Source organism: Epargyreus clarus, unplaced genomic scaffold (assembly GCF_041222505.1).
Source record: "Epargyreus clarus isolate Ecla_fem2 unplaced genomic scaffold, WU_Ecla_fem_2.2 ptg000021l, whole genome shotgun sequence".
NCBI classification, from domain to species: Eukaryota; Metazoa; Arthropoda; class Insecta; order Lepidoptera; family Hesperiidae; genus Epargyreus; species Epargyreus clarus.
The window spans coordinates 9,770,089-9,842,177 of record NW_027332228.1 but is presented as its reverse complement, the minus strand read 5'-3'; the positions used below and the strand labels follow the sequence as shown (position 1 = coordinate 9,842,177).

The window sequence follows — 72,089 nt, the reverse complement described above, 5'->3', positions numbered from 1 at the left end:
ACTTTTATGTAAATATTTATACACATTAAAAGGATATAAATCATATTTAAACGTTACCTTTTGAAACAAAACTCCCGTGAAATTCACGCTTTGAATAGAACGTGCCAATACTTTACTAGTTGACCGCATTCACTTTGAACGCCAAATCCTTCTATTGCCCGTAAAGTTTTGCGGTGTGGATTTGTGGATTGATTTTCTACGCATTTAAAACTAAACTATTTGCAAAGTACCTGTAATTCAACCTTAGTTGACAGTGATAAAATGAGTTGTTTAGGTAAATACATCTAGGTGTATTTTTTTGTGTTTTACCTCAATGTGATCTGCAGTAATAGAGTAATAACTATTTTTGTCAGATAATAAAATCTCATACCTAAAAATTAATAATAGATTTTGTACACTAAAAACTCGTAATTATAGTAAAAAGAATACATCATACACATGAAAAATACATCACTAATAATTTGGGTTTAAAGATTAATTTTACCCAATGGATTTTGATTATAGTTATAGTTTTCAGAGAACGAAAATATTGATCTTCGAAACCAAAACAAAACTTAATACGTACAAATATTTCACCGTTACTTAATAAAAAAAAACCCTTTTAATTAATACATTTTCACTGAAATTCCCATTTGGCCACTTGGCATTTCAGGCCAACTTGGCAACATCAATACTGTCATCATCTCCAATAGTGAGCGATTGAGATCACATGATCTTCGATTTTCTTGAAAGATATCTTCCATGAAATTTCGGGTAACACTAGCCCGTGCCAATATTTGACTAGCGATCCACATCTACTTTGAAAGCTAAAACCTTCTATTGGCAGCGAGCTTAATCCTACGATTTGCGGTGTGAATTTGCGAATGATTTTCTGGCATTCCGACAGTAAACCTACCTACGCCTAGAAACAGATACATCTAAGTGTCTTTCTGAGAATTTTATATTAAATACCTACCTATAGGTATTTACTATTATAAAGGATATCTACAAAGTATAAAGCGTATTAAGTAGTGTTGCAAACAGCTGTATCGTTTTGATGGAAAATTCACACAAAAGTAAGAACTAAGTACTAAATACTAAACAAACCATGACAAAAATCATAATCCATAGTATAATCGTCTTAACTAGGCATTAAAGAAAAACGCTTTGTGACACACACTTTGACTTTGACGTAGTATTACAAAAACTCTCAGATCTAGAATAAAAATCCAACTTCGTCAGTTTAAGTAACAGATATCTATCTGACCAAGAATTATTCATTAGTTTAGATATTTTTTGAGATTTACGACACGTAGATCGCCGTGTTATACGTGTTACGTATTTGATAAAACCTACACCTTTTCATAAATGAACACTGGCGTCGGAATATTCAAACGAATCTTATTCAACGCACATAATAACTTAGTAGCTTAAAGGTATTTATGAACAAGAAGCACAATAGCTTACAATACATTTGCCTACTAACTTACTGAAATAACGTTAGCGGGTCGGAAACAAATCCCCGTTTCGAGTACACCCAATGCTTTATTGTGCCTATCGATGGCTTTGAGGCCCCTTTTATAGCCTGTAAAGCCTTGGACTCGACTAATTTCACGGCTTGATTTTGTACCAATTGAATAGTTTTAGAAGCGCTGGGACGCTATATAAATTGGTGTATTTTTTATTTATTTCTTACTAAATCGTTTTGTGTTTAAAATAATATCGATTGATAAAAGTAAAATAACAGTTAATTCAATAAGAAAATAGTGTACGTATGTCATGAACATGTAAAAAAAATCATAACAATATTTTATATTGATAGTAGCTTAATAGCTAAGTTACACTTTTTATTGAGCAAGCTAAGACTCCTTCAAAGAAATTGGCGAAACTTTTGGTGGTTGGTATCCTCACGAATATAGGCGATGGTAAAACTTCGTTGAATTACGAGATCCAACCTCTTCCAGTAAATGATAAAGACACTTAGGAATTGAAGCCAAGAGTGGGCAATAGCGTTCCTTCGAAGTTTATTATCTAAGTGCATAATTTATACAAGCTCGGTGACTACGGCAATACTCTCCTTTCTGGCAGACAAATGGGCTGTTTGATACAAAGCTTTATCACCACCAAGGGACTACTTTATGCCTCTTTGCCAGATTTAAGACAATAAAAAGTACATTTCAGCTGTTGTAGGGGGTCCAGACTACTGACACCGACCTCCTTTAATCATCAACAAAATTCAGACTATTTTATCCAGACAAAAGAAGGCGCGAGAGAAAAAAATCTTAAAGACTTTTTTACACCAACCTGTTTTTGGGTAGGTACTTAATAACATTTTCACTACATTCACAGAACTCCATTTTTCATAAAATCTTACCACTAAAAACGCGGACGGAAAATATATTCCAAAGGATAATTATTATGCACAGTGGAAAAACGTGATAATTACTAAAACAATTTGCACAGACCCAGTAGGTAGGTGCTCGTCGGAAAATAAAATGTTGCAAGTTTCACAGGCGCCACATGAACGGCTTTGTGAAAAACCGTAAACAAATTTCCAGCTTTTTATAAAAGAACGGAAATAAAAAGTAAATGAAGCCCAAATTTTCGACTCAGTATAGATTGGTAGGTTAACCCAGATCCGATATTTTCGATTTCCTACAAAACTTTCAATATGTTCTTATTTGTTCCAAATATTCACTGTTGCAATAATTCTACTGTAATTTCAGATTTTAAAAATACCTCTAGTAATTATGTAGTAGGTACCTGTAGTGTACTTGCGTCGAGTCAAATTTTATTTACAACATCTTTCTTGGGAACCTTGTCCAAAGACAGTGATGGTGACAATTTTTTATTGTAGTTTTTTTGTTTTTATATCTTTGTTTTTCATTTTTGTATATATGTAAATTTTGTAAATAAGTTATAATTTATGTATAGTTTAATTTATTTCTTTTAATTTTCTGTAAGTTTAAATATAATTGTAAATATTTTTCAGTTAATAAATACCTTATTATCACATCTTTCACAGACGCATCCACATAAATTAAATACAAGTACTCGTTAGCAATATCTATTCATTAACATTATAACACTGCATTGCAGATACCATTTGGCTTAAGCAAAATCCAATAGTTCAGTTTAATCTCTTCTGCTACGGAATAAAAACTTATTTCAATATAATTCCATGCGATTTTACCGCGACTCCGGTAATCTACATTTGACTCAGATGCGAGATAAACTAGTATTGCTTTATAATATATATTATATATATAATTCTCGTGTCACAATGTTAATTACAGTACTCCTCCGAAACGGCTTTACCGATTTTCACCAAGTTTTATATGCATATTCAGTAGGTCTGAGAATCGGCTACTATCTATTTTTCATACCCCTAAGTGATAAGGGTTGTTCACCCTTAACATTTTTTATTTATATGGCAACACAACGTTTGCCGGGTCAGTTAGTGGTTACATACAATATATACGAAGTTGAAAAAGCAGATAATCATGTAGTTATGATAGCCACCACATGATAAGCCGCCATCTCTGAATATTACAGTCCTACTTGAGATCAACCTCAGATGCTGACCCTGAAGTTTGAGAGCCTCGTGTATCTTTCGTATAGTCTGTGGAAATACTTATCCGAATATGACTTCAAAATTATATTACGTTGTTAGTTCAAGGAGCGACTATTAAATGACACTGTTCTGGTAAAAATGTTGTATTGTACGCATACCTACCTAAAATAGTCACTAGAGAATTACACGAGATGCATTCTCGTGAGTATGTGTTATACCTACCTTTTTTTCTTTTTTTTTGTATACGAGGGGGAACGTTCAAAAGGTACCCAGAGTCGTGGGAGCGACACGGGGTTATGTGGGATTCTTACCGCACTAAAACCCCCTCGGTGGCCGTCCTCAGCGTTGCCAAGAGGACTCCGGGATCTCCTACGGAACGCAATCGGGGTCCTCTGAACGCGTCGCCCCTTCGGGCTCCTCCTAGGTGTACTTTAGGACTAACCACACCGTCTGGTGTTTACGACGGTATGCGACCACACATACCGCCGTCCTTCCCGGAGTTGCTTGCTGGACGGCTCGACCTCCCAATCTTGCCGCCCGCAACCCCGGAAGCCCCCTTTTAGTCGCCTCTTACGACAGGCAGGGGATACCGCAGCCCTATTCTAGCCCCGGGACTACAGGGATATACCTACCTATATAGGGTTAATACGGAACTGATAGCCACATGCTGTGCCAGATGTATCAGTTTCATAACAGAAGTCAGTTTCCGCACAGGATCGGGAGAAATGGCGACTTCTCCTATCGGAGGACTTCGGGTCGACGAGCCACCGGAGTAAGTAAGTAAGTATGCCAGATGTAATCATTTTGTATTTCGCGTATTAGATTTTACCGCGACTCGGGTATTTTCACATTTACGCGGGAGAAACTAGCGTTGCTTTATAACATAAACGGTGTCATGTTATACATATTTCCGGACTCGTGAATGACGAAATAACACCGAGCAGATTATTCCAGCGATGTAACATCTGACCCACGGGATGATACGATTCACACGAGAGGCTTTGCGAGTTTAAATTAGTAGGAAGCGGAATTTAACACGTTTAAAAATAAAGTGCCACGCATTTGGAAAATTTAGTCCACGAGTGTGAAACAAATTAGAGTTCCGTGATGTAAATATAAAGTTATTTACTAACTATTCTAAAGTTATTTACTACCTAAAGTTATTTTAAACTTTAGATTTGCATCAATAGTTATTTACTAACTTCTCGCCGTTTATTGTTTACTATTCGCATATTATCAAATGTTAGTGACTTTATGTATTTTAAATAATTCGAAAGCAGATATTTTCGCTGAGAATTTATAATTTATTGCTGGTTCAAATTAAATGAAGATAATTTTCAGATCATTAAAATCGAATGTCAAGTTGCTTTGCACGGAGTTTCGTGACTGATGCAAAATTGACAATCTACTTCAATTATTTTTTGGATTTTGGATGGATTTTTTGGATATTAATAGGTATTGAAAATAATGATAAACGATGGAAGTTATAAACTACAAGTAAAAATACATTTATAGATAATCAGTTAGTTTATAGCAACCTTGATAATAAGGGGGATTTAGCTGGCAACCAATTAAAATAAACCGCAGATCAACATTATTTCTGTAGTAGGAAATGAAAGGGTATCCACTGAATTACACGTTCAACTAAGCGGAAAGCTCGGCTTATCTACACATATAATAAGAGCGTAAGTTTCGTATCTGTACGTCGAATAAATTTGCAACAAAAGTAGTAAGAATAATTTTTAATAGCAATTTCTATCATTTTTAGATTTTTTGTCTGTGTGCTTAAAAGAGCATGCAACCAAAACTACTGAGTTTAATAGACTAACAATATATTTCTTGTCCATATCTTAACTTTACAACTTGGTTTTTATTTTATTCAAATCGATCAACTCTATCAAATCTTCTCTATCAAATTCAAATTCTCTATCAAAAGTTATTACAATTTAACCCATTAATTCCCAAGGGTTGAAATAAAAGGATTTTTTTTAATTTTATTATTTATATTAGTTACGTATACATTCAAAAGAAGAAAATCATAGTCAGAAAAAATATTGATACCTCCGTTTAAATTCCACAAAATGTTGCGTTTATGCAACGTTGGGATTAGTGAACTTTAAAACTTACTCTCAACTCGCAACTTACTTATACGGATGGACACTCAATTGCTAACGGGAGTGGAACATTTTAAAACAATCAGCATGGAGATGCACCTGACATTTTTTACACATGTAAATTGTTGTACTTTTACATTGTCGGCATCTTCTTCGACGCTTATTTTCATGTTCTTCTATGACATGACCAACATTATCATAGCGAATATTAGTAGGCAATGCGTTCTTGGATGGTCTTCCCATATTTGTATTTGATACATTCAAAGAATTAGAATGTGTGGCTAACTGTGCTTCTTCACTTTTCATCAAAGTTACAGCAACGTAAGATTTGAAATCTAATTGACTCAAGGTCTGTTCATTTACCATATTGTAAATTTTCCACGAATTCACCAAAACGCTGTCAATCAAATTGATGAAAAGTGGCCACCACCACTTCTTCCCTCTTACTCGAATTCTGTAGTTGGCTATTCCATTATCATGAAGATCAACTCCTCCCATATTTTTATTATAATCTGCTATTACTTGAGGCTGTTGCACATTCATCATCTTTTTATTTTTTCTGTCGTAACGTCTTGCAGTAACCAATGGTTCTACTTTGCCATTATTAGTAGCTACAGTTACCACAGAATTGTCATTCCATCGAACCAACAGCACTTCATTTTGTTTGTCAAAACAATAATCGAATGACCCTCTCTCTTTTTTACTGAGAATTTTCGTAGCTTTCAAAGTTTTGTTCATTGTACGATTTTCTTTGATAGTACCGGTAGCAAAGTAACCTTTCTCTTTTAGGATGCAAAATAGTTTATATGAAGAAAAAAAATTATCAAAAAATACGCGATGTTTACAAGGATCTTCAATTAGGGACAACAGATCTAAAACAGTATTTTCTCCCAAACCCAAGTCACTTCTAGTGACATTACTACTTTTGCCACCATATGGAATAAACTGATACAAGTAGCCACTTGCACTGCATAAACACCAAAGCTTGAATCCAAATCTAACAGGCTTTCCTTTGATGAACATTTTGCAACCATGACGTCCAAAATACGGCACCATTTCTTCGTCAATTGACAAGTTATGTGAAAATATCCCAAACTGCATGTTCTTTTTGTTGATGACATTGAAAATAGGACGCAATTTGGCAAATTTATCATTTTTGTCCAAGTCAGCGTTGTCACATAAGTGAATATTTTCCTTTATACAGTCGAATTTGTTTCGACTCATACACTTTCTTACAATCGGTACATTTTTGTCTTCATCTTTAGACCAGTACAGTTTTGTTGAAGGCAGAGAATGATAACCGGTCAGGAATAATATACCAAAAAATCTTTTGAGTTCTGGTACCGTAAGTGTGAATAAATGTCGATTATGGTCACAAGCATATTTTTTTGAGAAGTTTACAATCTGTTCCCAAACTTCATCACTGAAAAATAAGGAAAATACTTCAAAAGGTGTTTTTCCGCCTACACGTTGTTCAATATTTTGTTTTATAACGGTTTCATCACTTATAGGAAAGTTTATATATGTCGGATGACCCATTTTCCAGTCTGGAATACATTTCGGTGACTTCTTTGGCCTTTTCGATTTTCTTGAAGTTGAAGGACTGGTCTGGTCTAGCATATTTTCAGACTCAGTGGGTATGTCAGTATGGATTTCGTACGTTCCAGCGATGTCGGTGGGCAGAGTGCTGTCGAAACCACCCAACATATCATCATCTAGGTCTTCTTCGTCTGTAAGATTGTCAACCGGTGGAGGGATGTATACAGCATCAATTTGGTTAGCATTTTGTAAATCTTCCTCTTCTTCCAACACGGCCATAATTTCTTCTGATGACAATGCTTTTTTATAAGCCATATTGTACAAATTCACTTCTGTGTGGGTTACTACGTAAACCAGAGAGCTTGAAGTTCAACAAGTAACTAACTGTTGAAACAAAAGCGTTTGTGTCACATGAGCTCCAAGAAATCATTGTTTACTATAAATCTCTAGCATCAATGGGTCGCGGCATTACAATAACAAACATTCAATAAATCTCCCAACGTTACATACACGCAACATTTTGTGGAAGTCTAAGTTACACTATATATATAGGTCTTCTTGTTCAACAGAATTATTAAACTCATAAATAAAGGATTGTTAAATATTTGTTTAGTGTAAAAAGTTCGAATTTATTTTAATTAATATTTTTTATGATTTAATGAAATTGTCTGTCTGGAGAAGACTCAATTCGCTGTTTTTCAAAATAAAAAATAAAATATAATTTTTATTAAATTAAGTGTCCAAATAATAATAACCTGTATTTCAGGTTTTCTTTTACAGACTGGATAAGATCTCAGAGATTTACTGCCCTATTTTTAATACCGAAAAAAATCAAACATAAAATGTTGCGTTTACGCAACGATGGGTAAAGATGGGTTAAAGTCAGAAGTAAATTTTCTAATGCCATACCCATAGCGGTGAGACTTTCGGTTTAATGATGCCCGTGCTACATAGATGGCGTTATATTATTTTACGTTATATTTGAAATCCACGCATAAAAACGCTTAAAAGCATATATGAAATAAAATTAAGTACAGGACATCACCTTGAAGCGTGTGCAATTTTTAAAAGGAGATAAAAGTTGAGAGCGTGTTAATTAGCTGCATTGTTAGAGTAGGATTATGATTAGCACGAAGGTGGTAGTGAGAATAATTCGCGTAAATGTCCGTATTGTTATTTTATTTCAGTTATCTTATGTTTTTCGCCAAGTCTGTCGATAGCTAAACCAAACTTTATATATATGTATTACCTTGTACATAATAATCAGAAGGAATAAATTTGAAAAGTGAAGTGTTAAGGGATATAAACTTCTAAACATAGTTTAAATATTATGTTGTCGTCTTTTAATTATATGGATCAAATGAAATGCTTTAAAATATCGTTGTACGTACATTTTACGTATGTACCTATGTATATCAATATTTTTATGTACCTATGTAGCAAATAGCCATCACATTGTAGGTATCTACAACAAGACATTAGATTAAAGTCCTGCCTTAGATCAAATGTCATTCTAACTATGAGAACTAAGTTGAAATACCTCAACTATCTTACTTAATATTCATATACTACCCCGAATATAACTTCAAAACGGATATGTACTAAGTTCAACAAGCGCCTATTATAACTTATTGTTCCCGAAACAGTGTTAACGTATGCAAACCCACGATAGCCACTAGAGAATGATACGACATGCATTCAAGATCCTATACGTTTGCAGTCAGGGTGAATAAGGAACCGATAACCGCACGCCAGCTGTGCCAGATGTAGTCAATTTGTTATCACACACATGTATGCATTGACTTGCGTCACGTAAATGTAAAATATATTTCCCTATGCTTCCAGATGCTACGCTTAAGATGAAATTCGAAAATATTTAAAATATTAAAACATATCTCTGTGGCCAAAAATCTACGTATTCCTTTTTTGCTTCCATTTAATTTATAAATCTGTTTATCATAAATACGATATAACAGACAATTTAGGATTTTAAAACGTAATAAATGTAAAACAATATATGTACTTATTGATACTTCTCTTGAAGATGGCTCTATCATCTTTGCGGTTTGATTGGAAAGGCACCATCGCCACATTCCTGTCTTGTAAAAGCAATTATAAGAAGCAAAAATAAGTGAATGTTCTCGTCGAATCATATTAGATCAAAAGTTGTAGGCGACATTAAATAACGTAAGTTTTCCGCGAAATACTCCTGAAGTATTTAATTATTTTCCTTTTACGAAAATATAAAATTACTTGTAAAATAAATGATATGTACATTGTACATATTATGTAAACATTCAACGAACGTATCAGTTCAATAAATTCATAATATTGGACCTTAAACCCCTGTTTTTTATTATAAATAAAATATCCCCTCTGAAATATGCGAGATAGGGCGATAAACGCGATACGCCTCTAAAAAGCACATTTCTCTCGACAAGTTATAATCCCGAAGAGTCTCATCGCGAACTTTGCATGGAATATTACAAAATCTCCGTACATATTTTCAAAGTAAACGAAAAGGCAAAAACAAACACTCATACTACATGTGTGGGGTGAAATACTTGTATGTAATTTGTGGTAGTGGTTGCCATTAAACCTTGCATTCCCATTAAAACCTAAAATTAATACAAATTATAGATATTGTATACAGTTTTAGGTGCATTTACTTAACATGTAAAGATTTCCCTAAAATTGGTATTACAAGCACCAGGGTATACCTGTATCTAGTAGCACTCTAATCCCATCTGGGGTTACATGTATCATTGTACAACCTACATACGAGTATAATTGACCGATTGTCATTCTGTCGGTCTGTCATGTGAAGATACTCATACCTTCTAGATGCAATTCTCGAACGAGCTTAAATCCGAATATTCATTTAGATTTATACATAACATCCAAGTAATTCTATAAAAGCAGATTAATTATTTATTTGGCGGTTATTAAAAATATAGTACATAAAAGAAAATTATTAATATCAGATGCATGATTCGGATGTTGTATGCTCTCATCATTTAAAATGTCGCTTAAAACATCGCCCGTATTACATACACACAATAAAACTTGTATGAAGGAGGGAATCTAAAAGTACTCGTTGATAAAATATTTCGTAACTATACGCATAACTGAGAATTTTCCTTCCGGGTTACTTAAATATTCCCACGGGTTACGTTGAAACTTCCGATCTGAATTTAGTCTTAAGTCGGGATTACTGACAAATTGTTGCACAAAGCATAAGCGTAGCTCGTAAATTGAAAATATGAAGGTGGTAGAACCCTTTGTGGTTCAACTCCGGCGGCACCACCGCCATATTTCTACCTCATAACAACATTGTTAAGAGCTGTGTTCTGGTTTAAAGGGTGTGGTAAAAGAGACATACTTGTCCGAGGTCCAGCTTAGTCCTCAGGGGTAGCGGCGCATCTGTGGCCGACCTCAGGTAGGATAATATATCTATTCGTATCTGGGATTAATTACGGATGTCCATGGGTGATAGTAGCCACATACCATCAGGTGGACTGCATGCTCGTCTACTACTGCTATATTATAAAACAAGAAAAGCTCTGTAGATTCTATCTTATTACAATATTCATACCACATTCAAAATACATTTTATATTTCCGTAGCCGACTTACCGTTTAACATGACAATAGATTTAAAGTGGCTCTTTGTTTAACTATACAATTGTCTTCTCCGAGTCTGGAAAGAGGCTGGTTGTAGATTTTAGCGCCACTTATTCTTTCTTTTATATCGAATAACAATATAACATTTATTTTGTTACAAGCAGTATATACACAGGTTTTACGCTTTAGACAGTGTATATATTTTCTATTTCTTTTATTTACTTCTTATTAGCGCTTTTTAAAGTGATACTCGTATTAGAGATACATTGATTATATTCGTTAACATTGTCTATATAAAAAACGACGTTTCCATCGACAAATCTTTATTTTAGAATCCGTCGAGCCGTTTGGCACGCCGTGAATGAAACAAGCATGCATACACTCCTAAAACATTTATCTCCGCAGTCGGATATAAATAAAACATACATTCATTAACAAATAGAACTTCTGAAGGTGGTAAAATCCTTTGTGGTTCGACTCCGGCGGCACCACCACCACACCTATTTCTGCCTAATAACAGCGGTGTTAGGCGCTGCTGTGTTCCGTTTTGAAGGGTGTGGTAAGGGAGACATACTTTTCCGAGGCGTTCCAGCTTAGTCCTCAGGGGTAGCGTCGCATCTGTGGCCGACTTCAAGTAGAAATTTCTAGTCCTATCTGGGGTAGATTACAGATGTCCATGGGCAGTAGCCACTTACCATCAGGTGGACTGCATACTCGTCTGCTACATAATAAAAATATATTATAAAAAAATATATTATAAAAAAATGACAAATACCATTATTACAAAAATATTCTCCAGGAAAATAAAAATACCACAACTTAATACTAAGCTTACATACTGAGCTCTGGTTTTAATATGAATTGGGTCGCAGGAAGCGTCTTAGAATAGTAGAGGACTCTTGAATCAGTTACGCGAAGCATGCAGCAATACGTTCAGGTATGCCTAGAAACTATAAACATATTATGTACACACATATATGTTAGCTTCCTTTATCGTGTGTGAAGTGTGCTCAAGACATGCTATTGATCTAACCAACTTGCCTCAAATAATATTGATTCAGAGAGGTAACTAACCTAAGACAAATTAATCATGGGTTAGTTATCTGCACCGAAACTGAGGTAAGATCTAAACCTTAATTACATTAATCATCAAACTAATGCTATCTCGCTTCTGATTACATGTGTAATCCAAGGTAGCCAAGTGCTAAGAATGAAAGAAAGAAAGTAATTAAGAAAATAAACTAATAGTTCTGAATATTATAAAATTATTCTTACAATATAGTAGATATAACATATTTTTATATAATTGAACCTACTAACGTGAAGTCCATCTGACGGTACGTAGTCTCTGCCGTCCAAGCAAGTCCGTGACCAACTCTATATAGAACAGGAGTTTTATTTGAAGTCGGTTGGAAATAACTTCTGAAGACTAATGGTCGTATCATATGTAAGAACGTACACATCTACACCCTCCCACCGAACGCTAGTATTGATTCAGCCTAAAAATGGTTGTGGTACCTCTCCTGTTGTCGCTGTAGTCCCGGGACTAGAATAGGGCTACGGTATCTCGTGCCTGTCGTAAGAGGCGACTAAAAGGGAGCTTCCGGGGTAGGGGGCGGCAAGAGAAACGTCCAAGGCAACCCTGGCAAGTACGGCGGTATGTGTGGTGGCATACCGTCATAAACACCAGTTGGTGTGAGAGGAGCGAAAAGTGTCCCAGGGCAGAGCTCAATCGGGGCATCGCGCTTGGAGGACTCCGGTTGTGTTCCGTCGAAGATCCCGGAGTTCTCCAATAAGCGTTGAGCACGGCCACCGGGGGATTTTAGTGCGGTAAAAAATCCAAATAACCTGGTGTCGCTCCTACGTCGTCGGGTACCTTTTGAAGGTACCTCGTAAACAAAAAAAGGTACCACTCCGGTTGAACCACACTGGTGCTATCGCCTTTCCACATACAATGTATTTAGTAAAATATTGCGTTCATGTGATTATATGATTACGTCCTCTCCAAATATCAGAAGCACACATCAAACAATTGCTTTATTAGTGATGTATACTTAACCCTTTCAGATAAGGGGCTTAATTACCAGAAACCTTTACAGAAGAAAAAATCATCAATTTTATAAGAACATTGGGGTGAAAAGAGAATAAACGCAAGGTAGCAACATAGAGTAGTACAAAAAGGTATATTTCACGTAGGGTGCCAAATTATGTTGATCTTTTATATTAGGGTTATCCTAAAAATAAGTACACTCGAGACTTAAACCAACACATAAATCGCTTGGTTCGTAACGAGGCCTTTCATAAATTTACACATTTTACAGTCGGCGCCAAAATTATGTCAACGGACTGAGGTTTCAAATTTATATTTCTGTTTCATTTGTGTAATCAACTTAAATGGAAACCTCTATCTTTTCAAGTCTTTTTACTGCTCTAAAATCTACAGTAACATAGTTAACAACTTATTAACAAAAAAAGCCATTTTATTGCTCGTAATAAACTTTAAAACAAAACTATTAACTACCTTTTTTAAGTGAAATCGATCTTCCATTTTTGCGAAATGGTGAGTATTAAAACATAAAAAGGTACCTACCAATATTTAGTAAATTATTCCTAATTACCTGTTTTTTTATTTGCAATTTACTACTCACCAAAATTTTGTATATTTCAGTCAAAGAAATAGAAACAATATCTAAAATGCTAATCTTCCAGCCATAAAAGACCCACGTTTCATTGTACCTGGACGTTATTTCTTATTCACTCAACCATGAAGTAGAATTAAATATTCTCTAGACTCTTTCAATCAAAGACTCAGATTTCCTTCTCTCAATCAAATCTCAAAGGCTAATAATAAATAATCTTCTTCCTGACTTTGGATAATATCTTAGGTCGAATTGTTAACTTAATTTTAGAATGTGGTAGAAGCATATGTGGTTCTACTCCGGCGGTACCACCGCCACTCCTATTTCTACCTCATAACAGCAGTGTTATGCGCTGCTGTGTTATGCTTTGAAGGGTGTGGTAAGGAAGACATAATTTTTCAAGGCGTTCCAGTTTAATACTCAGGGGCAGCGGTGCATCTGTGATCCCCTTAAGCTCGTAATTTAATCCTATCTGGGGTTGAGTAATGACGGGTGGCAGAAGCCACGTACCGTCAGGTGGACAGCATGCTCGTCAGCTACTCCTATATTATATAAAAAAGAATTTTCGATAAAAATATAATTATTTTGTTGCCGACGTTACATCGTGAACGATGCTAATGGCACCGGCAAATGATGTTTGCATTGACAAATCGTACAGATGAAGCACCCTGTGTTATTCCACGCGTTTATTAAACCACTTAAAACCTTTCCTGTTTTATATGGACTAATATGTGGGTGCTTAATGTATTGAATGAAATATATTTCGCGGATTATTGTTTCTGTCTGAATACGCAGTTCGGTGAAATATTATGTCATAAAGTATATCGGGTATATTTATGTATATCTAGTATTAATTAAAGGTATAACTAGGATGGATTGTTGGTTAGATACCACCGCTACATTTATTTCTAGCGAATAGCAGTTCTCGCGAATGTATAAGATGAGCGAAAGGCATTGGTTCAAGCTAGAAGTTAGATCCCCTATTTCGATATGGAACTGATTACAATTGATTGTAAATCCATATTTATATTTCAATGAAACTATTCTAAAATACTACAGACTGTTCTAAAATAAAAATACTAAAATACAGTTTGAAATTGAAAGGCAATAACAATACAAGCTACAAAATCGGTTTGATAAAACACAAAAACGAATAACAAAGAAAAAACAAGTTTCCAGACACAAACAGAGCTAACTAATGATTTAATTAAACTAGATTACCAGAACTTCTATGAATGAAGTGGTTCACAGAACAAATGAGTTAAACGTAATTATGTAAATTGAAACGGCTCTTCCATGAGATTAGTATCGCTGGACAGATAGTAAACCCTTTGTGAATAAAAAGACCTCTCAAATATTAAGTTCTGGTAGAACTAGTGTAGTGTAGTGTAGTGAACTAGTGTGTTTTGAAGGTGGTAGAACCCTTTGTGGTTCGACTCCGGCGGCACCACCGTCGCACCTATTTCTACCTAATAACAGCAGTGTTAAGCGCTGCTGTGTTCCGGTTTGAAGGGTGTGGTAAGGGAGACAGACTTTTCCGAGGCGTTCCAGCTTAGTCCTCAGGGGTAGCGGCGCATCTGTGGCTGACCTCAGGTAGGAATATCTAATCCTATCTGGGGTTGATTACAGATGTCCATGGGCGGCAGTAGCCACTTACCATCAGGTGGACTGCATGCTCGTCTGTTACTCTTAAATTATAAAAAAAAAAAAGTTAGACCGGGAAGAAATCACCATTAACCCATTACTGACCCACTGCTGGGCACGGGTCTCCTCTTATAATGTTAAGGATCATCAATCATACGCACCAGTATATCTAATATGAAGCAGTTCTGCGTTAAGGTGGAAGGGTGTAAATGCAGACTAACTTACATACGAAACGATGGATGTCCTCAGGAGTGACAAGGCTTCAAATAGCATTTATTAACTATAACTTTATTAATTTATATTTCTATATACAGTTGATTATAGGTGGGTTACAAGCTCGTTTGCTATTTCAATCTTTTAAAAAGGTGAGAGATCAGTAAAACGTAGCGGCGTGAATTACATAAATTAGAATTACAGGGGAAACGAGAGGTCTAACACTCTGATATTGTCGTCGTAACCATCGCATTTCCGTAGCGACTCAATTGTTAGCTTTGGGTTGAATCTACCCGAGCCATTCCAATAATGACAATCAGTACCTTTCTTGTTACATAAAACTGAATATGCTGGTTTTACGCTTCTAGCAAGCGATTTAACCTTGTGCGGATAAATCGATGATTGTTTTGTCTATATTCGTTAGTACATATAAATGTTGGATTTAAGTTATAGTTATTGAGGATTGTGTTTATAATGATAGTGTTAATAAGTCCTATTTGGCGGCAACCATTTTTTATGTTCCACTACTGGACATAGGACTCTCAAAACAGAGGAAGACTTGGAAGACTTCACCACACTGCTTTACTGAAATTCACATCGAAGCTGTGTGAAAGAAATTAACCAGTGTCACATATTTTCACACGTCCAATAAGACCACCGACGAAACCTCATAGTTTAAAATCCGTGAATTTGGGTATGTCAAAGAATAAAACATACCGACATACATGCGCTGAAAACCATTAACCCAGTCGGTTAAAAATAACAAACGATTCTATTGCGCTTCCGATCCGATAAGCGCAACATCTTCATCTTGTAAAATTCATTTCAATCGATATTCAGAGAGTAAAATAGTAAGCTTGCAGCGTCCATGCAATTGTAACTTCATTGAAGGCACTCGCCCGATCCACACTTCAAAGGGTGCTCAATCGCTAGCTTAGCACGGACCTCGCCTTTTGAGCCACTGCGTTTTGCTCGCTCTGTAGGCAAAAAACTGTTTTCTAGACACAAAGTACTTTAATATTGAGTTGAAAAAATACTGTGTTTTACGTTATTTTCAATAAAACATGTCATTTTTATTTTTTTTATAAAAGGAGATAATGAAAGTAGAGGTTAAAGTATGTAAAGACATACCTACTTATCCTAGGCGTTCTAATTTAGTCTTCTGGGATGTAGCAACGGTCTATTATTGAACTCAGCTACTCTTAACTTATCTAAGGTTGGTTACAGATTTCTATAGATGGTATTATTCAAATGGCTAGAATTAACACCTGCTATATATAAATCCGTTAAACTATTTGAGCTGCAGGGCGAGCCAAAGAATGAAACATACATTATTAGAATAAAACATTAACGCAGTTGGTTAAAATTAATTATGCAAAAAGGAATCTCTTGTATTTACGATCCGATGAGCGCAAAGTCTTTATCTTGTAAAATTCAGTTCAATCGATATTCAGAGAGTAAAATAGTAAGCTTGCAACGTCCATGCAATTGTAACTTCATTGAAGGCACTCGCCCGATCCACACTTCAAAGGGTGCTCAATCGCTAACTTAGCACGGACCTCGTCTTTTGAGCCACTGCGTTTTGCTCGCTCTATAGGCAAAAAACTGTTTTTTAGACACAAAGCACTTTTATATAGAATTGAAATAATATTGTGCCTTATTTCCAATAAATTTTTGAAGTTAAAAAAATATTACGGAAGACGCATCGTAAAACATAGGTATTCGAAGCGTTCTAAATTAGTCGTCGGTAGATACAACGGTTTGTGGCTGACCTCAGGAAGGAATCTAATCGTATCTAGGGTTGATTACAGATGTCTATGGGCAGCAGTAGCTGCTGACCATCAGGTCAGAAGTATTGTTAACCCTCTATTTATCAGCCGTTTTCTAACTCCTATCGATATGTTCTCGATACCAAAATAAATATTTTTATTTTGTTATTGGTAATGTTTACTTAGTGAATTTATCTTGGAAACAATGAATTAGATTTTTTCATATTGCTTCGTGGTTTTAAGAAATAATCAAATCATACATATATTAATTTTATTTAAAAAAAATTGGTACTAGAGTTTAAAAATCTTGGAAAAATGAAACCTAATTCATTTCACAAGAACGAAACAGATTCCCTTTATTAATAAACCTTCTTAGAGTTTCTCAAAGGCGCAATACAACCTACGCTTATATATTCACAACTCGCAAAGTAGTTCATTGTACCTCAAGTAATTCTTCATCTGTGCTCGCGTAATACTTTAAGCTCTTGAGTTTCTGTAAGTTTCTCAATTTCAACACGAGATGAACACACAATCTTGTATTTTGTACTGAAACAGTACAGATCTGTAGATATCTTTGTTAAGCAGCCTTATTTAGCTCCGTCCAACTTATCTACTTGTTTTAGCGAGATTAAAACTCAATCAGCTACTAAAGAACTGACGTTATCAACTAAAAAGTAACAAAGACATTACTTAAATCTTGATCTTCTATTTTATAATTTTAGTGCTGGATGGTAAGTGGCTGCCGCACATGTACTTCTGTAATCAACCCAAGATAAAATCAGATTCCTACCTGAGTTGGCCTTCGTTGCTATCCGTAAGGACTAAGTTAGAATGCCTTGGATAAGTACATCCCGCTTACCACACCCTTCAAAGCGGAGAATCGCAGGGCGTAACACTGCTGTTATCCGGCACCTCCGGTACCTCCGGAGGCCAAGCACATTCTTGAATTTGATACATTAAGTCTTAAAATAATGTATAAACAGAATCTGGTATTCAGAAAATACCAACAACATTTTACTATCGCAAACACCGATTTATTCCGTTCCAAGCTTTATTTATAAAATATAAGGGTTGAAACTGCGAGCAGGGTAATGTTCCGCTCAGCCCTCCCCAATATAACCGAAGTTTCTCCGCAGATTGAAGGCCGTTCGCATACCTGTAGGATACAGCCCTATTTGAATTTTAAATCTGTTCAACCTTTACAACTACGGTAATCCGGCAAGTAATATGGCGAGGAATTATGTTGTAGAGGCAGTAAGAGACAGATAGACTAGTGGTTGATAGTCAGCTAAGTTGTTGGGGGTCCGAGGTTCGAACAATACGTTTTATGTTATGTGTTAATAGAAATTAATTATTATTACCTATATCATGACATAACGGTGAAAGAAAACATCATGAAGAAAACTATACTCCTGAGAATGGGCTGAAGATCTTACTAATTTGTAGGTATCACAACACACATTTATAGTAGTCATATACAGGAATAACAGTCATATACACAACAGTCATATACAGGAACAAAATGTTCTACCTTGAAACAGATATTCAAGAACTAATATAGAAAAACTATTATTACATACAAATCGTTGTACAGAAATTATCGATGTGCTAAAGTTTAAATTCTCTGCTATCGTAACTAACGCGTTTTTGCTCTAGACCTCTCACCTAATGGAAAAAGCTTAAAGCCACAGAGAAATTTGCAGTGGATTAAACCACAAACTTCGGGGAAAACTGGTCTAGTCGTATATAAAAACATATCTATATGGACAACATTATCGAGTTTACGCTTTCAATATTTGCCTCTATTTGAAAATTGAAATACTTTATTATACAAAGTATTTTTATTTTTCAATGTCATATAATCGACTCGTATGTTTTACCTGCTAGGTTTTACCCTTGACTAGCACGCAATGAGATTCACCTATCTCTTGGGAACGGTACTTTTTCGGCATAAAATGTATATCCTTTTCTGAACCCCTGACAACGTGTGTACAAATTTTCGTAACAATCGGTTTTGTAGTTATAGCATGAAAGTGTAACAAACAAACTCACATTTCATCATCATCATCATCATCAACCCATCATTGTCTCCTCTCAGAATGAGAAGGATTAGGCCATAGTCCACTTGGCCAGCGCAAGTGCGAATTGGTAGACTTCACATACCTTTGAAAACTTTTTTTTAAGAATACTTAGGTATGCAGGTTTCCTCACGATGTTTTCCTTCACCGTTTAAGCAAGTGATAATTAACTTCTAATACGCACATAACTTTGAAAATCAAAGGTGCGTGCCTGGGATTTGAACCTCGGACCTCTCGATCAAGAGGCCGCGTTTCTTAACCACTAGGTTATCACTGCTTTGCTCACATTTGCACTTATAATATTCATTTGGGTATACTTATAGACAGCCCACTTGACACCACGCCAGAGGAATCCTTTGCATCGTCGACTTTGAAAGTAAGCACTATTTGCGCGCTTTAAAAGCTCCATAGGTGTTTGAATGCGCCCCAAAAAGTAACTTCGGGGCTCTGTACGTATGCGATTAGAATAAGCGCAAATTGAAAAATGAAAGGCAATTTTTAAAAATGCATCGTGAAAGAGAATTTTTGTTATTTGCACAGTCAAAAGCTTTCCAGTCCATTATTGTGCCGCAGTACTCATTAATAATATTCTTCATTAATTTGAACTTTTAATTGCACGAGTGAATTTCAATCAAATGTTATTTATTTACAACGATTTATTCATGATATATTAAGAGGAAAGATAATATTATAAGTAGATTCAATAAATTTTAAAGCTCATTATTAAAACAGTTACCGAAGCTTTAAGTCATCTATGTTAATTTTGTAGTAAATTACACACCAGCTTATTTGATAATTTAGTGATTTAATATAAATTTTAATGATATAAAATAAACATAGAAATAATTACTTAAATATATAACTATAAAGTTGTAAAAGCAATATCAATCTAAGAGGAATGGGCTTCGTAGTAAATAGGGTACACATGATTGAGAAAGTTTTTGCGGAAAAGAACATCATCATCATCATCATCATCATCATCATCAACCCATTACTGTCCCACAAAAAAGAAAATAACATAATCGTCATCAACTCATTACTGTTTCACTGCTGATCGCAGGACCTTTCAATATGAATAGGGACAAGGTCATAGTCGACTACGCTTGTCTACGACTACGACTAAGATTAAGAAGACTTGACACACCTTACACCATATTATCTCAAACAGGTTTACCTTTTTAATATAGAAGTATCAAACGCGCATGCAATTCGTATTTTTTGTTATATCGGGTTGATTAGTACATCGTAATATCGAATGGATATGTTCACTACTCCTAAAATATTGTCTATAAGTGTATGTCATTTCGCTTGTGTTCTTACATATCACGGGACATACAAAATTAAGGCAAAAATCAGATATTCCTTGCCGAGCAAACGCTGATTGTTAACAATAAATTTATCTGGTTATAATTGCCGCCCATGGACATTTGTAAAAAGACGTCGACCACAGAAGCTTTGATGCCCCGGAGGACTAAGATATAATACCTCCTATGAGTATCTCTCAGAGACAAAACATCGATTATGAAAATGTATTGCTAATTATTTTAAAAGAATTAACACTTCATAAGAACAGAGAAGTAGTTTTCTCCTTATAGAGAGTTAATTCTTTTATAATATGAATTCTAAAAGCGCGAGGTGCGCTCCAATTTCAGAGGTGGAATTTCCAAAGAGTATTCATTCGATTTTCAGCTGTTCCAAAAACAAAAGAGTTGATCGTTCAATTATTTGGGCGCAGCGAGGGCGATTATTACCCCGATTAGCATCCACTGCAAATATTTTAATGAGAAATTATCACAGGCCCGCCTATTACTGAATAGCCCATTATGCTTTTAAAACGGTTTAATTTGTTGGTGAATTGACTGCACATTAGTTGTTTAGGGTATATATTATATTATTAAGAAATTTAAACGAAAATTGGATTTTAGTGTCATATACGAGTAAAACGAAAATAAATCGAGCTGGGTTCAAAAAATCCGAAGAACTTGTCTTTCAAAATTCAGCGGCAGTGTTGCCAGTGATGACGTAACGCTGAAACGAGAGCCTTTGCTGTAGGCCTTTTTCGTAGCTGGCTTGAGATTTAGTTTATTTTTAATTTCCTATATATATGGATCGTACAAGTGAGAGACTTGGTGGTTTTAACAAATTCAAACAAATTCGTGAACTTAATAGGTAGGTACCACGTACATTATTAATAACGTGTTCAAAAGTACAGAGCGTATCTCCTCCTTTTTGAAGTCGATCAAAAATAAAACGTAGCTAACGTTACGTATATCTCACATACATTTACAAAAGTCTCGTTACGAATACCGCGTAAACATTTCGTACAATCAACGCGTCTAATATAAGTATTGATCGTTCGCAATTAGGATAAAGTTGGACAAAACCTGTAGAAGTAGACGTCAATTTGGCAGGACAGCCGTTTCAGATGTCGTTCCATTAGCGCTCTCCTAATGGCTCGTGTTATTCACACTATACATTATATACTGATACTCATATTTCTGATATTCATTATTGTATACATAGAATCGGGATATGATATGCTATGTAGTGAAAGCTTAGTGGTTTGCAACTCGACTTAATCAGGGTCCGATGGAAATCTAAGGCACACGACTGGGATCTTTCTAAGATAAATTACTAAAAGAAAAACATAGTCAAAAACTATCCACAAAAACAATTTCAAGGGTGACTGAGGTCTGCCAATTCGCAGATGGCCAGTACATTAGATCTAAACGCCTCCTATTTTGATAGAAGAGCCGTGCTCAGCTGTGACACTGTAAAGGCGTCACGACGTGATGATACGATGTGTTTTGCATGATGCTTCTCTGCAATATTAACGTAATTTTGTATAGGATTTATCATATTATACCAAATTGATTCAATGGTGCGTCTTATAAAATGCTTATGTTCACCAATAATAGTGACAATGATATCAATGAATTATATAGCGACCACATTGAAACGCGATTCAGAATTATATTTACTTATAAAATCTATATACATATATAACTGAAAGGTGACTGACTGACATAGTGATCTATCAACGCACAGCCCAAACCACTGGACTGATCGGGCTGAAATTTGGCATGCAGGTAGATGTTATGACGCAGGCATCCGCTAAGAAAGGATTTTGATCAATTCTACCCCCAAGGGGATAAAATAGGGGATGAAAATATTACTTCGTAACGCAAGCGAAGCCGCGGGCAAAAGCTCGTCATATTATAAAATGTTTGATTCAATAGTGCGCCTTATAAAAGGTTTAAGTTCACCAATCATAGTGAACAATGAATTATATTGAAACACATCGAAACGCGATTCGGAATTATCTCTACTTATAAAATGTGACATAAACGCGATCAAGAACCGTCCGTATCCGCAATTAAGACAAAATCTATAGCGTTCTTCTGAAAATCTCATTTCAGATGTCGTTCCAGATGTCTCTGGTAATGGCTTACGTAATTCAACGACTATACGCATTACGTACGCACTGCTAACTACTTTTGTTTCTAACTGGAACGCGACAAGAAATATCGATAAACCAGTTCCCAAACAAGGTTTGGTTAATTAATTATTAGTTACTCAATTAGTTTGTTGGTTACTTGCTGAAAGTTTCTGAAAAAAATATCTGATTATTTCTAGGTCTTTGTTTCTTTGTTTCTAACCGACGGAGGAGATATTTTGTCTTAAATAAGAATGAATGCTTTTAACATTATTTTCTTTTATTTTCATTTACTATTTAATTAGTTAATGCCGCCTATAGATTTTATGACCAAACCTTAATAGATAGGTATAAAGAGGATACTACTCACAAAGTATGATTCCTTAATTTATATCGCTTATACAGAATTGAATAAAATAAGGAGACGTAATACTTATAATACGCATACGACCACTTACATGAGAGCAAACATAATCAATAATGCAAAAAGATACAAAAATTTATATTTCCATAAGAAAACACCAATATTTTGTCATATTTCAGATGTTTATCTACATTTGTCCCAAACTTCGAGGAACTATCGCGGAAGAAATTTTCACACAATAGGTGTTCGCTCCATAAATCTGTATAAAAGAATAACAAAACTTTATGCTTAGCCATTATTATAAGCCATCAGTAGCTATTGATATTTGCTTTTGCGAAATATAGCCTTGGTCTGTTTTTGCTTATCTTTTAAAAGTTTCTAGACTTCATAAAAATCTGCTCGTTTGTCAATAGAGAAATTCATTTATTAGGTATTATTTTAATCAGTTTTGTACACAGATTTAAAATAGCTTTATAATAATTTATGTTATTCAAAAACTTCCTTTTATCTTTGTATCGGTAAATTGGAACAATGTGTTATGATATTAATGTTATCATATGCTTTTTAATTGCATAATATGATAATTATAATATTTATTCTACATATATTTGTGATTCATTATGTATTTTAATTCCTTCATGACAATTACAGATAGTTTCCAATTTCCAAGCATTCTATTCTACTTTTGAAAACGCTATCTTAAAGTGCCAAGGTTTGTGTTGTTCATAAGTTATCCCATTGGAATGTACTTTGACAGATGAAACTTTCCAACAACAAATATATCTGGAGCGTGTTACAAATAAAACGAAACACACTTACCTATTTGTGCAACAGCAAACACAATTGTATGGGCAGGCATTAGGCGCTTATTCATTGTGACGACAACGGCATGACACGGCACCGGTACCACAGATACATAATACCTAAATAATTAATAGTAAAGTAGTAGTACTAATTTTATTAGACTGTAATAGACTGTACTTTACGTACCAAAAGGTATTCCGGTACAGGTATTACACACAGCATCAAATTGTTCGCTGGAACTCTTCATTGCTTAGCATCGATATAAAATGATCCATTTATCTTGTGTTTTTAGTGTTAAATAGATAGATCTTTCTCGTGAAGGTTTCTCGTGGCTTGGTTTCATACGGACGGTGGTACACGCGCTACCTATTTAGATTTGTGTCTATGGCATTAACAAAACAGTACCCTTAGTATGATTTTTTATGTTTTTACAAATAATACTGTTTTGTATTTGTTTCCGTATTTACCCATACATTTCCAATCAGCGCCCCCAGAGAACTGTATCAGAACTGATTGGAAATGTATGGGAAATAGGTAAACAAATAAAAAAGCTGTCAATTTGTAAAAACTCATATTAATCCTTAGTATGAGTAAAAACTGATTAAAAATATGAGTAATATGAGAGTATAAGTAAATATGAGTAAAAACTCATACTAATCCTTAGTATGAGTTTTTAGAGACAGGAGTTCTGTCCCAAAAGAAGCGCCCATTCTCATTCTCCAGATCTATTTAACAAGCTGGAAATACTTGTTCGTCCATTTCGCTTTGTGATATTTTGTGTTGTTGTTGTTTGTTTTATTCGCTTTGTCCGTTCGTACCCGGATTGCATAAATTCAGTTTATCTGAACTCTGTTAGTATAAGCAAAGTTGAATTTTATTTGCAAATTAGCTCTTAATCTTATTTTTATTTTGTAGTTTCTTTTTATATTTATTCTGATCGGTTATTCAGAGTTTCAATATTAATATATAGTTACAATTATAAAAAAAAATAGTAATTCATCAACAAAATTCATAAAATTAAAATTTTATTGATATATTTTGCGCATACAATGGCGCAAAACTTAGCACGAATATAATCGCAAATCCGTCATTAAGTCGCCCTGACGACAATAACAGAATAGGCAATCCACAATCGTAAAATATCCGTATTAGTAGAGGCACTCTTCAAATTAACTTGTCTTCTTCAATAAGGTAATTCTATATCATAAATTAATTTACTTTATATGCCTGAACAACGACTTTCCGCTGTAGATAAATATATTTTTTCAAATGTTATTATATTTTTTTTAAAATCTTATGCCAAAAATATATCTGTCCGTAAGTTAATTAGTGCCACTCTGACATCTGGAGGCACGGCAGTGCCTCCGCCAAGTCGAGCCTTAACTTGTCTTCTTCAATAAGGTAATTCTATATCATAAATTAATTTACTTTATATGCCTGAACAACGACTTTCCGCTGTAGATAAATATATTTTTTCAAATGTTATTATATTTTTTTTAAAATCTTATGCCAAAAATATATCTGTCCGTAAGTTAGTTAGTGCCACTCTGACAAAGAATGTCCATTTACATTGGGATTATTTTAATGCTTATATGATTTGTTACGTTATAATCCACTTTATTGAATACTTTACGGAATGTCGGTTTTTGGCCAGTTCTAACTGGATTGAATTGATGACAGGAGAATTTCATCCAAGACAAAGTATGATCGTCAACTTACAATAAGTAATTTGACACATCACTATGCCGTTGTACACTTGACAAAAACAGCATACATTTCCAAATAATCATTATTACGTAAATAATCAACACATTACATCCACCTACGCTTAAGCAATGCAATTACATCGTGGTCGCTTTTCAACAATACATTAATACGAATTGAAGATAAATTGGAATGTATTTTTCATGTTCACGCACAATTTATTGCCTTTAAATAATTGCCTTTCATTGGTTTTTAAACATTATAAATTAAGTCATCTCATTATTCAAGAATGTGTTTAATGTAATAGGTATTTTTGTTCCATAAAATATATTTGTATTTTTCAAGTAACAGAATACAGCAATAAAAATACAAACGGAAGTTTCTTTAAACTTATTTAATGATCTATCTGAAGATGGGTAGACGTAAAAAAATCACCAAAAGATTTATTTTAATGTCACTTGCGTCCAGTCGTCGACTTGCGCTCGGTAAGATCATGTAGGCTCTTTGTGTGTGCCATCTGCCTTCTATTTCCAACGTGGACTAGTCGTGCTACCGCGTGTGTTTTGTGAATTGCATAGAAACTAATCTTCAAGAAGACCAGGCCATGTCTACTTCATTGATTGACTACTACTTTATTGTGACAACGCCGTACACATGACCCCCAGGACACGATTCGAGTCTGCAGATCGTATTGAATGGCAAGGTTAGTAATACATTTTTATCTACTCATCTAATTTAAAAATAGTACCTCTTAGAATTCTATACATAATGCAGTACACTGAATTTATAGACATAGGCAAATAGGCATACCTGCGTTACCGCCTGCGTGCCTGCCTATGTGACTCACACAAAACTACACAAAGTATAGGTAATTTTCGTTATGTATTGCCAATGAAATGTCTTTTTACCCGACTCCAGAGAAAAAGGTTTTTCAAATGTGTATGTGTCATTCTGTGGCACGCTCTGCAGCCAAAACGGCTCGACGGATTTAACAGGTGTCGTTGAACTCTTCTAAATTGTATAAATGACTAAGGCTATATTTTTAAGTAGTCGGGTTTTTGTTTTTATAGTAATTCTCTAGTTTTTCATTAAATTCTGGAGCTAACCAGAGCCAGTTGCTCCTCGCCTTAAAACCGACTTCATTAGTATAATTTGTTTAACTGTGGGATGCTTGTATATTTTACCATTTTTAGAATTATAAAACACGTAAAGCCGACGTTTCTCATTCTAGAAAGTTATTTTAAAAATCTTAGTCATTATATTCGTTTGAACTGAATTTGAATTTGAACATTTTTTTAACTCCAATCAAATGTTTAATTTACTAAGTAAGTAAGTAATTATAGTTTAAATTTAAAATTTTTAATACTTACACCCAATTCGTCAAGTCTATGGAATGTTTTCAAATCGTTCTAAAAGTCTTCGACGTTGGCTTAATAACTCCACTGATAAGAAGTTAATCCCATATTTTCTTAGAAAGTTGTTCGTCATATAAAGAAGTATTGAATAATTCCATTTTCCCTCAGCCTAATAGAATAACTTCAGCGTACGAGCTTAATCACAATTTGATAATGCGACTAAAATCAAACGTGATATATCCGAATCAGCCGCCACAAATTACAGTCTAATTAACCAGTTTCACTCATCGAAAACGATCGTATGAAATTTTGTGTAAACAATAAGCTATTTTGTTAATCGCACATTTATAGCAATACATACATATGTATAGTACACTAGCTGACCCGGCAAACGTTGTGCTGCCATATAAATAAAAAAAATGTTAAGGGTGAACAACTCTTATCACTTACAGGTTTGAAAAATACATAGAATATTTGAAACTGCGATGGTAGCGAAGTCTGTCGAATCCAATGTGAAACATTCCAAAATCAACAACTACTTACGAATTAAAAATTAATTAAAAAACCTTTTCCCACACACTAAATTGTGTATCTAAACCATTCTCAAGTCACCTTGAACAGACACAACAAATTTCATCAAAATCAGTCTAGTCGTTTAGGAGGAGTTCAGTGACATACACACGCACATAAGATATATGTATATTAAGATTTATTTTTTATATTATGATGAAAGAGCATACGTGCATGCAGTCCGGCCGATGGTGAGTGATCATTGCCGCCCATGGACATCTGTAATCTACTCCACATAGAGTGGAGACTATTCTTGAAACTGATCACTAGCGTTGCCACAATGTTCTGAGGACAAAGACGGTTGCCTCATAATGTAAGTGAGCTACATTTCTATTTACTGCGTTAATTGTGTATGTTTAAATAACACTTGTTCAAATATGTCATATTCTTTTCAATTATTCAAAATTCAAAATGAAGTAGTGCAACATGTAAACAACATGTGGATGTACAACATGTACATGTACATTAGCAAAAAAGAGTTTTTTTACCATTGGACGAACCACATTTTCGACCGCTCACGTCTAAAGAAAATTAATTAATTTAATGTAATTTAATCTCAGCTATAGGTAAAGTATAAATATTTTAGAGTTCTGTTATCATTACTGGTTATAAAACAGAAACCTTAATTCAAAAACTATATTCAATTACTATAATCGGTCCTTCATTTCATCATAACTCCATTTTGCGATTACCAAATATTGCATGTCGGTACCAGCTCGTAAATTACTCCGGTCTAATTTACCGTGTGGCACTTGATGAAAACCATTTGTGTTGCTACGACCGTAGAGTAGTGTGTTAACTGGGAACAGATATTCTCTTTGATGCTAACATTGCTATCATATCGGTCAGTCATGACGCTTCATTGGGTTGATGTGTCCATTACTTTAATGTAATGCAGGTGTTTGAAGCATTCGGCTATGAGTGAATAAATATATTTTTTGGTAAAATTTCGAATATACAGAAGCCTTATAGTGTTTAATTAAAAAAATGGATATGGAACCAACTACGAATTAGAACAACAAGAAAATAGACCACTCGAAACTCGAATTATACTCGTATTAACCTAAAATTGGAGCAACTCTGAAAGGTTATTTTTTTACCATTGGACTAATCACACCTAAAATTTGTTAATATAATTGAATCTCAGCTTTAATGTAAAAATGATTTTAGGGTTATGTTATCATTCATTAATAGTTATAAATTGAAGCCTTAATTCAAAAACCATATTCAATTACTATAATCGGTCCTTCATTTCATCATAACTCGATTTCGCGATTACCAAATATTGCATATCGGTGCCAGCTCGTAAATTACTCCGGTCTAATTTACCGTGTGGCACTTGATGAAAACCATTTGTGTTGCTACGACCGTAGAGTAGTGTGTTAACTGGGAACAGATATTCTCTTTGATGCTAACATTGCTATCATATCGGTCACAGTCATGACGCTTCATTGGGTTGATGTGTCCATTACTATAATGTAATGCAGGTGTTTGTATATATTTCATAGTTTAATCGTATTTGTTTATAAGCTGTGGTAAAACAATTGTCCGAAGTCCAACTTACTCAATTAGTCCTCAGAGCACTGCCTCTAAGGTTGGTTACACTACCTTACTTAATGTATCTGTAACTGACTTTAGGTAGGACTCTTATTTTATCTGGGGTTAATTAAGGATGTCCATACGCGGCAGTAGCAATTGCTTCGGATAGACCGCATGCTCGTCCGCAACTTCTATCTATTAAAACAGCTAAGATTTTGTGGAACTTAAAAGCACATCTTAATTGACTTTCTTACAAAAAGTAAAAAGTTCGACCTCATTTAAGTAGATTTGAATATTATCTGCTCATGCTCTGCGCCTTAGGTATTTGTGTTGTTCTCTTTATATTTATACAAGGTACGGGAAAATCTGGGAAACTGGGTCTTCGCGTGTATAAATCTAGATTATTGAAGTATTTTACTTTATTTATTCACTGTAACCGTATCTCGAATTTTAGTATATATTCACATCTTTCCAACTACATTTAAATAATATAATTAAGCTAATGTAGTAGCCATTTTTATTTCATATTTCAATTACAATTTAGAGTTTCAGAGATAATAAATATTTTGACAGTCATGTAGTAAAGTTACATATTATTATAATATACAACATAAGCGCCAAGTAAGTCCGATAAGCACCGGGGAGGTCGACACAATTATGGAAATAAGCGACAGAGATTATACGTCTCGTTGAATACTGATTACAGTCCGTAATAAATATCACTTTTTGCGCGACACTTCGTTTAACTTGCATTTAATACGTTGTATTCGTAAAATACGAATGGCAAAAAATGTTGACAATATCTGCGCATGACAGATGACATTAAGTTAGATTTATAAAAAGAAAGCGTAATTACAAACGCAAAACCAAATGATTTTAAATATGTTAAGTAAATATTAGATGAGGATTATTTTCCGCCGACATGACATAAAATTAATAAGGGAACAGCCCACTTAGAGGAGATGTGTGGCGCGGCGAGAATATCTTCATAATATATTTTCAAACAAAATACAATAGCCATGGGCGCACGCCCATGACAGACGAATTCAATTAACGTCTCTGCTATTTAATGTGAATCCTTGCTAGACGTATCTTCTGTTTATATCTCTCCTTTTTTTTTTTTTTTTTTTTTGTTGACGAGGGGGAAACCTCCAAAAGGTACCCGATGCCTTGGGAGCGACACAGGGTTATGTGGGACTCTTACCGCACTAAAACCCCCCCGGTGGCCGTCCTCAGCGCTGCGTAGAGGACTCCGGGATCTCCAAAGGAACGCAACCGGAGTCCTCTTAGCGCATTGCCCCGTCGGGCTCCGCCCAGGTGAGCTTATCGCTCACCGCACCGTCTGGTGCATACGACGGTATGCGACCACACATACCGCCGTCCTTCCCGGGGCCGTTGGCTGGGTGGTTCGAGCTCCCACTCTTGCCACCCACGACCCCAGAAGCCCCCTTTTAGTCGCCTCTTACGACAGGCAGGGGATACCGTAGCCCTATTCTTGTCCCGGAACTACAGGGATACCTTGCCGGGGACCGCTAAGTACGGCCGCGGCGATTTCTCCTCCGAGCGGGTTCAGCGCGCTCCCTTGCTCGCTCGGCGTCTTCCTTCGCACACATGACCATGTCGCAGAAGGTGATCATGCCGTCCCAGGCTTCGCTGCGCTGAACCATCGCTCCGACGATGGCCGACGGAGAGAGATCCGGTCCCACTTTTTCGACGAGGATCCGCCGCTGCGACTCCCACGCCGGGCAGAACTGCAGCGTGTGCTGTGCGGAATCCTCGTCGTGCCCGCAATGGTAACACCGGGCCGTCTCTTCTCTTTGTATCCTTTTCAGATACTCACCGAAACAGCCATGTCCGGTGAGTATCTGAGTAAGGCGGTAGGTCACTCTACCCCTGCTCTTCAGCCAGGCCCGAAAGTTCGGTAGGATAGCGTCAACCACCCTTTGGCGTATGTTCCTAGGCTCGTGAAGCCGTTCGCGCCAGCACCTCAGAGCTCGCCATTTGGCTCTCCTCCGAAGCGCTCCGATCGTCTCTTCGTTGAAGAGTTCAGTCCTCTGACGGAGGACTCGGATCTTATGAAAGACCCGTGCGTCCATATCCGCCAGAATGTCCAGGGGCGGAAACCGCCCCAGGACTGTCGCCGCCTCATACGAAATGGTACGGTAACCTCGGGCGACTCTGATTGCGATCGTACGTTGCGCGGAATTCAGTTTCCGCGCACGACGCCGGCTGGCAGACAGTTTGTCCGACCATACCGGCGCACCGTAGAGCGCAATCGAGCGTATCACACCCGCGTAGAGACGGCGGACTTCTTCTCTTGGTCCCCCGAGATTCGGCAGCAGTCTGTGCATGGCACCCGCTACCTTATGAATCCGAGGGACGAGACGATCGAAGTGCTCGTCGAAGCACCAGCGGCTGTCCAATATTAGGCCAAGGTACTTCATGAACCTGCCTATCCGGACATCCGCTTCGCCGACACGCACTGAGGTCTCAGCTGGCTCGACTCTTAGCCTACGGCCGTGGAACCATATCGCCTCGGTTTTCTGGGACGCTACCTGTAGGCCCAACCCGCGGATCTTCGCTATGACGCGTGCTACCCCGAGCTCTGCTAGCCGAGCCGTTCTCGAAAAAGACACCCCTTCTGTGAGAACGAGGGTGTCATCGGCGTAGCAAACGATGCTCACTCCTAGTGGGAGCACCGTTTTCAGCACTGCGTCATATGCGATATTCCACAGTAGTGGACCCAGTACCGAACCTTGCGGCACCCCGCGCATGACGTTCCTCTCGTGAACGCTCCCGTAGCGACCTGGGAAGCGGATACGCCTGTCTGATAAGTAGGCCTTCAAAACCTCCTGTAAATAGGAAGGCACTTGATGCGCAGACAGGCCCTCCATGATCGCTCTCCAGGGTAGAGAATTAAAAGCGTTGACAATGTCAATGCTTACTGCCAAGACTACTCTACCCTGGGATATGGCCTGCTCTGAGAGCGTTCGGACGCGGAGAATGGCGTCTACCGTCGAACGACGCTGCCGGAAGCCGAATTGGTTTTCGGAGAGGTCCGGGCCGTGGCACGCTAAGTGCTGGCTAATTCGAGAAGAAATTATCCTCTCGAATAGCTTACCCGCCTCATCCAACAGGCAGATGGGTCTATAGGCTGATGGGGAGTCCCGAGGCTTGCCCCATTTGTGCAACAGCACTAACCTCGCCTGCCTCCACACGGACGGGAATCGTCCATAGCGCAAGCAGGCGGTGAGCAGGTTTTGAAGCCTCCCCCCCAGCACTGTCAGCGCCAAGACCCAAGCCTGGCCTGGAATTCCATCCGGCCCCGGAGCAGTTTTTCGCCTCGTCATGCGCCTTATGGCTCCGTCGAGCTCGCAAGAAGTGACTGCCAAGTCGTCTGACCAACCAGGGAGATCCGGCGACGCGGCGCGAGGACCCGTTTCGTCAGTGGTTCCTGGAAACAGGCTGTCCACCACTGTGTCCACGAAAAGCGGGTCGAGAGTTTCCGTGAGAGGAGGCATCCATGGACGTAACTTGCCGAGCACCATCCTGTACGGGCGTCCCCATGGGTCCCGGTCAAGCCCCTCCACGAGTGCGCTCCAGTTCCGGGCCTTGCTTTCGGCGATTGCGCCCTGAAGCAATGTCGTTGCGACCCGGTACTCCACGTACTTCTCCTCCCTCTCCGCAGCGCCGGCTGACCGGCGACGTCGAGCCCGAGTGTACTGGCGTCTGGCACGCAGGCAGGCTGCACGCAACCGTGCGATGCGCTCCGTCCACCAGTACACAGGACGTCTCCAGGCAGGTCTGACACGCGGCATCGCGGTATCGCAGATGGCCGCCATGTCATCCCTGAGCCGGATCGCCTCCCGTTCGGGTTCGAGCTGGTCATCCCCTTCGGCGGCACTAGACCAGTCAACGACGTGGGCAGCAGCAACGAGCAGGTCTCGATTGAGCCGCTTCAATGCCCATCGACGCGGCTGATCATTTGCACGGCGGGCGTCTACAGCCGGAAGCTGTAACACTACGTCCACCAATATGTGGCGATGGTCAGACAACGTGACTAGGTCGTCGGCCACTCTCCAGCCCGTGACCAAGCGCTCGGCAGAAAGAGTCGCCCACGACAGGTCTACAACCGACTCTCCCTGCCAACGCACGCACGTGCTGACCGAGCCACGATTCAGCAGACGTAGGTCGAGCCCAGCTGCCCATTCGAGCGTTGCCCTTCCCTTGACACTGTCTCGTCTGTTTCCCCAGACCCTCGAATGGGCATTAAAATCGCCCATCACGAGTATCGGTCGGGGAAGACAGGACCGAACGCAGTTTGCCACACGGTCAAGGAACGTCTCGAATGCCGCCAGTGTGCAGTTCGGGGAGACATAGCATCCCAGCACCGCTAAGGGACCCCACTCCACTGCGACTATGCCCCGCTCGGAGTGAAGCCTGGAGAAAGGGGGATCTCCCTCACCGCCCGCCCAGTACACGGCGACGGACTGCGCATCATCTCCTGCCCACCGCGGATGCTCCGGAACTCTATAGGGCTCCGCCACCACAGCCAAGGAAACCGAACAGTCCACGAGGCATTGCTGGAGTAAGTCCTGCGCCCCGCGGCAGTGGTTCAGATTCCCCTGGAGTATCTTAAGTGACGGAGACCTATCCATTAAGAGTCCATCGCTTCCACTGGCGGACAATGGGACGAAGCGCTAGGATGCGCAGGCCCATCTGTCCGTGCTGAGCTGGCAGCTTTGGCCGCATTCTCATCCCCTCCGTTGCCTCTTTTCCTCCTTTTCGGAGGCGTGCACCTCTTGCTACCCAGGCGGTGGTCAGATGGACGACCGAGGTCCACGCATAGGGCGCATTTTGGTGTCTGTGCTTTGCATTGGCTCGCCCTATGACCGGGCTCGCCACATACGTAGCACAGAGCGCTCCTATCCCTGGTGCTGGTGCACTGGTGCCGAGCGTGCCCCATCTCGAGGCAACGGAAGCATTGGAGTGACCTAGCCGGCAGTATTTCCACCCTAGCGGACACCCACCCGACAAGAAGTCGCTTCGCAGCGGCCAGCTTCCGGATGGCTGTGAGGGGACAGCGCACCCATACTGTCCCCAAAGCCGAAGGTCTCTGCCGAATCTCTCCAACCTTAACGTCGGCGATCGCACACCCGCAGGTCGCAGCAATGGCGCTGGCGACATCTTCCTGGGTGACGGAATCGTCTAGATCCATCACCCTGGCCTCGCCCTGTTTTGAGGGCCTCGCCACTTTGACGCCCATCTCTGCGACGACCGCTTGCAGCTTCCCTGCGAGTACGTCAGCCTTCTCGGCGCTGTCCTCGCCAGCCACTTCGAGTAGTAAGCCACCATTGAGGGCTTTCTTTTGGCGCAACTCGACGATGCCCAGATCGGTCAGTTTTATCTGTCCCCTCGCGGTCCTCATCACCTCCGCATAGGTGACGTCTGACCCTTCGGGCACCGTTACGGTGACTGCCGCCGACTTCGGTACTCGTGGGAGCCTCCGCTTGGCCGCCTTCCTCTTCCCAGCCCGGCCCTTTTTGGGTGCCTGAGCCGTCGGTGCCTGCGCAGGACTTTGGCCTTTGGCCGCAGGACGCCGTTGTGGAGCACCCTTTCCTCGCCCGCGACTTGGAGATTGCCTCCGAGCTGGCTCCGCTTGGGTCAGGGGTGGGGCACGCTCCCTCGCCCTAGCTTTGCGCCCCACAACTGTTACCCACGTCTCAGCTTGCGCGGTCGAAGTCGACGCAACCGTAGGCCGCACCGGTGCTTTGACCGCTGTAGGACGCGCGGGCGTTACGGGTGGGGCCTTCTGCCCTAAGGGGGGCCGGATCGCTCTGCCGGGGAAGAGCTCATCCCTAAAGGACGCCAACTTTCGATCTATTATTGACCCGATTTGGTCCATCAAGTCGTCCGTCCGATTTCCGGCCCTCCTCATTTCAGCTCCAGTCGGTTCGGGTCTACTCGAGGCCTTCTCACGGCGCAGCTTATTTAGTTCCGCAGTGAGAGCCTCCACCTTGTCATGCAGGCCAGTAAGCTGGGAACGCAGCGTGGCGTTCTCTTTTTCTAGGTGCGCAGTGGTCGCCCGCTGCACTACCTCCGTTGCTGCTGCCTGAATGTGTCGCACGGCCATGCGGATGGTGCGCATCATATCGCCCTTCACATTACGGGACTTTTCCGCGACCTGTTCGATAATCTCCAGGTTCTCGATTATACGAGAACCTAGGTCGCCTGTAGGCTGCTCAAGCATCTCCCGGCTCAGCTCTTCGGCACTCGGGAGAGCCGCCTTTGCCCTAGTCTTGGCCGCTGGAACTGGGGGGGCCAGGAAACCGTCTTCATCCTTGCCTGACTGGAGCTTCATGGTCTTCTTTTTAGGGCGCTCGCTTCCGCTATTGTTAGCCGGTAGCGCTCTCTTACGGGCGCACATCGACGTGGCTATGGAATGATCCGACACTCCGGACATAAGGGAACAGTCCGATGACTCGTCCCCGTCCGACGAGACGGCTGGTGTAGGTGGGGCTACTGTCCTTCCCTTAACCTGCCGCGTCCTCCTTCGAGTCGTTGGCCCAGCGGGCATTTTATCCATCTCGTTTATCAAATCAGAGTCCGGTATCGATAAGCTTTGGTCGTGTTTACGAAGGTCGGCGGATTGCCGACCTACGAGGCAGTTGTTGCCCCCTCCAGAGTACGTGGGGCAGCCCTCCGCCGTAGCAGAGGGGTGGGATTCTCCCTCTCGGGTACCCACCTGGAGACCGTTTTCGCAACTAGCCTTATTCATATTTGCTTCTTTTTTAAGGGGTGAGCTCCCCTGGGCCGCTCTTAGTCTGGTCCTTCACCCTTCGCCTTCCGGTATGAGTAACTCTGCCGTATAGCCTCGGGGATCATTAGAACACGCAAGCCCCCCCACCACGACAAGGTGGCAGCCCATTCGGGGGGGGTTTATATCTCTCCTAGGGCAAAAAAAATAAATTTAGTAACCTATTTTTTTTAAACCTACTACCAAAAAATAAAATTATATCATGTCGTTATATTTTTTTCACAAAAACGCATTTTCGTTTAACAATCGACTAACGTGGCTATTTGCCAAAACTTATTACAATTCTGTATTAAGCTTATATATAAAAGCATCGTCTAAATCACATTGAGAATAAAGGAACCTCTCTGATAATTAAAGTCCTTACAGCAATAAGTTATTGAGTATTCATTTAGGTTTTATTTATGAAACCAAAAGTATTTTCCCGTAAAATGTGTATTGAGGTGTTTATATCTATCATAGCACAGCTGCACAGACACAGATTGTCAAAATTTTGTTTCGAAAAAATGATTCTGCCTGCCACGACTTGTGTCTGACACGTTCAATGTCTGTAGATATAAACGCGGTCTTTCACGTATAACTTAAATCACAACAACATAAAATACGAATATAAAAGCGATATAGACAAAAGCTATCCTATACAGACCAAAAATCGTTTGAAACGGAACGAGACAAAGCAAAAGCAATATTGATCAATCATCGAAAAAGCGAAATAACTGTTACTGCAAAGAACGGCCGCTGCAATAAAGTTAAAGTGTGTGATATTTGGCGCATATTCAGGGCGCTCGCTAAAATTGACGCGGGTGCACGCTCGTGGTTGTATTGAATTGTATGAGCGACGCCTTAGACGCGTGCGGCATTTACACGCGCGGCGGGCAGCAGGCTCACGATACGTATGCGTGCAGTAAGCTAGCTGCCCGTTACATAACGCTGCCCTTATATACCGCATGTTACGACGGTTATCCTGTCGCACGTGTTTACGTCTGCTGCATCCCCCACACACATGCATTAAATCGCTGCAGTCTTTTCGCGACCCGTGTGCGCGTGTGTATAAACTGCTATGATACAAGTAACATGCATGCAAGTGGGACTCGCGTAAGGCATAAACACGCGTGACAATAAAAACGTCCACGACAGACACACGCGGCGGATCCCAGGCGTCCGAAGCGGATGCCGGCACCGTACAAACGGTGCAGACACCCTCTGTGCTTTTCGTTTGTAGATAGTCGGATATAATGAGTTTTCCTCGCAATGTCCGTATACGCCTCGAGCGCACGCCCCGCCATGCATATTCAAGTGCTAAGAGGCAAGTGTCTCAATGATATTTTCCAGCGCGAAACGGCCACTTTCTCATCCAGTTATGAGGACCCACTTAACGGAACGCACTTATGTTATCATAAAGATATTTACATCGTTTCGGGATAATAGTTAGATGCCTAGGGACGAAATTAGACCTATAATACAATTCTATTAAGCACTAATTTTTCTTATTTTTTATAATATAGGAGTAGCAGACGAGCTTGCAGTCCACCTGATGGTAAGTGGCTACTGCCGCCCATGGACATCTGTAATCAACCCCAGATAGGATTAGATATTCCTACCTGAGGTCGGCCACAGATGCGCCGCTACCCCTGAGGACTAAGCTGGAATGCCTCAGAAACTAATACTGCTGTTATTGGTTAGAAATAGGTGTGGCCGTGGTGCCGCCGGAGTCGAACCACAAAGGGTTCTACCACCTACAAAATCTTATGTAGATTTGCTGTATAAATTCTTTGTTTATACCATTCATGATGTGATTATATGGTACGATATTTTAGGAGAATGTTAGTGTACAGGAAATAACAGAAACAATGGACTATTTTGCAAATGTCTGGAGTCTGGATCCATACTGTGTTTTGTTACAGTAGTAATTTCTCGCTCTTTGTTCTTAACAGAATTCCTAAAGCACTCTGTATTTTTCTATTTCTATTATCTCACTGTGTACTAGTTCAATGTATGTATAATGTCTTTTAAAACCTCATACGATTTTTTTTACAAAACCTCTTAACCAATATTTGACTAAACATAATACGTTAAGAACTTTTTCAATAAAAATTACTACATATGTTTTTTTTTATAATATAAAAGTAGCAGACGAGCATGCAGTCCACCCGATGGTAAGTGGCTACTGCCGCCCATGGACATTTGTAATCAACCCCAGATAGGATTAGATATTCCTACCTGAGGTCGGCCACAGATGCGCCGCTACCCCTGAGGACTAAGCTGGAACGCCTCGGCAAAGTCTGTCTCCCTTACCACACCCTTCAAACCGGAACACAGCAGCGCCTAACACTGCTGTTATTAGGTAGAAATAGGTGTGGCGGTGGTGCCGCCGGAGTCAAACCATAAAGGGTTCTATCACCTTCAAATATGTTTGTTAGTATATACAATATATAGGTACAGTTTCAAACAAAAGCGTTATAAAAACTTATTTAAACATTTTCCGAACCTAATGAAAATATGCAGTGTTAATTTTGAATTAAACTTTAATTTGTTAATTTATTTCCATCATTATCAAAAATACAGCATTGTAAAATAGAACATGAGGCTAATTACTCGTAGGATTAGCTTTAATTAACACACAATATGTAGTCAATTACGCTGAAAACAGGCACTCAAAATACGAGTATTATTTCGCAACGGCTAAAATATTTAACGTAGTTGGTTCGTCTAAAATGTAGAATAAAATATTTTACTATTTAGCTAAAACAATAACTTGCCTTAAAATGTATGTGGTAAATGGTACCTTCATTTTCTTTAACTTAAAATATAAGATAAGAATATCTTGATGCTCAGCATCTCAGGATAATTTCTTTGTCACTTTTTTATTTGAAGATATTTGTCACTTTCGCATATGTATACGATCTATCTCTGATATTTTGCGTATTGTTAAACATAATACAATATACAACAACAATCGAAATAAAACTTCCAAGAACGAAATATTTCTCTTTATATTCCTACAAGGCGACCCCTTAAAATATTTTCCCAATACGTGCCGACGAAACAAATAACCAATATCCAAATAACATTATTGTATTGAAAATGATAGCAGAGGCAGTAAGAAAATCTCATTAATCGTACCTCCACGTGACACGACAATCGGAAACGAAAACGAATTTTCTTCGCGATTGTATTTATTGGTACGCTTTTTTACGAAATTACGAATTGCCTGTGGTTTGGGTCGATAAATATTAATTAATACGATTGTGTTTTTATACAAACGGAATAAATAAATGTTTCTTTTTCACTTCGATATGCTGGTAAGGAAACGATCGTATTTTTTGTATAACAGACGTAGCAAACGAACACTCCGCCTGATGGTAAATGCTACGGCCGCTCACGGACATCTGCGCTAAGCCCAAGATAAGATTAGATTCCTACCTGAGGTCGGCCATTTGGTGCATTGCTAAGCCCGAGCTAACGACTAAGTTGGAACGCCTCGGAAAAGTATGTCTCCCTCATCAAATCCAGAATACAGTAGCGCTTAACACTCCTGTTATTAAGCAGAAAAAGCCACAGGAATCGAGCCACAAAAGGTTCTAACTCTAGTCTAAACAATAAATTTATACGTATTAAAAGAATTAAAAGAGTACTTAACTGTGAAACTTTTGTTCATTATATATGACTGGTAGACAGGGTTTGTTTTGAACAAACAAATCACAAAGTATAATATCACAAGTTTTAACTTCTGACAGCTAGCCTTTGTACATTACACTCGCACAGTCGAACTGAATTCAGAAACACAAAATATTATTTTGTGCAGAAATTTGTCGTTCTCATAAAATTTAAACCCATGAAATTAAATGTTCTTGATATGGAACGGCATAATCAATAAAATGAACTGAATTTTATTTTACCTTATTACTTCCAAATGAAGCAAACTATACGGAACATTATAGATGTTACAGTCAAAACACTTACCCAGGTAAAAGTACTTTGGACAATGATATTTTTCAAACCGGGTTGTTTATATTTTGTCGTAATACTGCGAATGTACTAAAATTAGCGTGAGTATAATCTTCCCAATAAATCTATTTAATTTCTCTTGCAAGTCCCGTGATACGCAAAATGAAAATGAATATCACCCACAAGAGTGAAAACAATATTCTGAAATTTCTTCTCGATCCACTTATGAACAATAAAGAGTGTCTTTTTGGCCGATCTCTAGGACTTTAATGCTATCCGGGATTGTTCCTTTTCTACTTCTATAATATAAATTATCTAGAATTTTTGGCTAAAAAGTAAAAGTACCCAAAATGTAATCGGGTTAGCTTTTCGCACCATTATGGGCGTACAATATTTATGGTACAATAATTATGGCTAGATGTAGCCTAAAAATGTGTTCTAGAGTTTTATTATCGTGCATATAGTCATGTGAACTTACAAAAGGGGAGTGTAGTGATTTTACCCATATAATTATATTTTGGTAACAATCAGAAAATCTGGTGAGTATTGCTTTTGAATGTTTGCGTCCAATTTTTACGAACGCTATTGTTTAATCCCACGAGGGCCGTGGATCGGGAACAACGAAACGCTGTTTCTAAATAAATAGTAAAGATCCCCATTGAATGGGAAATAGGGTTCTTTTGGTAACTTTTTACCCGACTGCCAAGGAAGGGTTATGTTTTTCGCGCGTATCTTGTATGTTTGTCTTTCTTTATTTGATCCGATCTAACAAACGGCTGGATGAATTTCAACAGTTAAAGTGTCATTATATTTGTCTCAATGACCCGAGTGTCCTTAGATAGGTGTTAGTAAAAAAAAAAAAAAACGGCGGATTTTTGGCGCGAAATAGTAACACATTTAAAAAAAAAAGTTAACCGAACCTATCGAGTAGGATATCAAATGAAAGGAAATTAAACGGAGATTATAAAAACATATTTGTATATATATAAAACAGTAAGGTGACTGACTGACTGACTAACTAAATGACTTTTTCATTTTTCAGAAATCAACGTACAGCCTAAACCAAGGACTTTACAGTTCTGAAATTTTGCACACAGGTTCTCTATATAGCTTGAATAAGTACTAAGAAAGGCCTTTTGGAAATTCTACCCTTAAGAGGGTAAAATAGGGGAAAACAGTTTTTTTTGAAATCCTTTAATTTTGAAGCAACTACTATAAAAAAAATTATTTGGCTTTCTGGATAGGAACAAGGACGCACTTATTTATCCCCCTCCGAAAAATCAACCCCGTAGAGGGTAAAATAAGGGTTAAAAGTTCATTTGAACTATCGTCAATTTTGAAGCAAACACTATGACATTTTGTATCAGGCTTGTTGGATAAAAATAATGAAATGCTACCTCTAATGAGGTAAAATAATTACCGAAACTTTGATTTACTGAAGTTATATATTTTATAGACCGTAAATGGTGAATTTTTTCGCGAAATAGTAACACGTTTTAAAAAAGTTAACCAAACCTATCGAGTAGGGTGTCAAAATAAAGGAAATTAAGAGGAGATTACACATACATTATATAATATATCTTATATATAAAATTCTCGTGTTAGTTACCGTACTCCTGCGAAACGGCTTCACCGATTTTCACCAAATTTTATAGACATATTCAGTAGGTTTGAGAATCGGCCACTATCTATTTTTTTTACACCTACGAGTAAGTAATAAGGGTTGTTCATTCTTAACATTTTTTTATTTATATGGCAACACAACGTTTGCCGGGTCAGCTAGTACATATATACTCGTATATACACATCGAGATGACTGTCTGACTAAATGAGAGAGTTGATGTGCCAGAGATCAACGCAAAGGGAAACCGCTGAACTTAAGCGTGCTGGAATTTTACACATAGGTTCTTTATATAGCGTAAATAACACTACGAGGATAAAATAAAATAGGATAATATTGTTTGAACATTTTTTGTTTTTGAAGCAGACACCTACTATGAAACTTTGTATTTGGCTTTCTGGATAAAAATAATGAAATGCCTATTTCACTGCTTTTGGAAATTCTACTTCAGCCTTTTTGGTGCAGTCGGGTTTTTGATTTTTTAAATTAATTACTTGTTAAAACAAGTACTTATCACTTTCTAGTTACCTAGTGCTTATTTGAATTAAAAGTGTGAGGGTATATTGTTATAACAATACTTTTTAGTTAATTTATGTTAATAAGAGTCTATTTAATTGCTGGTGAGCAGCAATGTAGCGGGAAACTATATAAAAAGAAAAAAGGATATTATGTTTTTTAGAGAATAAGATGTCATGGAATGAATTGTCAGAGAAAATAAATAATGGAGTTGTAATTGAATCTTTTATTGTATAAAATAGTATTTTAGAAATAATGAGCTTACATTAGGTATGTTTCATAATTGGGGACAGAGGTAGCCTTATGGTTCTTACTGCTCCTTGTTGGGAAAACATCGGATTCTAAGTCATGTAAGATTATAAAATGGGAGTAGATAGAGTGATGGTAACTACATAATTATTTTTTTTATATTATCGAACGGAAAGTATGTGATATTTGACAGAATTGTCAGCCGTTTAATGTCATGGTATAATTTAAGCGGAACAATGCCGACATGCGCAGTTAAGTAGTGCAAAAACACGAAATCGAAGAAAAGTGCGGAGAAACGTCGTAAATGATCTAAAACTACATTTCTTTAATATTTTTCAAACACGATAATAGATGACAGTGACAATTTCAACTGTCTAAACTGGTTACATTTTGTTGTTAGGAGTGAGTAATCTTTACTTATCTATGAACAATTTATTAAGTTTATAAATTAATTAAGACTCTATAGTTTTAAAAACTGTGATGATAAAGATATGAAGATATACGTTATGGTGAATATACATTAGCTTGGTACCAACTTAAATTGGTTTTCTAAGTATCCCATTTAGAGTTTTAACTCTAACACAGAACTAAGTTACTTACTGACCCGATAACAGGAAGCCCCAACTAAGCTAACATTGTGCAACTTGTGTAGAAGACGTTTGAAATTAGGTTAGAAATTTAGATATATTTTAAGATAAGAAAGTGTGCTTTGAGAGTTTTTAAGAACTTTTTAAGAAAACTCACACTTTTATGAGCACCGTCAAGTATCATGCCTATTAAGTATTTTTGTTTTTTTTTTAATTTTACTATACTTCACTTCAGTTAAAGTGGTAATAAAGATTATATATTCTTATACCATATATTCTTTTACCATTTCTACGAGGAATATATAAAATCAAGAACGAGTGACATTCACACACCACATCATCTGTGTAATAAATCTTTTATTTTAATGATAAATTAAAACATTGAAATTTGGTTTGAGTAAATCTTTCTTTACTTTGTATTAAAAGGGATACAATGATGTTTTGAGTATTGCTACGAAAATACCAAGATTATTTTTTTATTCAGCACATTAATATTTAACATCAAACAACAAATATTTTGAGCAAGAATTTGGATCAAACTTTTAACATATTTAAGTGATAAATAACGAATCTGAGCTTAAACTCGCAAACAAACTCTTCCATTTCCTTTATAAAGCTGTTTACGCAAGTGAGTAACACGATTTAGCGTAACAACAGTTACAGAACTCAGGGCCTGAGGCGGTTGTACAGTAGTTAAACTGCATCTATCAGATTGCGAAGATCCCAACGTTGAAATCTAATGGAAATGTAGCCCTGTCAGATTTACTGTATCCATCTAAAACCACACATATCGACGGTCCCTACGTAAAAAGCGACATGTCAAAAACGCAGTTTTACAGGAGAACGTAATTAATGTTCAAACCACTCTAGAAATAAGTATCTATACAAATATAAGAATATTTTTTTTATAATGTTGTTATAGCTTTCGAAAGTTTGTACTAGTATTGTTAAATATTGTTTATTTTTTATATTTACCAGAAAAACTGACAGATGCCTGTTTCTACGTGAAAACGCAAATAAAAGCATGCCAGACAAGTCTGAGATACTACTTTATACGTAGGAAACTGAAAACGGTATTGATATCTTACTCAGATTTTACATTGATGTCTTACTTTTGTAGGTTAGAAAAACAATAACATTTATTTTTGTGTTCTTACTTATTGTTTAAAGCGGAAAATATGCTTTTTAGACGTGATTTAAGTTAGACATGACCGCGTTCCTGCCGAGTGGCGCGCTTTTTACGACATCGTACAAAACGATAAGTATAGATATCCGCATTTACGACACCTATTTCCTGTAATTATCATACTTGTTCTCTTATACGAATGGTAAATCTAGTAAAATACATCATATTTAAAGAAAAATCTTATATAGGCATAAGCGCATGGACAACCTAAAGCCGAATATGCAATAAAAAAAATTTGCAATTTTTGACATGTCGCTTTTTTGGTGTGAGTGTAACAAGAAAGTTTTGTAACTTACCTTTTATACCTCATATCTTAATTTCCTTTCCGTAATACATATTTTATCATGGCATAAGTAATAATGTGCTTGACTACAGATATTAATCATATTCTATTTATTTTGATAAGGATATTCATGGACTCTATGACTACTTAAGATCGGATGGGTAGTATAGTCCGCGTAAAACTGCTAGTCCGCTCTGAATATAGAAATGAATCGCGTCGCCATAGCAAATTGTATGACTACATCTGCTCGCAACAACTTAGAACGGACTAGCAGTTTGGCGCGGACTATACCCTACTTGATACATCAAAAAAGTAATTAAATATTAATTTCAAAATTTTACATTTTCCATTCCATATACACAAAAGCACGAATTGATAACGTGAACATGGCTTTTATTTCTCATTCATTACTCCATAAGGAACAATACACATAAACCAGCGCAATTACGTAATTGGCGAATGAAAAATACATTTTCTCTTTCATATTTAAATTCATTGTGTGTAATATTGACACAAGTATAATATTTTAAGTTAATCCTTACAAAAAGCGCAATCCGATATTTAAATGCAACATTTAACAACTTTACATTTTTAATGAATGCATTTTAAAATGAGTATTATTTCGTAATTCTTGTTTTTATTTTAATTTATAAGTAACATATTCGTAACTTTCAAACGTTAGCTACGAATATTTTTTATTTCTCTATTTATTTTTGTATACATAAATGATAATGAACGAATACATATTTAATATTAATTTTGAAAACGACTTAATGCAATATAGTAAGTAGATTGCACTATTTAAAAAAAAAGGACGTGGCCGATGCTTTTGGCCGTTTTTTAGTTCATAAATACATTAGGTATCAATGTTAAAATTAGACAATTAGCATCTCTTTCCTATCACGCCTGTATATGTTCGCTAGCGTACATAACCAGCAGGCGTGAATTAATCTACTGCGGGCTCTTCGTGAGCCATTTACATGTGGTACGCGTGGGTGTGACGCGTATCATTGGCGTAACTACAAGGTGACAGGACTGGCAAAATGCCACAAGCCCCGGCTCACGGCCCGAGAGGCTGCGAGCTCAAAAGTGACCATAAAAATCTCCGACATGTGTCAATCAGCATATAATAAATTCTCTTGAAATGTTTATAGGTATGTGCATAAAACAGGTCGCCAAGAGCAAACAAAAATTTAAATTACAATACGACAAGTTTTCTAAGGGTACCCTTCAATGAATTTGCCATGGCCCTCATATGGTATAGTTACGCCACTGACGCGTGGACATTCACACGCTTGATAGGAAAAAGGCCCTCAAACTTAACGTAAACACGGATAAAACCGCGTGAAGAGGCCATATTAAATACAATTAGTACTTTGGAGTGTCTATCCCAACGAGACTGCTGAAAACAGACACGAATAATTAAATAATTTTCCGTCCGGGGAAAATATTACAGAAACAGTAATTAGCACTTGGAATTATAATTTTCCGGGAATTGCAAAGTTCGTTACGAATACAATATGAATAAATGCTTATTTATTAAAATTGATTAACGAAATTCATGACAAACATTAATGAAATATGAGCTTAAATGTTTGAATGCGTGTTTGAGTAGGTACTCGTCATATATATGTGTTATAAGGACAACATTTTATATAATCGACTTGGTTTGGATGACAGATGCATAGTTATGGTAATGACGTCATTGTATATCCAATATGGCGGACATCCCAAGATGGCAGAACATTTTTTTAAACACCATTTGTATTATGATTAATTAAAAGTTTTCTAAGAAGAATACTAAAAAACTTGCTTTTTAAATATTTGCATTTTAAAATTATTATAAGATTAGGTTCATCTAAAATATACAAACGGTGAACGATATTCCCAGTATTGTAACGTAATGTTCATTAAGTTGTTCTCTTGGTAACATTGTTCATGGGCCAAACCCTTTAACACTTTTAGTCTTGAGTTATTGACCGGAACTTTGAACCTACAATTACCGTTTGAATGGTAGCTAATATAATATTATTTTATCGTATCGTCTTAGATAATACGGCTTGGGATCACGGAATAACGACTTATAATAATTAATGTAAACAGAAACTTTGTGTAGAAACAATATCTTGTCGAAATAAATTGATAATAGCACTATAATTGACATCATCTAAATTGTTGTACCCATTATTTTTTGAAACAGAAGTAGCAAATGAGAATGCAGCCCACCTGATAGTAAAAGAACCTTGCCGCCTTGGTGAAAATCGGTAAAGCCGTTTCAGAGGAGTACGGTAACTAACATTGTGACACGAGAATTTTATATATAAGTAAAGCGCTAAGTGGTCCGCATGCTTTACGTTCATAAACTATATTCTTATGAAAATGTTTTTCCCCTTAACAATTTATTTTCAATTACCTTTATTGCAAAGTATTATGCTAAGCTCGGAACTTAGCGCGATAGATAGTGAACGTATCAAAGGCGGCTAGAGCTCTATACTCGTATACTTAGTATGAGTTAGATATTAAGTGTTTTTTGCTAAAGCTACGCAAAGTTATTTTATGAGTTGCATATCTCATGTTATTGTATGTATCTCATCATTATAAACAGTGAAGATTTACTTTCATTTTGTTTACTTATTTTATCGCCAATGAAAGAGTTAGGTTGTGATAAGTAATTCATTTCTAATACCCCACATAACTTTGAAAATTCTGAAGTAGGTACATGTCTGAGATTCGAATTTAAGACCCTCAGATTGTGAAGCCGAATTTCTAATCATTAAGGTAATTATTTATGTACTATTATTATGTATTCTTTAGTGTATAAATTTTAAAATGGATCGTACAAGCGTGCAACTTAAATAAATATAAATATCATGTCTATATGTCACAGGTCAAACATGACCTGACTGTTCGATGACAGACTGTATTATAAATTAGCCCCAGTTGATCCTTTGCAATTACTTCTAACATTAATATTTAAGGTATAATATATTCATAGTATTGCTGCAGAAACAATCCCACACCTCGTTTAACTAACCTTCCTGTGATTCAAACTATTTCGAACTATCCACTCGCCGTGAATATGGTGGACAAAACACGGTGATTTGGAAGTGTCAAACACGGTTAACTGACAATTGCGCAATTTTACACCGGGACACTCCTGTTGCTGTGTTGGAATTTTATTTAGTTCTGGAATATATTCTGCGACCAATATTCGTGTCGGTATATTTCCAAAAGCACGACAAGCGGTTCTAACTCAAACTTGTGTCCTTTTTTACACTTTTTATATTCCACCTGTAAGTATGTATGTATGTACGTATGGAAAAGGATGTAAGTTTCTAATGCAATTTCTTCTGACGAACATCTGTAATCAACCCCAGATAGATTAGATATTCCCACCTGAGGTCGGCCACAGATGCGCTACTTCTGAGGACAAAGTTGGAACACCTTGGAAAAGTCTGTCTCCCTTACCACACCCTTAAAAATGGAACACAGCAGCGCCTAACACTGCTGTTATAAGGTAGAAATAGGTGTGGCGGTACCGCCAGAGTCCAACCACAAAGGGTTCTACCACCTTCAAGTAAGAAAAGTAAGTCATCCTTACCACACCCTTCAAAGTGAATCAGCCAATCTAAATACTACTGTTAGTATGCAGAAATCCATGGAAAAGGTATGAGTACTACTTCTTGTTGGATAAACCTCGAAAATGATAATCCTATGTAACAAACCGGCAGGTGGAAATTCTGTGAATTTATTATTCGAATACAATAATAAGCATTAACAATCTCATTAATCATTTTTAGAAAGCAATTATTTGAGAAAACAATGTGGCGTTTCTAATAAATCATAATTCCTTCGTCTTTGAATATTTCTGTCGAATTAATATATAATAATATTTACAATTACAAAGTAAGACAGACGAGATCTAAGATAAAAATAAATATATTCTCTTACTGTTAAACAATGTACCTACATTTCTTTCATTATATAGCACTAAGGCGGCGTACACACGGTTACTGCACGTATTTTGTTGTTTTTATTTAAAACGCGCAATAAATCGGAGGGATTGTCAATTGGAATCAATTTTTCACGTGGTAGATTTTCATTCGTGTAAAAACAATTGACTCCACGTCAATCGACAAAAACGACTATTCGATAAAAATAGTGTCACCGCACCGTGTAAAGAAGACTATGTAAAACAATTCGCTACTGCAAAACGAGTGTTATACTTTCTACGATTCGCTCGTGATATAAGCTCCCTCACGTTTTCATTCTCAACTAAAGCGATAAATCATTTTAATACGCACGTAACTATAAAATATGGAAGGGTTGCCTGGGATACGACTCGTGCCTCGATAATTCGGTTATTCCAAATTGTTTATTCCAAAATTCAATTTTAACGATTGACAATTGCTTATGCAATATGCACCTTTACAAATACAAAACTATATAGTTTTGTGGCATACATATGCGCCGTTGTTTTTTTAATAAAATGTATCCTGCTCAAAAAAGTGCTATATAATACCGTGTGAACACATCGTAAAGACTAGCAAATACATAAAGATTTCATAGCGGGTCTCGGAATAATGTTGTTTAGTGGAACAATAAATTAGCTTTAAGGCGTCGTTGAGGGCACTGTCCATTAGGAAAGTTTGTCTTCGAGAGACCGAGTGACACGATTTAAGATCTATAAAAGAATAACTTTGTATCAAGGAAATGGACGCGTTTATTTCTTCTGAAGTAGTTTTCAATAGCCTCGAAATGTTGTATAATTTTAATACGATTCTGTGTTCGTTCTTAAAATTTCTACTTAAAACGATCAATCATCAACCCATTACTTTGCCACTGCTGGACACGAGACTTCCTTCAGAGTGCGAAGGGTTTTAAGCTATAGACCACGTCGTGGGTCAATTCTGATTTGGTAGACACACGTTAGAGGACATTTTTCGGAGCATTGTTCTGTAAGCTTCCATACGACATTTTCCTTAACTGTTACAGCAAGTAATAATGAATTTCTAATACGCAAATAACTTCGAAGGGACATGCTTAAAATTCGAACCCACGGCCCTCAGCTTGCGAGAGTAAGAAGCTGAATTTCAAACCAGTCGTTAAAAACCAAAAAGTAACGGTAGCCCAATGGCTATCACCACCCTTTTCGTTGTTCGTCTTGGTTGTTAGTTACTAAATCCAAGCTCAAGCCTTATAAATTGCTAACTTACTCTTCAAAACGCTTATAACTTACTACTATTTCGTTCTCTGCTCTGAAGGTGAGAACCAATCTTTTAAAACGACCGCCTTATTCCGCCGGTTACCGCTCGATCAAAGAGATGAACAAATTAACTTAGCCCGATGAAAAATGTGATCACAAGCGGGCCAATTCACTAACTTGAAAGATAAAAGTTCCTTTAAACTGAATATGGCATATTAATATTATAATGTGAAACGAGCAGGGGGATATTTTGCAATAAATGAGAAATTGATTGCATCGGAAATGGATGGCGGTAATGCTCTTACCGTGACTGAGGTACGAGTATTTTTACATAGGTAGGTGTACACATAGGTACTGATTCATTTTATTTGTAACGTAATGAGAAATTGAAAAAATATGTTGACACCATAGAATTTGACGCAGTAATAACGACGTAATCATTTTGTATTAAAACAAAAATATTATAAATTTTATTTGTATTTTGCCGCAATATCAAAAAAGAACTAGTGAAAAAATAAACATTATTTCACATTTTAGAACACCGATTATGATTACAAACTAAACAGTCACAATAACGGAACCACGAGAACACAACTACACCAACAAGGACTTATGTCCAAAACGAATATATTCTAAACCAAATATTAAACAGTTCACTGTAAAATTTTCAGAACAAGAGCATAGATTTTAGTAGACGCATAAACTATGAGACTTGCTCTCGCTAAAAGAAAACCTTCCCAGCATGAGTTGCGTCAATTGTAACAATGAAATGCAAAGTTTGAAGAGACTGGCGTACAATAAGAGCGACAGGTACAAGCGCCGTGAGCAAGATACTACAAAGCGCTGCGATGTGTGCTTAACTCTTCACCCACGTGTACTCGGGTATATAACGTGTATAACATACAACAAAAACACTAGTACGTGATCTAGCCACGTAATCATTATGTCCGTATCACTTTATAAAAAAAATATATAAAAATATTTTAAAAAATTGAATGTTGATAATGAGTATAAAATGCAATATAATATCTAATCACAACGACATCGACCAAAACAATAATAACATTTACATAAAATATCCTGTGCTAGATAGGAACACGAATTCTGTTCTAAAATTAAATATTGAACGACGTTGTAAAATATCGACAACAAGCGCATAGCTCTTAGTTAACTACGAAGCAAGCCCATGCTACAAGTAAACTTCCACAGCATGGGTTCTCTCAATTGTAACAATGAATTGCAAAGTTTGAAGAGACCGTCGTACAATAAGTGCGACAGGTACAAGCGCCGTGAGCAAGACACTACAAAGCGCTGCGATGTGTGCTAACTCTTCACCCACGTGTACTCGGGCACATAGCGTGCCTGTCATACAACGAACATAATAGTGCGAGATCTAGCCACGTAATCATTATGTCCGTAACATTATATATAAATATTATATAAAAATATTAAAAAAAATCAAATGTCGATAATGAGCATAAAATAAAAGCCACTACAATAATCACAACGACAACGACCAAAACAATACCAACAACAACAATAACATTTACATAAAATATCCTGTGCTAGATAGGAACACGAATTCTGTTCTGAAATTAAATATTGAACGACGTTGTAAAATATCGACAACAAGCGCATAGCTCTTAGTAAACTACGAAACAAGCCCATGCTACAAGTAAACTTCCACAGCATGGGTTCTCTCAATTGTAACAATGAAATGCAAAGTTTGAAGAGACCGTCGTACAATAAGTGCGACAGGTACAAGCGCCGTGAGCAAGACACTACAAAGCGCTGCGATGTGTGCTAACTCTTCACCCACGTGTACTCGGGCACATGGCGTGCCTGTCATACAACGAACACACTAGTACGAGATCTGACCACGTGATAACTATATACATCTGATTTTAATAAAAACACCATTTTAATACATTATGATTAAGGGAATATGATTATGCTGTGAAAATTGGCCACGAAAATGTTTAGAAAAAAATCTTCCTAAATTAAATTATCCTAAAACCAAATATTAAACAACTCAGTAGCTGTAAAATATCTATAACAATTGCATGGATATTAGTAAATATGTAAACACTACTAGACAATCTCTGATTATAAGAAAAGCTTCGCAGCACGAGCCCCGTCCATTGTAACAATGAAATGCAAAGTTTGAACAGACCGCCGTACAATAAGTGCGACAGGTACAAACGCCGTGAGCAAGATACTACAAAGCGCTGCGATGTGTGCTTAACTCTTCACCCACGTGTACTTGGGCACATAGCGTGCCTGTCATACAACGAACATAATAGTGCGAGATCTAGCCACGTAATCATTATGTCCGTAACATTATATATAAATATTATATAAAAATATTAAAAAAAATCAAATGTCGATAATGAGCATAAAAGCCACTACAATAATCACAACGACAACGACCAAAACAATACCAACAACAACAATAACATTTACATAAAATATCCTTTGCTAGATAGCAACAGGAATTCTGTTCCAAAATTAAATATTAAACGACGTTGTAAAATATCGACAACAAGCGCACAGCTCTTAGTAAACTACGAAACAATCCCTCGCTACAAGTAAACTTCCACAGCATGGGTTCTCTCAATTGTAACAATGAAATGCAAAGTTAGAAGAGGCCGCAGTACAATAAGTGCGACAGGCAAGCGCCGTGAGCAAGATACTACAAAGCGCTGCGATGTGTGCTTAACTCTTCACCTACGTGTACTCGGGCACATAGCGTGTCTGTCATACAACAAACACAATAGTATAAGAGCCGACTACGTTATCGTATCATGTACAAGTTATGCTATGTATGCTTCTCTGATTTTAATGAAAACACATTTTTATGATCAATAAATATTATGCTATCAAAATGCCCGGAACGGACAACGTATTTGTTAAATAAAAAAATATGTGTTTGCTTACTCTGAAAAATTACATCATATATATTTTCCTTATGCTATCTTTAATCAAATTAATTCATAGAAATATATATGTATTATAGTTTGAATACAAATGAAACTTAAAATAATAACAGATGGACATTAAAAACATAGAGTCAGATCTTAGACTATACTGTTTGCACTTGATACAACCATTCTGCATACTTTGCTTCAGGCATCCCAGATTTTTCGGCAGAAATATTAAAAACTAGCTTTTGCCCGCGGCTTCGCCCGCGTTTAAAAGAAAATAATATAACATACTAACATACATAAAACGTACCTTCAACTTTGCTAAAGATCACCACTTGATCAAATGCATAGTTTACGATTCAATCCTTACTAATATCGATTAAAATAATCGATGTTTTGGGTCCAAAAGATTTCGATTGCGATTCTCCGATTAATCGATCTTAGATCGCCATCCCTAGTTCCCGTGAGATTTCCGGGATAAAAACTATCCTATGTCCTTTCTCGGGTCTCAGACTATCTTTGTACAAAATTTCATTAAAATCGGTTCAGTGGTTTGGGCGTGAAGAAGAGACAACCAGATAGACAGGCAGACAGACAGACAGACAGAGTTACTTTCGGATTTATAATATTAGTAAGGATAAACTGAATAATACATATTTTGTGACAAAAACATTTTCATATTATATTATGATAGTTTTTATGCGCAATTATAGCGAAGTTCAATTTGTGTTCAAAATTTTTAGTTTCGTTAAATATTTACTTTTCGAAATAATAAATTATATTTATAAATTCGAAAAGCCCGGAAATATTTCATTGTAAATATTTGCGTTATCGAAATTAATTCTCTAGATAAATGCAGTAATGGCTACGAATACGTACAAGAACATAATATACTAATCTTACTTACTTATTTAATATTTACTTATTCAATGAGAAACTATTAAATATTTTATACGATTCTAATCATACACGTATTCATAGGAATACAAAGAAACAACCGCATTAGAGGAAAGCTTTTAAAAAAGAGAAAATCATAGAATTCACAATCGTTACAACTAGTAAAGGTGCACCGAAGACCATTTATAAGGCAGTGTAAAACTAAGGCATGAAAGAAACTGCCACCTGAACTTTTCAGACAATAACTTGGTAACGAGCACGCTGCCGAGTTTTAATAGGATTCTATCTAATAGTACATGGTACAGATCATGGACAATGAAACACATAGACTCCTATGCATAGCCTTCGGATGTTACATTACTTTAGTAAGCGCTGCCGTTTCTGATTTGCAGGATGGCGTAGGGAAAATATTTTTACGAGGCATTCTAAATAAGTCCTTAGTGACTTATGTGGGATAATTTACATGTGTAGGTCTTTGATAAGTGTAGGTGGGGGTAGTTGATGGGCGGCAATTGAAACTTACCAAATGGTAAATGCAGTTGGTCAAATAGATATTTGACCGCTTACTCGTTTGTAATTTATATTGCATAAAAAGTATTATAATTATCGTGGGTATAACCGCAAATACAAGTTGAACAGTTCAGTATGGTAATAATTTGCCTTTCACTTCTAAACTTTACAAACATAAAAAAAATAATGAGTCTGTTTGGAGTCTACCGTTTAGACGTCTACTTAGTCGCTTGGTCTCAGAGGGTACATGAAGCCGGACAATAGTTGCGATGTCTGAACGGACAATTTATCTTGAACGAGAAATCAAATTTCAATGTAGGAAGTACTTTCAACCAACTGCAGTCGTCTACTAATATTCCGAACTATATATATATTTTTTAATGATATAGGAGTAGCAGATGAGAATGCAGCCCACCTACTATAAGTGGCTACTGCCGCCCATGGACATCTGTAATAAATCCCAGATAGAATGAGATTCCTTCTTGAGGTCGGCCACAGATGTGCCGCAACTTATGAGGACTAAGTTACTCGTAGAACGCATCGGATTAGTATGGCTCCCTTACCACACCCCTCAAATCTACCACCTTCATTTTTTTCCTAACTACGGGAAGGAATGTATATATGTCTCTTTATTTGTCATTCTAGAGTACAAATGACTTGACAGATTCTATACGACGTGTCGTTGGATTTGTCTAAATTTTGAGAGTAGCAACATTATCTCCTTTTTCAGATCATTATATTTTTAAGCAGTAGGGTATTATAAAACATTAAAATAATTACTTTACGTAGAACACGAGTATACAATTCGTTCGATACAGTCAAATGAAGGTAGCCAATTGATATTAAATATAGCCGACATAAAATGTCCTAATGTAGGGTTGCTGCCCTTTTTTATTTCGTAGTACTGAGTGCGGGTCTCTGCTTACAACGAGGCAAAAATTGAGAGCATACTCTACTACATGATCCAATTAGCATTGGTAGACAAAGTATAAGAAAATGATATGAGTATGTGTAATTTTTAGAATAGTCTGGTAGTTGACACTCAATCTCCCAGGCCTGTAACTGATTTTCAGTTTTTTCTATATTCAAAATAAATTAAATCGTCCTAAAACGTGAAGGAAAACATCGTGAATAAATTAACAAGCTTGAGAGTTCCTAGAAAAGTTATGAAAGGTATATAAAATCTACCAATTCTAACTTAGCTATCATGGTGATTATATTATTGATATAATTATTCAAATACAAGCTTAGTCGGCACATATTTTATATTTTCCTCCGTTCAAAATTAAATATTTTCGCAGTTTTTCCTTCTCTCAAATACTTTATTTAGCGAGTCTTGATTAAACATTCTTGATGAGTTTGTTTCGTACAGCATTAAAACTTTTATTCCGCCATTTTGAAGGTTCAAGTGCTTTCATTAAAGGCTGACAAACGTACACTTGCATATTTTAAGAGGAAATGTTTACAATATTTAAGATATAAGATTTCTGCAGAATATTACCAATTTTATAAGAGAACTTGGAGAAATAAAGAGATTAAACTCGAGCAGCACTGTATTTTCTTTGTAAAGACGGTCTTCGTCGCTATTTAAATTGTCTCGTCAAATGATGACGGAGATGTCTTGCTTGTTTTAAGATATTAAAGTTCGTAACATAAATATTCGGGCTACATCTTTGACACACATTGCACCTTATAACACGTGTTAAAGTAATTAGCAAAATGTGACTCAAATTCCCACACGGAGGATTCTGTACTTCCTCACCACCAAATTCCCAATACGTTTTATCTGTAGTGTTAGTTGCTATAGTAGCCACAGTAATACACACTGTAAAATTTAAAGTGTCTCTCTATTAGGACTCAATAGATATGCTCAATTCTCATTTTTTATTTTTAAAAATATTATAATTTAAATTACGTTGCTTATAAATAATAAAAATAAAAATTATTATTTTATATTTCAATAAAATATACTTACTAGATTTTTCCATAGATTAGTAAAGATTACTCGCTCCAAACAAGAAAATGTAACCTTCTGACAATTGTCACTGTCATGTCATGTATTTTCGTGTTTGAAAAATATTTAAAAAAATGTAGTTTTTAGATCATTTAAGAATGAAACGATATTTTTTCGCACTTTTTATTCGATCACGTGTCTTAACTGCGCATGTCGGCATTGTTCCGCCTAAATTACACCATGACAGTCATTAAACGGCTGACAGAATCGTCAGCCGTTTAAGTCATTTAATAGCTTCCTTAAATTACAAGGCGGTGAGATATCTAAACTTATCTATGATTTTTGAAACAAGATTTCGAACCATCGATAATGAATGATACTTACTACAACAATACTATAGGCATCACTAATCCATCGCCGATCGAAAGCGAAAACAAATAAAAAACATATACCATTCTTGATAAAATTCCGATATTAAATTACATTAGGACTGTATCCCGACGTCTACCGCACAAGAATATACAAAATTCATGTTTTTCATTCTATTCAGTAGCACGTGATGTTGTGGAAAGTGAGTGAACTGGCGTGTACCTTTACAACATTACTGGGGACGGTTTGGGGCATCTAATACATAATTCAACCGTCATGAGACGCCTGTCAGATATAGCCGACTGCTCCGAATTGGAAGTTTCGCTCGGCTTTCTGTGTTTGTGCGTTTAATTTTCGTATAAGTACTTTCTTATACAGAGTGCTTCCTAAATAGTTGGCAAGCTTGTAACCGAATAACCCTGATTGTCTATCTGAACATGGCCTTTTTAGAAACTCTAATGGTTTTTTACATTTTCAACAAATTGTACAAATTGCACATCGTTTCACAATTTCGTGACAAGGTTCACTATTTATGGAACATCCTGTATAATTGCACCAATTGTTTTTTTTAACGTAGGACTTGATAATAATGCTAAAATCCAATTGCCTTAATAATATATTTTCCAATATAAATAAAGTGACATTTTCTATATAAGCTAAATTCTTAACTTCGTTGAATTTTTGGACATTTTTCTCTTCAGTACACATACGAATGTCAAATTCGATCAGGCTGTATGAAAAAAGAAACGGCATTAGTCATTTGACAGCTAGACTCTACTCTCTATGACTTTCAGCTGGTTCGATATATTGAATTTGACAGTTGTTTCATTAGATCGTGACGTCAAAATTCACGTTAAAAAGTGGACAGCTTTCGCACAATTCGGAGCTTTACTGATAGATATTACAAAACTTAAATGTGACAGAAGAGATTAAATGTATAAAAGACTTAAAATGTTTAAATGTGGCGTATTTTGCTGATAAATAATGGAACAAGTAGTTCAAAAGTTTAAATTATATTACGCCCGTTTTGTCAAACTGTAGTATTAAAAATGTATTATTTATAAAAAGTGGAGCTTTTAACTGAGATAAGTAGCATTCAAGTGAAAATAATATAAAAAGTACACTAATTTGAGTAAAGCTTATGTCACTGTAAACTGACAACAAACTTTAAATATATCTACATTACATTACAGCTTATTATATATCTTATTTGTTATAATTAATGAAATATAAATTGTGCATATGTCAAAAAAATAAAATATAATAATTTTCACGACTGAACCGTTAATTTAGTTAAGTTACATTACTTATAATGGAACTCGTGTTCCAACTCTGTCGACAACATTAGTAGGGATGGTTTTGGGTATCTAATACATAATTCAACCCCCGTGGGCAGCCTGTCACATGTGGCTGACTGCTAAGATTTTGGGATTTTCACTTTTAGCTATAATATATATGAATTTTGCCGTACCGCAGGAAATTATAATTCTTATAAATATACTTTTGTTTACTGCATTATTGTTCATTATTATAACCTTGCGAAAAAAATCCGTAAGACGTAGCATTAATCAGAAAAATAAAAAAAGAAAATTCGGACTGTTGTAACCACTTGACAGTATGGTCTTATATTTTTATAATACATAAATAGATTTTTATCACTTGTGTATTGGTATAAAATTAAATTGCAATATGTCCGATTCTATTTCTAAGCACCTAATGTAATATTTATCCGCGCGAAGCAGCCAGATATGACCCGGCCGACATTTTATTTTTGTGATGGGTTAAAGTATACATTTATATACTTCTATAAAAGGCCTAAAATTATTTTTTATTTAAAATGAGAATGTACATACGATACGTTAACAACGTATACACGTTAACGTTACATTTCTTATTATGTTGTTATTGTAGATTTATTAAATGAGTTATCGTACGAAATCCTACTTAAATAAAATAAATAACTTGAAATAGTTGTTTATAGTAATAAATTATTTATATACATATAACGACTGTTTCACTTTATTATTTTTAATTACCTGTGGAATATTATAAAGACGACAAAATTATTTCTAAGCCAATTCATACATCTTTACTCAACGTTTTAAAAAATAAGTTTTACTTTACGTCAGTAATAAAATCTTAATGGAAATCGAATAAAGCATTGTACTCTAGCTGCCAAGGAGTCTACATTTATCTCGAATGGATTTTTAGATAAAGTGCAAAGTTTTTAATCCATCGCCACGCATTTATCGAACTAAAGCAAAGAATAGGAGATAAAATCAATGGGATTCCGCCCGCGTTGTGTGCCAAGTGATTAAAAATTTTCTGTTCAAGATTAAACGAGTGTGTGTGTAATGAGGCTTGAATATTTTGAAGAAAGAAAACAATAACAATTACTCCTTATTACCCGACTGCGAAGAGTAGTGTTTCGAGCGTATGTATTTGTCATTCTTTGATATGCCCTACAACCCAAACGGCTTGACGGATTTTGTCATATCAGATGTCTTTGAATTCGTCTAGTTTGTGGAAGTTTTTCTCCCTTAGTTAGCCGCCCATGGACATCTGTAATCAACCCCAGATAGGATTAGATATTCCTATGTGAGGTCGGCCACAGATGCGCCGCTACACCTGAGGACTAAGCTGAAACACCTCGGAAAAGTATGTCTCCCTTACCACACCCTTCAAAACGGAACACAGCAGCGCTTAACACTGTTGTTATTAGGCAAAAATAGGTGCGGCGGTGGTGCCGCCGGAGTCGAACCACAAAGGGTCCTACCTTCAAAAAGGTGATTTGTAATAACGTTACAGGCTAGGGCGTATTGAATAGTACATTACAATACGAGGACGAAAAATTTTTTTCTGACAAGTGTGAGTTTGCAGGCCGAGCCGCAGGCGAGGACTGCAATCACACGAGTCAGAAAAACATTTTTCGTCCGCGTGTTGTATAAAATTTTATATTACGGGGTCGGAAATGGGGGTTTTGCGCACGCGAAGCGTGCGTAAAACGTCCATTTACGCACGCCGTGATATAAAGGTGTATTACTTCAACATGTCTTTATTATAACTGACCTTAATATATAACTTAACCTAACATATAAATGTGCCGTGTGGTGTCGGCCTCGAATAGCACCACTCCCTCTCTTCCCGTGGATGTCGTAAGAGCCGACTAAGGGACAAATACCAGGAGATGGGCAGCAGCATTTTCCCGTGTAAGAATAACACCTACTGCGGTCACCAACACGCATGCCAGGCGCGGTGACTATGGCAAAAACCCCCAATGACAGGTGCAGAAAAGCCACGGCCCCCAGTCCCCGGCGGCCCCGCTATTCCGGGCTATGGTAGCGGCCAAGGTAACGGCGGGGCAGGGGGTGCTAAGAATCCCCGGAAGAGAGTCGGCTACCACACACGACGACTTCTGCACCTGGCAACATACAATACCAGGACACTGAGGACCGACGAGAAGATACAGGAGCTGGAAGAAGAGATAGACAAGTTAAACTGGAGTATTTTGGGATTATCAGAAGTCCGAAGACAGGGGGAGGACACGGTAATCCTTAAATCCGGCAACTTGTTCTATCACCGGGAGGGCGAACACCTGTCTCACGAAAAAAAATTTTTCGTCCTCGTATTGTAATGTACTATTTTTTTCAAATTACTATTTACTATTTTTAACACACTCTAACAGGCAAACAGGCAGTTCTGTAAAATACTTAATATTACAAATCGTCATTATTAGATACTACGTAAGTACACGACCCTTTGATCCGATATTCTAAGCAATCTCAAGAGATTCATCCAATTCTTACATGTAAGAACAAGTTTCTAATAAGACCCGAGACCGACCGATTTACTTCTCGAGAATACAAGATATTTATCTACAAGATACATTGCTATCTTAAAGAAACATAAATTATATACAAAAACAGTACACGCGATTTAATAAAGACAAATACAGCGAGATATTAAAAGTGTTCTCTGTCAAAACCGAATTCTTCCAAAGAATATTAATCGCGGTACAACGACGCGAAAGTAATATTTTAAAAAGATGTCACCGAAACTCTGCGTATATTAAACTTAACGATGCAAAAATAAGGTTTAGACAAGCGTTGACATTAAAGGCCTTTTTTATTGGGTGGACACGACACCGGCACGGCACCGGTAATCAGAATTGACGTCATGACGCCGTTATCTTGTTCCTTGTTAATTGCCATCAACATGACTAGACAACGAAAAAATGATAAGTGAAGAATGAAGTTTATATTAACTCATGTTCTCACACACGGAAGTTTACGTATGCACCTAAAACAAACATAATATACAAATACGACACCGCGATGCCGTTACGTCCGACGACGCCTCTGTATCGTGCCGGGTTGGTGAAACAGCAGTATTGTAATTATGCGTCCAGTGATGTAGTCGTTGCCGTGCCGGAGTCGTATCGTCTTACCAAAGAAGCGTCCATTCAGTCCGACGAAAAAACGCTCAGCATCTTTATAACGCCGTAAAATTACATAGCCGAATCGTTTTGATTGGGTTGCCAAAACTTTACGACGGGAACATAGCCATTACTTCGATGGATATTCAATTTGAATACGTAGATTTACGTGCACGGCATATGGGAACTTTATAAGTCGTATTTAATTCGACTATAACGTTCGTCTAATATCAGCATGAAACATTAAAGAAATGTAATAAATTATTAATGGGCCTATAAAAATCTTTAAATGTAACCGCTCATTGGATGTCGCTGACTATCGCTTGAGCGATAATTGCTAATGCTACCATCTTGTCGCTTAAGCTATCGAACAGTTGATTAACCCGCTACTGCTCGGACGTCCATATTGTTGCTTGTGCAACTGAGAAGCAACACATGTCAGGTTTTAATTTTAAAAATCTGTTAACAGTCGATTATATACACGTCTGTACAGATACGTAAGCTACTAAATAGGTGCAGAGTAATTTGACAAGTTTTGTAGGTCACTTATTATTACTGGTTATTTAAACACCAAAGCTTTTTACTCCTAATCAACGTCAAAAAAAAACTTTGAAGTTGATCAAAATCGTTTTTTAAAGTTGATAAGAGTAAAAAGCTAGAGATAGTAGATAGATTTTGAATTCAAAATTTTTTAAAAGTATACTTTTAATATTTATTAAACAATAATCTTCGCGGTTAAAAAGAGTAATATGTTTGTATGAAAAAATTAATTCCATTTGGCCTCACGTAATAATTTTAGACGACTAAAGTTTAATTCCGAAATCCTAATTTTACTCATCCGTAACTTTAAAAAAGTGTATCTACTGAAAAAAATGTGCACCAATCTTTAAGTAACTTTTCTACACTAATATTATAAAGAGGAAAACTTTGTGTGTTTGTTTGGTTGTAATGAATAGGCTCAAAAACTACTGGACCGATTTTAAAAATTCTTTCACCATTCGAAAGCTACATTATCTACGAGTAACATAGGCTATATTTTGAATGAAATGTATTTGATAAATCGATTTTAAGGCGTTACAAAGTTTGCCGGGTCAGCTAGTAAGAGTATAAAATTTTAAATGAACTAAAAAAAAGCTATCTAAAATTCAGGGCGTGGCGTTTGGCGTTTAGTTAAAGAACATTGCATTTTGCTATAAAAATATTTGAAATTAACTAAAGAGACCAATCTACATTTTTTTTATAATATAGGAGTAGCAGACGAGCATGCAGTCCACCTGATGGTAAGTGGCGACTGCCGCCCATGGACATCTGTAGTCAACCCCAGATAGGACTAGATATTCCTACCTAAGGTCGGCCACAGATGCGCCGCTACCCCTGAGGACTAAGCTGGAACGCCTCGGTAAAGTCTGTCTCCCTTACCACACTCTTCAAAACGGAACACAGCAGCGCTTAACACTGCTGTTATTAGGTAGAAATAGGTGTGGCGGTGGTGCCGCCGGAGTCGAACCACAAAGGGTTCTACCACGTTCCTGACCTTCGAAATCTAAAATGTCGATCGTGTCATTAACGTTAAGTTAAAGAACATTACATTTTGCATTACATTTTGCTTGAGTAACAATACCTGAACGACTAATGTTTCAGTCGAAGCGGGCTCGCACTTTAGGCCGTTTAATGATCTTCTTCGTATTCCGCGGGAGGCTTGTAGTGTACTTATTTAGAGACGTGACGTAGTAACTTTAATGAGAACGAGCGCCAAGGCCAGCCCAGCATCAAGAATGCTCGCGACCTAGAAACTCTTAGGTATCACAAAATCGGCGCTCCAACCTTTCGGCACTAATCGATCTCAACACAGCTCAAACGGCAAGCACTCTTTATTTTTTAAACGGGCTTTTACTCTTGATACTACTTATGTGTGTAAAACTTTCATGTTGCTTTCAGTAAGCACAATACTCTTTAACTAACCTCCTTGTTTGTTGTAAGTACTAACCAAATCTATGGACTGTAAAAAAATAGGTCTGAAATAAAGAAATATTATTATTATTATCATTATTATTTAAACTGTTATTTCTTAAAGGTAAAACCAAATTGATCAGCGAGGTTCTACCGCCGCGCCTATTTCTACCGTGAAGCAATAATTGCATTTCGGTGGAAAGGTTTACAAATATGGCGTATGCCGACTTTTACAAATATGGCAACCATTATCATTTTAAGTTAAAAAGAAAAGCTCTTCCATTATAGTAACACTAAAACCCAGTAGGTATTAACAAATCTCACAAAACTACAGAACATTTCATCTATCCATCAGCTCTTAAAAGTTTCCTTTTTTCTGTAGCCTGTAACCAAGGATTATGCAAAGTCCTTGCGTCCTCAACCAAGTTTTTTAAAATATTTTACAAAAGAGCAAAACAGTTTCCGCGGCTGTCTTTTAAATTTTAATATTATTTCAATGCTAAAGAAATCTTTTTGGTTGAACTTTTGTAAGTAAGAACCTTATATTTTTCTTACATTTACTTGATATCTGGATTATCTTTCCCAATTTGAATATGGAAAAAGTTTTGGTAGCTAAAACTCAGCTCAAGCATTACCCTACGTTATCATATCGCGTGATCAAAAGCATACAAATCCGGTATTATCATATAGAACAGGGGTTCCCAACTAGTGGTCCCCGGAAGCCAAACTCTGCTCCGCGAACGATTTTAAATTGAAAGGGCCGTGAGCTGTTTAAAAGTAAGCGATGACTTGCGTTTAGCTTTGAGTCGTCCAAGGATAGCCGAAATAGTGAAGAAGATGCGGGCTCAATAATCACATACAATTTATCCCATAATATTATTATTCATGTATATGTATGTCTAATATTTCAGTTTGATTATTACAGTTTATTCTTATTATACCTACATAGAGGTCCTTGTTATCTAGGATAACATAAATGTGGTCCCTGAGGAAGAAAAGTTTGGGAACCCCTGATATAGAACAAAAGAAGAAATCACCCCGACTGAGGCCCGAAGATAATTTCTCGCCATGGCTATTATCCGTTCTGCAAAAAGTCATTAAAGGGACTGCTCCAACAAGATAATGTTATTTAATATTCAGATAAGGTGTTTGGTTTACACATAGAATCCACGATACGACGGAAGTTTGAGGAAAGTTTTGGGTAACCAATAAAATGTGCCCTTTTATTCGTTTTATATAGACAATTCTAAAACAAAGGTATTTGTTGGGTCGTAAATGGCCATGGAAAGCTGAAAGCTGCATATCTTCTGAGTATCTATATAAAATGGAGGAGTTTGTTAAGCATGTCGTCTATCTGATTTTAAATAACCCAAAACTGATAATTCTTGCTAATTTAGATGTTTCATTTTGTGGGATTGGTGAATCACAGACTTCGCACCCTAATACGAAGGAATATGAATTCCTGTTTTTTATTTATTTTTTTATTTATAACACACACCAACAGCATCACATACAAAATATATTATACAGACTTATTCTTATACACGTTGACTGGTATGCATGCCAGTTACAGGTGCGTACATCATGTGCTGTTTTCAATGCATGTATTACTATTTGAATGAACATAATACCACATTCGATTATCACTTCTATAATTTACTTCATATGAAAAAATCAGTAAATGCGTAGCCAAAATAGATTATTAAGTTAGCGGGTCGCAAATTATATCGTCAGATATGTTCGATAAAAATCCTTTCTTGTCACCGTGACAATAAGTTTTAGGCCTTGAAGCACCGATTTCTCCCGGCTATTGATTTTATCCTTTCGAAACTCTGGGCTGATTTATGTGCGCTCTTACTTTCCCTGTCGTCTCGAACGGTTCCAAGTGACGATAAATGTGGCAATAGAAATATAATGGCATGTTAAGGCTATTTCGGAAGAACTTTTTTATGTTTTTTTTTTTTCGTTTCGTATTAGTTTTGAAAATGCGCGTCTATGTTCCCTTTTTAAAAAATTTGGACCAGCAGAGGATTTGTTCTAAAAATTACAGGTTAAACGTTCATGTAAAAGCAGCGTCAAAATAATCTTTTTTGTCTAAATATGTACAGGTTATCAATTATGTTATCAATTTAGACAGTAAAATTTATAAAACTTACTCGTTTAATTCGCTACGTGCAGAGAAAAAAACGAGAGCATGGTTAGTCGTAGATAATTTAATATCGTGAAGACAACTATGAAGGGCCTGGTTTGCACGCCTCTACATTACTATTAGCCAAAACGTTCATAAAGTCCTCGAAAAGCTTTAAAACTTCTATCTAATCACAGTAAACGGAATCAACAGCTTAATACATATGCCCCCGAAGCATGTTAGCCACAAGAAGTCATCCATCTAACTCCTAACCGCACCCGACGTAGCTTAACTTTGTAAATTGGTTTATATGTACAGAACTGCGGATCTACGTACGATTTATTTTATAATTGTTATCAAACTTGTCTGAAGCAAAATTTCTGTTCATTTCTAGTGTTACAGTCACATCACACTGATTCATGTTTTATAGGCAATAAATGCTGGTTGTTGATTATTTACCTTTAAATATTGATTCTGTTTCATATTTTTGGAATATTCAGTCTTGCTTTGAGTTATTAAATGTTATCTTACTTTTGCAATGTATTTTGTAAAGGAAGTATGATGATTAGTGAATAAAGATTTATTAGTGTAAATGCTAATGATTATTAAGTAATATTGTATTTTTGGAATCCTTTCTGAGCCTTTTAAGCCTGATAAAGGGAAAAAACATGATGTAGAATTTTTTTCGGTATACTAATTGTACCGTTATGTATTTTCTAAATTTATTATAATGACAACCAAGCCTCTAAGTAAAGGAAGTGCCGAAAAAATTAGGGCAAAGAAGTAAAAGAGATTACAATATCAAAGCCACAATCCTCTATTAAGGACAATCTATTTTATGGACCGTGAAGTACCTACTGTCAGTTATGGGGTGCTAGGATCTTCGTATAAAAATAATAACCAAGGAATGCAGCTAAAAAGATATAAAATTATCGCAGGATAATTTTTCTTATAAGTAATCAGTATTTAGAACACTTTATGGTTCGACTCCGGCGGCACCACCGCCACACCTATTTCTGCCTAATAACAGCAGTGTTAGGAGCTGCTGTGTTCCGTTTTGAAGGGTGTAGTAAGGGAGACATACTTTTCCGATGTGTTCCAGCTTAGTCCTCAGGGGTAGCGGCGCATCTGTGGCCACCTCAGATAGAAATATCTAATCCTATCTGGGGTTGATTACTGATGTCCATGGGCGGCAGTAGCCACTTACCATCAGGTGGAGTGCATGATCGTCTGCTACTCCTATATTATATAAAAAAGTATAGAAATGGCATAATAAAAATATTATACAATGCGACAGATTTTTCGCGACTATCTTTTGAGTCCCAGTAGAAAGACATGAAATTTTATAGATGCCTTACTATGGGCGCTATAATAACAATTAGTAAATAAAATAATAATAAAGATGATTCCCATACACTGCTTTTTAGGGTTCCGTACCCAAAGGGTAAAAACGGAATCCTATTACAAAGACTTCGCTGTCTGTCGGTCACAGAGATCTGTCTCTGGAACCGTAATAGAAAATAAATACACTTGAAATTTACAGAGGATGCATAATGGTGGCCGCTATAAGAACAAATACTAAAAATGAAATAAAGTTGAATATTAAAGGAAGTCTCTATACAACAAACCGGTATTTTTCGGCATTTTTCGATCTAACTGTTAAACTGTACTAGGAAGACAGTTGAAATTTTTACAATCCGATAACTACTATAACTGCTAATATAATAAATAAAAATAAGAACAATAAAATACATTTTAATATGGTTTTTTTTATAAAAAATAAGTAAAATATAATGAACATTTTGTGGTACGGAAGCCTCCATTATAACGATAAATACTTAAGTAATAATAATTAAAACCTACCTTTCAATCCTGTTGTAAGAATTTTACAAAAGAATTAAAAAGTACAAAATTGACTTCGATTAGCTTTTGTGAAAAGCTGTTAATCGTTAGCGGTAACACGAAAAGCATCGTCAATTCAATAAACGAGCTTTCGGTAGGCCAACAAATAAAAGCTCCAGTGAAAAAGTGCAGCGATACAAGGCAATTCCGATTTCCTTCGCTGAAAATATCTCCGGATGAACAGTTACATTTAACCGGAACCGATTTAATGCCTACGAAGCTAGACTTTCCTTTAGCCCAATGAAATTGGATAATTTATATTTTGTAACAGAATTTTCACTCTCGTTTGTGTAAAAGGTTAATACAGTTTCTGGTAAGGCCAATTTTTGTTTTTAAGATAGTCTTCTGAAAGTAATTACTTATTATTATTATTATTGGTAAAAACTTAATTTATTTTATAGATTTTTTATGATTCTTATGCGCGTAGGTTTCGTCAAGATGTTTTCTTTCATCGTTATTGCAAGTGAAAATTAATTGTTAATATCTAATAAGCATATATTTTAACTTTAAAAAATTAAAGGTGTGCCTAAGATTCGAACGTCGGACGGTTGAGATGTCAAATTTCAACCACTTGACTACCAATGCAATTTTAATATAAGAAAGGTTAAAAAATATACGCGACGAAAAAGTAACCTGTCATCTTTGGTCGGTCGGTCGGTCGGTTAAAAACGTATCCAAAGTAGGTAAGACATAAGGTTTTCAGATATATTCCGCAAATTTCCTTCCAAGATGATATAGTGGGTTGGGTGGGACCTATGTTAATGAAGATACTGTCCTTACGTCGCCCCATCGTCCTTCAACTGATCTGACGCTATGCACACACGTGTAGGCAGGGACAGGATCAAGCCCTCGACCTTGTGTGAGTGGCGCCAGAAATCTACGCTCAGTACAAGTGTCCTAGCTAAACCCTTTTGTCCAAGATAAGATGGATAGAGTACGTAGATTGATCTCGACTATTTATGAGACCAATTTATAGAGTAACTCTCCGAACCTCTTTATAGCTACGCTTAATAGACATTTATGTGTAAAGTTGATGTGCTGGATAGTGATCTGTATCTTTCACACTTGTGGGTAGACTGCAAGGGTTGCAGCGTTAGCACTAAATGTTACATATGTAAGCGTAAGATATTCAGACGAGCACCCATACGGCTATAACTTACTACACATGAATTAATAGTTAAATAATAAGTTAAAGGAAGGTGTAATAAAATCCAATTACTTTCAAATGGAATAAATTACGTTTCACCTAAACGGTAGTGAATACCAGCTGACATTTTAGGCTTCTTTAGTCCTGAAGAGTATGAGATTACTCCTATGGTTGGCTTTAGACACAACTTCTGTTGTTTATTCAGTTCGTTACCGATGTCGATGGACGGCAGAGATCATTTACCAATCCGGTGGACTGCATACTGGCTTGCTACTTCAATCTTGTAAAAAAAATCATAATAAGTATTAACTTAATCGCAATATTGTTCCGTTATATTTGAAAATCAACCTGCCTATACTTATATGTATGTTCATTATTTGTCACAATGATTGCTAGTTGTTCCCACTTTCTGCCAGTTATGCTGAAAGCCTACGATTAATCGGGTTATAATGAAGGCGGAGTGCCTGCTACTCACACCGTGTCATGTCTCTTGGCAGCGTAATTGAAATCTAAATAATTTAATATATTTCCCATTTGAGCAAGTTGTTAAAGAACTTTATAGACATTTTGTATTGCAGAATTACGTCACGGATTTGCGTCACATGTAGGTATTTAATTGCTTTGTGAATTATAAAATACTATAAATTAAAAATTCTGATGTTCCCTGAGTTGTATTTCTACCTAATAACAGCAGTGTTAGGCGCTGCTGTATTCCGGTTTGAAGGGTGTGGTAAGGGAGACAGACTTTTTCGAGGCGTTCCAGCTTAGTCCTCAGGGGTAGCGGCGCATCTGTGGCCGACCTCAGGTAGGAATATCTAATCCTATCTGGTTGATTACAGATGTCCATGGGCGGCAGTAGCCACTTACCATCAGGTGGACTGCATGCTCGTCTGCTACTCTTATATTATGTACCTATGTTCAAATAAATTTATGATTAGTTTCAAGTTCATAACTACAGGAGCAGACAGCTATGTTCTGTTCTGCTAAGCACTTCAAATTCGTTTAAATAAATCTCTTAGAAGCTTTTCCTATTAGGGGAAAATATCATGAAAATTCCAAGCTATTTTCAGCTTACAATCTGTACACGTACGAGTTACTTCCGCCCATACATTGAGAAAACTAAATCTTTGAAGTAAGCGAAGGGAGTTCACCCAATTTCGCAGGATGTTATTCTCATTCAGGAAGTGCCGTATAATTTTTTATCTAAGTGCCATACACAAGGACTTATGAACGTACACATCGTATTACTTACCCCCGAATGCCGGTAAATCATATCTTTGAGAAACTCAGATAAGTAGTGAGATCCAGTTTCTTACGTTTGAGGGTGTTTAGCGCTTGAATAAATCGTATCATGTTTCTGGGAAAGATTTAGATTCTGTCATGAAACAGTTTTAAGTCTTCGTTATTTTCTTTTTTCTTCTTAATACTTTTCTCTTTAAGTTTTCTAGAGATCATCAAAGTTTACTTCTATGAAATCATACCACACGCTACTAAGCACAATGTTAATAAAAAAGTATTTATAAGTCGTATGATAATTGGTCAAGTGCAATTCGAACTCAGTCTCGGCGGGTTCCGTACCACCAAATTATATTTCTTTGTTATTTTTAGTAGGAACTGACTTTTGATTTTAGCTTTTTTTCGTATTTTTTTGTTATAGCGGCCGAAGTTATGCACACAAAAATTGTGAGAGTAAAAGTATATCTCAATTATATTTCAATAGGTAAAACCTTATGTGTCCCTGTAGTCTCGGGACTAGAATAGGACTACGGTATCCCCTGCCTGTCGTATGAGGTGACTAAAAGGGGGCTTCTGGGGTTGCGGGCGGCAAGAGTGTGAGCTCGAACCGTCCATCAAATAACCCCGGGAAGGACGACGGTGTGTGTGGCCGCATTCCGTTGTAAACACTAGGTGTGTGGGAGGAGCGTAAACTGCTCCCCTAGGGAAGAGCCCGATCGGGGCATCGCGCTCGGAGGACTCCGGTTGTGTTCCATCGGAGATCCCGGAGTTCTCCACCAAGTGACGAGGACGGCCACCGTGGGGGTTTTAGTGCGGTAAAAATCCCACATAACCCGGCGTCGCTCCCACGTCATCGGGTACCTCTAGAAGGTTTCCCCCTCGTAAACAAAAAAAAAAGGTAAAACCTTATGACAGACGGACAGCAGAGTCTTAATATTAAAATGTCGTTTTTACCTTTTGCTAACGGAACTCTAAAAACAGCATTTTAAAATAAAAAATACAATACACACACCAAAAAAACAACCAATATTTCGACTTTTAATATTGAAAAAAGCATATCAGTGAGTCGAAAGGCGGAATCCTATAGCAATATGTTGTCGCCACTTGGCTCCGACATCGAATATCCGAGAGAGAAATCTTAAACATATAACAAGGGTTTCTTTGAAAACAAAGGGGTCGGCAAACATAATATATATTCAGTTGAAATGGTGCATCTATCAAAATAAATCACTATTGTCGGAGGGTCACATCTCCAACATTTCTGAGCGTCCGGTTTTGAGGGCTGTCCCAAGGGAACATATTATCATACGACACATTTAGCTAGATAGCACTTTTGACTATGGAAATTACAACCCTCTTTGCGATATTCGAATTTTGTTGAGGTCATTTGGATGTTAATTGAACCCTTCAAATGGTACCTTTACGCTGGTGATCCGGGTTCGAATTTCAGATATGCATGTCTGATTATCGAATATAAGTAACTTTTAAAAATAAATTATTATACAATAAGTAATATAATTTGAATACAAAACCCCGACTGTAAAAATTAAAATAAAAATAAAAACAATTTTAAAGTAATGCGCTAAAACTGCCGAAAACACCTATTCATGGATACTTGGATATTTAAGAGATATATAACAATATCTTAACTGTTACATTTCATCCAGCCATTTTGAAGATTCGAAAGAAGTATACAATGGTACAAGATACGCGCGAATTCGAAGTAATAAGGCACTTTACAAAATACGCGCGAAAAACATAACCCTTCCTTAGCAATCGGGCAATCACTCGGTAAACGATGAAGAGAAACTCGTGAACCAACCGGTATCCCTAAGAGTCCTCATTAAAATTCGAGGCGGGTGTGGTGGACTTAATCCTTCTCATTAAGAGAGGAGACGCGCCCAGCAGTGGGATAATAATGGGTTGATGTTTGAAATTAAGAGACATTTAGTAGTCGAAGAATCTTCAGATTTAGGAATACCTATTTCGTAAAACTTTTCAATAAATGTTATAAATAGTCATCATTACTTTCCCGTGCGTGTAACGCGTGCGTAATGCATACATTTTAAACACTCAACTTAAACATTATTATTTTATTGACCTATTGAAGTTATTTTCATAAAATATATAAAGCTTTAAATAGTTTAAAAGTTTCCTCCTTTTTTAACCGACTTCAAAAAAGGAGGAGGTTACTCAATTCGACCGTATATATATGTATATTTTTTTATTTTTGTTCGGCGATTTTTTACACGATGCCGCGACCGATCGACATGATTCATACACCATTGTATGCGGCTAGTTTCACAGGGGGTCCCATTTCGAGGAAATTTGAAAATTTTCGCCAGTTTTCCTGGAAAATTGGAATAACCCGATTTCATATAAACTTCAATAACTTTCTTATTAATAACTTTCTAATAATTCTTAACCAATTTCCATTTTCTTTTTTTCATATGAAAGGGTGTTTCGTTGCAGTACTTTCCTACCTTAACATTAGTAATCTCTGATGATTAGAACTTAAGCTATGGGGTGGCGCTCATATTGGACACGCTGTTTACGCTGTTATCAAACGAAAAAAATATATTGAGCAATAACTTCAGAAATATGTACTAAACCAACAATTATTTAGTTAATTATTTTTTACTTTATAGTGACATAGAAGTCGGTTTTATTTTTTTGTTATTTTTTTTTGTCTATATAAGGTCTACGTATTATTAAATAAGCTTATAAGTTTCCAGTCTACCTGATAGTAAGTGACCACTGCCTCAAATGGAAATTTGTAATCAACCTCAGATAGGAGTAGACTCCAACCTGAGGTCGGCCACAGATGTACTGAAGACCTTGAGGAATAAGTTGGAACGCCTTGTATATGTTTTTCTCCCACTAACACTCATATTGGGTGATATACGTGTAGCGGTCATATCTACAGAATCGAAGCAATAAGATTTCTATCACCTACACTTCTTTAGTCGTATGAAAAATCTACGATATAATCAAACTGATTTACTTCTCTACATTTCATTTACGTACGAAAGGTGCTAATTGATTTAATTTCCTATTCCGCGCCTCTACCGCTAACGAATCGAACGTGTATAGATAATTGCATTAAAGAACCGGGAACATTGTGCATCCTCATCCTCACACAAAGATGTGCATTTAAATGAAATGGCAAATATACTACGGCAACTTCATCATTTACATGAACTCGACAAGAACAATGCGACGTGATGCGAATATCGTTTAGTCATACTCAAATAGTCATATTTGCAACCTGATGTGTATAACT

The 72,089-nt window shown here is 36.9% G+C and overlaps 1 protein-coding gene across 1 annotated transcript; it reads right to left on the bottom strand.

The window, feature by feature from the left end:
- Positions 1 to 33,601: 33,601 nt before the first annotated feature.
- On the bottom strand, positions 33,602 to 35,722 carry LOC140750831 (uncharacterized). Its single transcript, XM_073084557.1, has one exon. The coding sequence runs from the start codon at positions 35,720 to 35,722 to the stop codon at positions 33,602 to 33,604; it is 2,121 nt and encodes a 706-aa protein (XP_072940658.1).
- Between the last annotated feature and the right edge of the window lie 36,367 nt (positions 35,723 to 72,089).

Coding starts and splice junctions, on each gene's coding strand:
- LOC140750831 (XM_073084557.1), bottom strand. CDS start 35,722: ATGAATAAGGCTAGTTGCGAAAACGGTCTCCAGGTGGGTACCCGAGAG.